The following is a 72,089-nucleotide window of genomic DNA, read 5'->3' as shown; positions in this document are numbered from 1 at the left end:
GGGGGTTTGTCCTGGCACATTCCACTCTACTTTACAACCTACAAACAGGACTTCCAGGAAGGCTGTGTTGCCCTAGTAACCAGAGTTGGGAATATAGAAATGCTGCCCCCTTGTGGCCGTTTCCTGCAACAGCAGCTTTAAATGCAGAACTAATGGTCATGTGATAGTCACAATTACTACAGGGCTGTAAAGGACACCTGCCCTCAAAAAATGTCCTGGTGCAGGTAATGGCCACAGGAATTCAGGGAACATGGCAAATTTTTCAAGGAAACAATTTGAAGAGGTGAGTTTCTCTGTTTTACTTAAAAAAAAAACGTAGATGAAAGCTCAATATCGGGAATTATTAGACGCATGCAAATCCAACCTACAAGAAGGTATCACTACCCAACACTCAAAATGCCATCAGTAAAAAGTCTACAAACAATAAATTCTGAAGGGGTTTTAGAGAACTGTGTACCCTCTAGTTGCTGGTGGCATGTAAACTGGTAACAGCCAGTAGTGAGAACAGAATGGAGGTGCGTTGAAAGGGAAAAATTTGAACCACCATATGATCTAGTAGGCCCACTGCTGGGCCTAATCCCTGAGAAGACCAGAATCCAAAAGACACAGGCTGGCAATCCTGCACTGCATCAATATTTAGCATTGCCAAGACTTGGAAGTAACCAAAATGTCCATCCACAGATGAATGCACAAAGAAGAAGTGGTCCATGTACACAATGCAATATTCGCCATGGAAAAGGATGAAACACTGCTCTTTGCAGCACCATAGATGAGCCTAGAGATAATCACAGAACATGAGGTAAGTTGGAAAGCAGCCGACAAATAACCTGTGATACCACTCCTAGCTGTTACCTAACAACTGACACGTATGAACATATTTCCACAGAGAAAGACTCTCACAGACTTAGAAAACAAACTATGGTTATCTAAAAGGAAAGGTGGGAGGAATGGACACATTAAGATTAGGGTTACCGTACGTATACAAATACATATTAAACACACGTATCAAAAAGACCGACCATATACCAAGGGAGGTCTACTGAACGCTCTGTAATAATTTACACGGGGGCTTGCCTGGTGGCACCGTGGTTAAGAATCCACCTGCCAATGCAGGGGACACAGGTTCGATCCCTGGTTCGGGAAGGTCCCACATGCAGCAGAGCAACTAAGCCCGTGCACCACAACTAATGAGCCTACGCTCTGGAGCCCATGAGCCATAACTACTGAGCCCATGCACCACAACTACTGAAGCCCACACGCCTAGAGCCCGTGCTCCGCAACAAGAGAAGCCACTGCAGTGAGAAGCCGGTGCACCGCAACGGAGAGTAGCCCCCGCTCACCGCAACTGGAGAAAGCCCACATGCAGCAACGAAGATCCAACTCAGCCAAAAATAAATAAATAAATAAAATAAATTTATTTAAAAAAATAATAGTAATTTACATGGGAAGAGGATCTGTACATGAGTAGATATATATAATGTTCAATTGAACCTGATTGTGCACACCCAGAACAAACACTATTCTGCTCATTACCCCAATTTAAAAAATTAAAACCACGAACAACAATTAATGAGACATAAAGTTATTGGGGTTTTCCCTGGCACATCCCATTCTAATTTACAACCTAGGAACACAACTTTCAGGAAGGCTCTGCTGCCCTAGTAACCAGACTTGGGAATGGAGAAATGCTGCCGCCTTGTGGCCGTTTCCCACAACAGCAGCTTTAAACACAGGGCTAAGGGTCACTTGAGATTCACAGTAATTGTAGGGCCGTAAATGACACGTGTCCTCAAAAAATGTCCTGGGGTAGGTAATGGCCAAGAAAGTTCACAACACGGAAAATTTTTCAAGAAAACAATTTGAAGAGGTAAGTGTTACTCACTCGGTTGTTTTAAAAAAAGAAGAACATGGATAAAAGCTCAATATCAGGAATTATTGGTTGGATGCAAATCCAAACTACAAAAAGATTTCACCACCCAATATTCAAAATGCCATCCGTAAAAAGTCTACAAACAATGCATGCTGACGGGTTGGGGGAGAAATGCATACCCACTATGCTGTTGGTTGGATGTAAACTGGTAACAGCTAATCATGAGAACAGAACGGAGCTGCGTTTAAAAGGTAAAAATTGAGCTACCATATCATGCGGCCGATCCCCTAATGGGCCTATACCCTAAGAAGACCAGAATGGGAAAGGCACAGACAGGCAAACATGCACTGCAGCAATATTTACAATAGCCAAGCCATGCAAGCAAACAAAATGTCCATCAACAGATAAATGGACAAAGAAGAAGTGGTGTACGTACCGAATGGAATAGTAGCCTCGGGAAAAAAATGAACAATGCCGTTTTCAGGACTACACATGAGCCTAGAAATAATCATAGTACGTTAAGTAAGTCAAAAAGGAATGACAAATATCCTATGATATCATTTATACGTGTTATCCATCCTAAGATTGCTCCCAATGAACATATTTCCACAGAAAAACACACTCACAGACTTATAAAACAAACTAATGGTTAACCAAAATGAAAGGTGGGAGGATGGATAAATTAGGATTATGGGGGTAGCATACATATACTAATGTATGTTAAATGTATATAAACATATAACATATAAACTATATGAATTATATAATCACCAATACATATAAAATATATTATGACAAAACACCTACCAAATACCAAGGGAGGTCTACTCAACATTCTGTAATAACGTACATGGTAACAGGATCCGAAGATGAACAGACATATGTATGAATCATTGACCAGATTCTGTACAGCCAGACAATCACAACACTCTAATCAAATTTCCTCCGATAAGAAATATAAATTAAATTTAAAAAACGAACATAAGTAAGGAGACATAAACTTCTGGGGGCTTGTCCCAGCACATTCCACTCTAATTTACAACCGAGGAACACGACGTCCAGGAAGACTCTGTTGCCCTAGTAACAAGAGTTGAGAACGTAATAATGCTGCCGCCTTGTGGCTGTTTCCCACAACAGCAGCTTTAAACACAGTGCTAATGGTCGCTTAATAGTCACGAGGACTGCGGGGCTGTAAATGATACCTGCCCTCAAAAAATGTCCTGGGGTAGGGAATAGGCAAGAAATTTCAACACATGACAAAGTTTTCAAGAAGTCAATATGAGAGGGAAGTTGTACTCACTCTTTAAAAAAAAGGAAAAGAAAAAAAAAGACATGCCTATAGCTCAGTTTAAGGAATTATTAGCTGCATGCAAATCCCACGTCCACAAAGGTTTCAGCTCACACCAGTCAAATGACCATCAGCAAAAAGTCTACAAACTATAAATGCTGAAGAGGTTTTAGGGAACTGTGTACCTTCTAGCTGCTGATGGGGTGTAAAGTGCTAACAGCACTAATGAAAACTGAATGCAGCTGCTTTAAAAGGTAAAAATTGAGCTACCGTATGATGCGGCAGGGCACCTTCTGGGCCTATAACCTAAGACCACCAGAATCGGAAAGACAGAGGCAGGCAAATGTGCACTGCAGCAATATTGAAAGAGCCAAGACATGGAAGCAAAAAAAAGCTCCATAAACAGATGAATGGACAAAGAAGAAGTGGTATATGTACAGAATGGAATATTAGCCACGAAAAAAAATAAAAGAATGGCATATGCAGCACCACGGATGAGCCTAGAGATAATCACACAACGTGAAGTAAGTCAGATTGCGAAAGACAAATGTTCTACGATATCACTTATGTTATCTGAAAATTCATAAAAATGAACATATTTCCATAGGGAAAGACAATCTCAGATGGAGAAGACAAACTTATGGTTAAGCCAAAGAAAAGGTGTGAGGAATGGACAAATTAGGATATTGGGGTTAACAAACATATACTAATACATATAAAATATATCATCCCCAAAGACCTATGGAATACCAAGAGTGGTCTATTCAACACTCTACAATAACCTACATGGAAAAGGACACAAAGATCAATAGATATATGTATATGTGTACATGAACAAGATTCTGTGCAGCTAGAACAAAAGACATTTTAAAATCCAATTTGCTCTGATAAAAATGAAAACTTAAAGACACAAACAAGAATTAAGGAGGCTAAAACTTATGGGGGTTTGTCCTGACACATTCCACTCTAATCTGCAACCTAAAAGCACAACTTGCAGCAAGGTTCTGTTTCCCTAGCAAGCAGAGTTGGCAACGTAGAAATGCTGCCACCTTAAGGCCGTTTCCTCAAACAGCAGCTTTAAATCCACTGCTAATGGTCACTGATATTCACAAGGACTGCAGGGCTGTAAATGACTCATGCCCTCAAAAACTGTCCTGGGGTAGGGAATGGCCAAAAAAATCCAAACGCGGCAAATTTTTCAAGAAGGAAATTTGAAGTTGTAAGTTTAGCTGAATCTTAAAAAAAAATGAAAAGGACATTGATCCACGCAAAACATCAGGAATTATTAGACGCATGCAAATCCAATCTACACAAACGTATCACCTCACACCAGTCAGAATGACCATCAGCAAAACGTCAACAAACAATAGATGTTGAAGAAGTTGTGGAGAATAGCGTAACCTCTCGGTCTAAGTGGGATGTAAACTGGTCACCGCCAATAATAGGAACAGAATGGCAGTGCGTTGAAAGGTAAAAATTGAGTCCCCATATGATCCGGAAGGCCCGCTATTGGGCCTGTCACCTGTGAAAGCCAGAATCAAAAAGACACAGGATGGAACATCGTGTATTGCAGCAGTATTTACAATAGCCAAGACATGGAAGCAACAAAAATGTCCATCATCAGATGAATGGACGAAAAAGTGGTCCATGTACACAATGCAATATTAGACACAGAAAAGAATGAAACAATGCCGTTTGCAGCACCATAGACGAGGCTACAGACAATCACACAACTTGAAGTAAGTCAGAAAGCGAGAGACACATATCCTATGATATCACGTATAGGTCTTATGTAAAAATTGATAGGAATGAACCTATTTCCACAGAGAAGGACACTCACGTGTTCAGAAAACAAGCTTGTGCTTAACCAAACGGAAAGGTGTGAGGAATGTATAACGGAGGATATTGGGTTTAACAGACATATGCTAATACTTATAAAATATATAATCATCAGACATACCGAATACCAAGAGAGGTCTACACAACATTCTGTAATAATCTCTACGGAACAGGATCCAAACATGAAAAGATATATGAATCAATGAAAGACATTCTGTACACCTAGAACAAACACAACATTGCAATCAAATTTGCTCTGAGAAAAATGAAAATTAAACTGAGAATATCAACAACAAATAAGTAGACATAGTTTCTGGGGGTTTGTCCTGGCACATTCCACTCTACTTTACAACCTACAAACAGGACTTCCAGGAAGGCTGTGTTGCCCTAGTAACCAGAGTTGGGAATATAGAAATGCTGCCCCCTTGTGGCCGTTTCCTGCAACAGCAGCTTTAAATGCAGAACTAATGGTCATGTGATAGTCACAATTACTACAGGGCTGTAAAGGACACCTGCCCTCAAAAAATGTCCTGGTGCAGGTAATGGCCACAGGAATTCAGGGAACATGGCAAATTTTTCAAGGAAACAATTTGAAGAGGTGAGTTTCTCTGTTTTACTTAAAAAAAAAACGTAGATGAAAGCTCAATATCGGGAATTATTAGACGCATGCAAATCCAACCTACAAGAAGGTATCACTACCCAACACTCAAAATGCCATCAGTAAAAAGTCTACAAACAATAAATTCTGAAGGGGTTTTAGAGAACTGTGTACCCTCTAGTTGCTGGTGGCATGTAAACTGGTAACAGCCAGTAGTGAGAACAGAATGGAGGTGCGTTGAAAGGGAAAAATTTGAACCACCATATGATCTAGTAGGCCCACTGCTGGGCCTAATCCCTGAGAAGACCAGAATCCAAAAGACACAGGCTGGCAATCCTGCACTGCATCAATATTTAGCATTGCCAAGACTTGGAAGTAACCAAAATGTCCATCCACAGATGAATGCACAAAGAAGAAGTGGTCCATGTACACAATGCAATATTCGCCATGGAAAAGGATGAAACACTGCTCTTTGCAGCACCATAGATGAGCCTAGAGATAATCACAGAACATGAGGTAAGTCGGAAAGCAGCCGACAAATAACCTGTGATACCACTCCTAGCTGTTACCTAACAACTGACACGTATGAACATATTTCCACAGAGAAAGACTCTCACAGACTTAGAAAACAAACTATGGTTATCTAAAAGGAAAGGTGGGAGGAATGGATACATTAAGATTAGGGTTACCGTACGTATACAAATACATATTAAACACACGTATCAAAAAGACCGACCATATACCAAGGGAGGTCTACTGAACGCTCTGTAATAATTTACACGGGGGCTTGCCTGGTGGCACCGTGGTTAAGAATCCACCTGCCAATGCAGGGGACACAGGTTCGATCCCTGGTTCGGGAAGGTCCCACATGCAGCAGAGCAACTAAGCCCGTGCACCACAACTAATGAGCCTACGCTCTGGAGCCCATGAGCCATAACTACTGAGCCCATGCACCACAACTACTGAAGCCCACACGCCTAGAGCCCGTGCTCCGCAACAAGAGAAGCCACTGCAGTGAGAAGCCGGTGCACCGCAACGGAGAGTAGCCCCCGCTCACCGCAACTGGAGAAAGCCCACATGCAGCAACGAAGATCCAACTCAGCCAAAAATAAATAAATAAATAAAATAAATTTATTTAAAAAAATAATAGTAATTTACATGGGAAGAGGATCTGTACATGAGTAGATATATATAATGTTCAATTGAACCTGACTGTGCACACCCAGAACAAACACTATTCTGCTCATTACCCCAATTTAAAAAATTAAAACCACGAACAACAATTAATGAGACATAAAGTTATTGGGGTTTTCCCTGGCACATCCCATTCTAATTTACAACCTAGGAACACAACTTTCAGGAAGGCTCTGCTGCCCTAGTAACCAGACTTGGGAATGGAGAAATGCTGCCGCCTTGTGGCCGTTTCCCACAACAGCAGCTTTAAACACAGGGCTAAGGGTCACTTGAGATTCACAGTAATTGTAGGGCCGTAAATGACACGTGTCCTCAAAAAATGTCCTGGGGTAGGTAATGGCCAAGAAAGTTCACAACACGGAAAATTTTTCAAGAAAACAATTTGAAGAGGTAAGTGTTACTCACTCGGTTGTTTTAAAAAAAGAAGAACATGGATAAAAGCTCAATATCAGGAATTATTGGTTGGATGCAAATCCAAACTACAAAAAGATTTCACCACCCAATATTCAAAATGCCATCCGTAAAAAGTCTACAAACAATGCATGCTGACGGGTTGGGGGAGAAATGCATACCCACTATGCTGTTGGTTGGATGTAAACTGGTAACAGCTAATCATGAGAACAGAACGGAGCTGCGTTTAAAAGGTAAAAATTGAGCTACCATATCATGCGGCCGATCCCCTAATGGGCCTATACCCTAAGAAGACCAGAATGGGAAAGGCACAGACAGGCAAACATGCACTGCAGCAATATTTACAATAGCCAAGCCATGCAAGCAAACAAAATGTCCATCAACAGATAAATGGACAAAGAAGAAGTGGTGTACGTACCGAATGGAATAGTAGCCTCGGGAAAAAAATGAACAATGCCGTTTTCAGGACTACACATGAGCCTAGAAATAATCATAGTACGTTAAGTAAGTCAAAAAGGAATGACAAATATCCTATGATATCATTTATACGTGTTATCCATCCTAAGATTGCTCCCAATGAACATATTTCCACAGAAAAACACACTCACAGACTTATAAAACAAACTAATGGTTAACCAAAATGAAAGGTGGGAGGATGGATAAATTAGGATTATGGGGGTAGCATACATATACTAATGTATGTTAAATGTATATAAACATATAACATATAAACTATATGAATTATATAATCACCAATACATATAAAATATATCATGACAAAACACCTACCAAATACCAAGGGAGGTCTACTCAACATTCTGTAATAACGTACATGGTAACAGGATCCGAAGATGAACAGACATATGTATGAATCATTGACCAGATTCTGTACAGCCAGACAATCACAACACTCTAATCAAATTTCCTCCGATAAGAAATATAAATTAAATTTAAAAAACGAACATAAGTAAGGAGACATAAACTTCTGGGGGCTTGTCCCAGCACATTCCACTCTAATTTACAACCGAGGAACACGACGTCCAGGAAGACTCTGTTGCCCTAGTAACAAGAGTTGAGAACGTAATAATGCTGCCGCCTTGTGGCTGTTTCCCACAACAGCAGCTTTAAACACAGTGCTAATGGTCGCTTAATAGTCACGAGGACTGCGGGGCTGTAAATGATACCTGCCCTCAAAAAATGTCCTGGGGTAGGGAATAGGCAAGAAATTTCAACACATGACAAAGTTTTCAAGAAGTCAATGTGAGAGGGAAGTTGTACTCACTCTTTAAAAAAAAAGGAAAAGAAAAAAAAAGACATGCCTATAGCTCAGTATAAGGAATTATTAGCTGCATGCAAATCCCACGTCCACAAAGGTTTCAGCTCACACCAAATGACCATCAGCAAAAAGTCTACAAACTATAAATGCTGAAGAGGTTTTAGGGAACTGTGTACCTTCTAGCTGCTGATGGGGTGTAAAGTGCTAACAGCACTAATGAAAACTGAATGCAGCTGCTTTAAAAGGTAAAAATTGAGCTACCGTATGATGCGGCAGGGCACCTTCTGGGCCTATAACCTAAGACCACCAGAATCGGAAAGACAGAGGCAGGCAAATGTGCACTGCAGCAATATTGAAAGAGCCAAGACATGGAAGCAAAAAAAAGCTCCATAAACAGATGAATGGACAAAGAAGAAGTGGTATATGTACAGAATGGAATATTAGCCACGAAAAAAAATAAAAGAATGGCATATGCAGCACCACGGATGAGCCTAGAGATAATCACACAACGTGAAGTAAGTCAGATTGCGAAAGACAAATGTTCTACGATATCACTTATGTTATCTGAAAATTCATAAAAATGAACATATTTCCATAGGGAAAGACAATCTCAGATGGAGAAGACAAACTTATGGTTAAGCCAAAGAAAAGGTGTGAGGAATGGACAAATTAGGATATTGGGGTTAACAAACATATACTAATACATATAAAATATATCATCCCCAAAGACCTATGGAATACCAAGAGTGGTCTATTCAACACTCTACAATAACCTACATGGAAAAGGACACAAAGATCAATAGATATATGTATATGTGTACATGAACAAGATTCTGTGCAGCTAGAACAAAAGACATTTTAAAATCCAATTTGCTCTGATAAAAATGAAAACTTAAAGACACAAACAAGAATTAAGGAGGCTAAAACTTATGGGGGTTTGTCCTGACACATTCCACTCTAATCTGCAACCTAAAAGCACAACTTGCAGCAAGGTTCTGTTTCCCTAGCAAGCAGAGTTGGCAACGTAGAAATGCTGCCACCTTAAGGCCGTTTCCTCAAACAGCAGCTTTAAATCCACTGCTAATGGTCACTGATATTCACAAGGACTGCAGGGCTGTAAATGACTCATGCCCTCAAAAACTGTCCTGGGGTAGGGAATGGCCAAAAAAATCCAAACGTGGCAAATTTTTCAAGAAGGAAATTTGAAGTTGTAAGTTTAGCTGAATCTTAAAAAAAAATGAAAAGGACATTGATCCACGCAAAACATCAGGAATTATTAGACGCATGCAAATCCAATCTACACAAACGTATCACCTCACACCAGTCAGAATGACCATCAGCAAAACGTCAACAAACAATAGATGTTGAAGAAGTTGTGGAGAATAGCGTAACCTCTCGGTCTAAGTGGGATGTAAACTGGTCACCGCCAATAATAGGAACAGAATGGCAGTGCGTTGAAAGGTAAAAATTGAGTCCCCATATGATCCGGAAGGCCCGCTATTGGGCCTGTCACCTGTGAAAGCCAGAATCAAAAAGACACAGGATGGAACATCGTGTATTGCAGCAGTATTTACAATAGCCAAGACATGGAAGCAACAAAAATGTCCATCATCAGATGAATGGACGAAAAAGTGGTCCATGTACACAATGCAATATTAGACACAGAAAAGAATGAAACAATGCCGTTTGCAGCACCATAGACGAGGCTACAGACAATCACACAACTTGAAGTAAGTCAGAAAGCGAGAGACACATATCCTATGATATCACGTATAGGTCTTATGTAAAAATTGATAGGAATGAACCTATTTCCACAGAGAAGGACACTCACGTGTTCAGAAAACAAGCTTGTGCTTAACCAAACGGAAAGGTGTGAGGAATGTATAACGGAGGATATTGGGTTTAACAGACATATGCTAATACTTATAAAATATATAATCATCAGACATACCGAATACCAAGAGAGGTCTACACAACATTCTGTAATAATCTCTACGGAACAGGATCCAAACATGAAAAGATATATGAATCAATGAAAGACATTCTGTACACCTAGAACAAACACAACATTGCAATCAAATTTGCTCTGAGAAAAATGAAAATTAAACTGAGAATATCAACAACAAATAAGTAGACATAGTTTCTGGGGGTTTGTCCTGGCACATTCCACTCTACTTTACAACCTACAAACAGGACTTCCAGGAAGGCTGTGTTGCCCTAGTAACCAGAGTTGGGAATATAGAAATGCTGCCCCCTTGTGGCCGTTTCCTGCAACAGCAGCTTTAAATGCAGAACTAATGGTCATGTGATAGTCACAATTACTACAGGGCTGTAAAGGACACCTGCCCTCAAAAAATGTCCTGGTGCAGGTAATGGCCACAGGAATTCAGGGAACATGGCAAATTTTTCAAGGAAACAATTTGAAGAGGTGAGTTTCTCTGTTTTACTTAAAAAAAAACGTAGATGAAAGCTCAATATCGGGAATTATTAGACGCATGCAAATCCAACCTACAAGAAGGTATCACCACCCAACACTCAAAATGCCATCAGTAAAAAGTCTACAAACAATAAATTCTGAAGGGGTTTTAGAGAACTGTGTACCCTCTAGTTGCTGGTGGCATGTAAACTGGTAACAGCCAGTAGTGAGAACAGAATGGAGGTGCGTTGAAAGGGAAAAATTTGAACCACCATATGATCTAGTAGGCCCACTGCTGGGCCTAATCCCTGAGAAGACCAGAATCCAAAAGACACAGGCTGGCAATCCTGCACTGCATCAATATTTAGCATTGCCAAGACTTGGAAGTAACCAAAATGTCCATCCACAGATGAATGCACAAAGAAGAAGTGGTCCATGTACACAATGCAATATTCGCCATGGAAAAGGATGAAACACTGCTCTTTGCAGCACCATAGATGAGCCTAGAGATAATCACAGAACATGAGGTAAGTCGGAAAGCAGCCGACAAATAACCTGTGATACCACTCCTAGCTGTTACCTAACAACTGACACGTATGAACATATTTCCACAGAGAAAGACTCTCACAGACTTAGAAAACAAACTATGGTTATCTAAAAGGAAAGGTGGGAGGAATGGATACATTAAGATTAGGGTTACCGTACGTATACAAATACATATTAAACACACGTATCAAAAAGACCGACCATATACCAAGGGAGGTCTACTGAACGCTCTGTAATAATTTACACGGGGGCTTGCCTGGTGGCACCGTGGTTAAGAATCCACCTGCCAATGCAGGGGACACAGGTTCGATCCCTGGTTCGGGAAGGTCCCACATGCAGCAGAGCAACTAAGCCCGTGCACCACAACTAATGAGCCTACGCTCTGGAGCCCATGAGCCATAACTACTGAGCCCATGCACCACAACTACTGAAGCCCACACGCCTAGAGCCCGTGCTCCGCAACAAGAGAAGCCACTGCAGTGAGAAGCCGGTGCACCGCAACGGAGAGTAGCCCCCGCTCACCGCAACTGGAGAAAGCCCACATGCAGCAACGAAGATCCAACTCAGCCAAAAATAAATAAATAAATAAAATAAATTTATTTAAAAAAATAATAGTAATTTACATGGGAAGAGGATCTGTACATGAGTAGATATATATAATGTTCAATTGAACCTGATTGTGCACACCCAGAACAAACACTATTCTGCTCATTACCCCAATTTAAAAAATTAAAACCACGAACAACAATTAATGAGACATAAAGTTATTGGGGTTTTCCCTGGCACATCCCATTCTAATTTACAACCTAGGAACACAACTTTCAGGAAGGCTCTGCTGCCCTAGTAACCAGACTTGGGAATGGAGAAATGCTGCCGCCTTGTGGCCGTTTCCCACAACAGCAGCTTTAAACACAGGGCTAAGGGTCACTTGAGATTCACAGTAATTGTAGGGCCGTAAATGACACGTGTCCTCAAAAAATGTCCTGGGGTAGGTAATGGCCAAGAAAGTTCACAACACGGAAAATTTTTCAAGAAAACAATTTGAAGAGGTAAGTGTTACTCACTCGGTTGTTTTAAAAAAAGAAGAACATGGATAAAAGCTCAATATCAGGAATTATTGGTTGGATGCAAATCCAAACTACAAAAAGATTTCACCACCCAATATTCAAAATGCCATCCGTAAAAAGTCTACAAACAATGCATGCTGACGGGTTGGGGGAGAAATGCATACCCACTATGCTGTTGGTTGGATGTAAACTGGTAACAGCTAATCATGAGAACAGAACGGAGCTGCGTTTAAAAGGTAAAAATTGAGCTACCATATCATGCGGCCGATCCCCTAATGGGCCTATACCCTAAGAAGACCAGAATGGGAAAGGCACAGACAGGCAAACATGCACTGCAGCAATATTTACAATAGCCAAGCCATGCAAGCAAACAAAATGTCCATCAACAGATAAATGGACAAAGAAGAAGTGGTGTACGTACCGAATGGAATAGTAGCCTCGGGAAAAAAATGAACAATGCCGTTTTCAGGACTACACATGAGCCTAGAAATAATCATAGTACGTTAAGTAAGTCAAAAAGGAATGACAAATATCCTATGATATCATTTATACGTGTTATCCATCCTAAGATTGCTCCCAATGAACATATTTCCACAGAAAAACACACTCACAGACTTATAAAACAAACTAATGGTTAACCAAAATGAAAGGTGGGAGGATGGATAAATTAGGATTATGGGGGTAGCATACATATACTAATGTATGTTAAATGTATATAAACATATAACATATAAACTATATGAATTATATAATCACCAATACATATAAAATATATCATGACAAAACACCTACCAAATACCAAGGGAGGTCTACTCAACATTCTGTAATAACGTACATGGTAACAGGATCCGAAGATGAACAGACATATGTATGAATCATTGACCAGATTCTGTACAGCCAGACAATCACAACACTCTAATCAAATTTCCTCTGATAAGAAATATAAATTAAATTTAAAAAACGAACATAAGTAAGGAGACATAAACTTCTGGGGGCTTGTCCCAGCACATTCCACTCTAATTTACAACCGAGGAACACGACGTCCAGGAAGACTCTGTTGCCCTAGTAACAAGAGTTGAGAACGTAATAATGCTGCCGCCTTGTGGCTGTTTCCCACAACAGCAGCTTTAAACACAGTGCTAATGGTCGCTTAATAGTCACGAGGACTGCGGGGCTGTAAATGATACCTGCCCTCAAAAAATGTCCTGGGGTAGGGAATAGGCAAGAAATTTCAACACATGACAAAGTTTTCAAGAAGTCAATGTGAGAGGGAAGTTGTACTCACTCTTTAAAAAAAAAGGAAAAGAAAAAAAAAGACATGCCTATAGCTCAGTATAAGGAATTATTAGCTGCATGCAAATCCCACGTCCACAAAGGTTTCAGCTCACACCAAATGACCATCAGCAAAAAGTCTACAAACTATAAATGCTGAAGAGGTTTTAGGGAACTGTGTACCTTCTAGCTGCTGATGGGGTGTAAAGTGCTAACAGCACTAATGAAAACTGAATGCAGCTGCTTTAAAAGGTAAAAATTGAGCTACCGTATGATGCGGCAGGGCACCTTCTGGGCCTATAACCTAAGACCACCAGAATCGGAAAGACAGAGGCAGGCAAATGTGCACTGCAGCAATATTGAAAGAGCCAAGACATGGAAGCAAAAAAAAGCTCCATAAACAGATGAATGGACAAAGAAGAAGTGGTATATGTACAGAATGGAATATTAGCCACGAAAAAAAATAAAAGAATGGCATATGCAGCACCACGGATGAGCCTAGAGATAATCACACAACGTGAAGTAAGTCAGATTGCGAAAGACAAATGTTCTACGATATCACTTATGTTATCTGAAAATTCATAAAAATGAACATATTTCCATAGGGAAAGACAATCTCAGATGGAGAAGACAAACTTATGGTTAAGCCAAAGAAAAGGTGTGAGGAATGGACAAATTAGGATATTGGGGTTAACAAACATATACTAATACATATAAAATATATCATCCCCAAAGACCTATGGAATACCAAGAGTGGTCTATTCAACACTCTACAATAACCTACATGGAAAAGGACACAAAGATCAATAGATATATGTATATGTGTACATGAACAAGATTCTGTGCAGCTAGAACAAAAGACATTTTAAAATCCAATTTGCTCTGATAAAAATGAAAACTTAAAGACACAAACAAGAATTAAGGAGGCTAAAACTTATGGGGGTTTGTCCTGACACATTCCACTCTAATCTGCAACCTAAAAGCACAACTTGCAGCAAGGTTCTGTTTCCCTAGCAAGCAGAGTTGGCAACGTAGAAATGCTGCCACCTTAAGGCCGTTTCCTCAAACAGCAGCTTTAAATCCACTGCTAATGGTCACTGATATTCACAAGGACTGCAGGGCTGTAAATGACTCATGCCCTCAAAAACTGTCCTGGGGTAGGGAATGGCCAAAAAAATCCAAACGTGGCAAATTTTTCAAGAAGGAAATTTGAAGTTGTAAGTTTAGCTGAATCTTAAAAAAAAATGAAAAGGACATTGATCCACGCAAAACATCAGGAATTATTAGACGCATGCAAATCCAATCTACACAAACGTATCACCTCACACCAGTCAGAATGACCATCAGCAAAACGTCAACAAACAATAGATGTTGAAGAAGTTGTGGAGAATAGCGTAACCTCTCGGTCTAAGTGGGATGTAAACTGGTCACCGCCAATAATAGGAACAGAATGGCAGTGCGTTGAAAGGTAAAAATTGAGTCCCCATATGATCCGGAAGGCCCGCTATTGGGCCTGTCACCTGTGAAAGCCAGAATCAAAAAGACACAGGATGGAACATCGTGTATTGCAGCAGTATTTACAATAGCCAAGACATGGAAGCAACAAAAATGTCCATCATCAGATGAATGGACGAAAAAGTGGTCCATGTACACAATGCAATATTAGACACAGAAAAGAATGAAACAATGCCGTTTGCAGCACCATAGACGAGGCTACAGACAATCACACAACTTGAAGTAAGTCAGAAAGCGAGAGACACATATCCTATGATATCACGTATAGGTCTTATGTAAAAATTGATAGGAATGAACCTATTTCCACAGAGAAGGACACTCACGTGTTCAGAAAACAAGCTTGTGCTTAACCAAACGGAAAGGTGTGAGGAATGTATAACGGAGGATATTGGGTTTAACAGACATATGCTAATACTTATAAAATATATAATCATCAGACATACCGAATACCAAGAGAGGTCTACACAACATTCTGTAATAATCTCTACGGAACAGGATCCAAACATGAAAAGATATATGAATCAATGAAAGACATTCTGTACACCTAGAACAAACACAACATTGCAATCAAATTTGCTCTGAGAAAAATGAAAATTAAACTGAGAATATCAACAACAAATAAGTAGACATAGTTTCTGGGGGTTTGTCCTGGCACATTCCACTCTACTTTACAACCTACAAACAGGACTTCCAGGAAGGCTGTGTTGCCCTAGTAACCAGAGTTGGGAATATAGAAATGCTGCCCCCTTGTGGCCGTTTCCTGCAACAGCAGCTTTAAATGCAGAACTAATGGTCATGTGATATTCACAATTACTACAGGGCTGTAAAGGACACCTGCCCTCAAAAAATGTCCTGGTGCAGGTAATGGCCACAGGAATTCAGGGAACATGGCAAATTTTTCAAGGAAACAATTTGAAGAGGTGAGTTTCTCTGTTTTACTTAAAAAAAAACGTAGATGAAAGCTCAATATCGGGAATTATTAGACGCATGCAAATCCAACCTACAAGAAGGTATCACCACCCAACACTCAAAATGCCATCAGTAAAAAGTCTACAAACAATAAATTCTGAAGGGGTTTTAGAGAACTGTGTACCCTCTAGTTGCTGGTGGCATGTAAACTGGTAACAGCCAGTAGTGAGAACAGAATGGAGGTGCGTTGAAAGGGAAAAATTTGAACCACCATATGATCTAGTAGGCCCACTGCTGGGCCTAATCCCTGAGAAGACCAGAATCCAAAAGACACAGGCTGGCAATCCTGCACTGCATCAATATTTAGCATTGCCAAGACTTGGAAGTAACCAAAATGTCCATCCACAGATGAATGCACAAAGAAGAAGTGGTCCATGTACACAATGCAATATTCGCCATGGAAAAGGATGAAACACTGCTCTTTGCAGCACCATAGATGAGCCTAGAGATAATCACAGAACATGAGGTAAGTCGGAAAGCAGCCGACAAATAACCTGTGATACCACTCCTAGCTGTTACCTAACAACTGACACGTATGAACATATTTCCACAGAGAAAGACTCTCACAGACTTAGAAAACAAACTATGGTTATCTAAAAGGAAAGGTGGGAGGAATGGATACATTAAGATTAGGGTTACCGTACGTATACAAATACATATTAAACACACGTATCAAAAAGACCGACCATATACCAAGGGAGGTCTACTGAACGCTCTGTAATAATTTACACGGGGGCTTGCCTGGTGGCACCGTGGTTAAGAATCCACCTGCCAATGCAGGGGACACAGGTTCGATCCCTGGTTCGGGAAGGTCCCACATGCAGCAGAGCAACTAAGCCCGTGCACCACAACTAATGAGCCTACGCTCTGGAGCCCATGAGCCATAACTACTGAGCCCATGCACCACAACTACTGAAGCCCACACACCTAGAGCCCGTGCTCCGCAACAAGAGAAGCCACTGCAGTGAGAAGCCGGTGCACCGCAACGGAGAGTAGCCCCCGCTCACCGCAACTGGAGAAAGCCCACATGCAGCAACGAAGATCCAACTCAGCCAAAAATAAATAAATAAATAAAATAAATTTATTTAAAAAAATAATAGTAATTTACATGGGAAGAGGATCTGTACATGAGTAGATATATATAATGTTCAATTGAACCTGATTGTGCACACCCAGAACAAACACTATTCTGCTCATTACCCCAATTTAAAAAATTAAAACCATGAACAACAATTAATGAGACATAAAGTTATTGGGGTTTTCCCTGGCACATCCCATTCTAATTTACAACCTAGGAACACAACTTTCAGGAAGGCTCTGCTGCCCTAGTAACCAGACTTGGGAATGGAGAAATGCTGCCGCCTTGTGGCCGTTTCCCACAACAGCAGCTTTAAACACAGGGCTAAGGGTCACTTGAGATTCACAGTAATTGTAGGGCCGTAAATGACACGTGTCCTCAAAAAATGTCCTGGGGTAGGTAATGGCCAAGAAAGTTCACAACACGGAAAATTTTTCAAGAAAACAATTTGAAGAGGTAAGTGTTACTCACTCGGTTGTTTTAAAAAAAGAAGAACATGGATAAAAGCTCAATATCAGGAATTATTGGTTGGATGCAAATCCAAACTACAAAAAGATTTCACCACCCAATATTCAAAATGCCATCCGTAAAAAGTCTACAAACAATGCATGCTGACGGGTTGGGGGAGAAATGCATACCCACTATGCTGTTGGTTGGATGTAAACTGGTAACAGCTAATCATGAGAACAGAACGGAGCTGCGTTTAAAAGGTAAAAATTGAGCTACCATATCATGCGGCCGATCCCCTAATGGGCCTATACCCTAAGAAGACCAGAATGGGAAAGGCACAGACAGGCAAACATGCACTGCAGCAATATTTACAATAGCCAAGCCATGCAAGCAAACAAAATGTCCATCAACAGATAAATGGACAAAGAAGAAGTGGTGTACGTACCGAATGGAATAGTAGCCTCGGGAAAAAAATGAACAATGCCGTTTTCAGGACTACACATGAGCCTAGAAATAATCATAGTACGTTAAGTAAGTCAAAAAGGAATGACAAATATCCTATGATATCATTTATACGTGTTATCCATCCTAAGATTGCTCCCAATGAACATATTTCCACAGAAAAACACACTCACAGACTTATAAAACAAACTAATGGTTAACCAAAATGAAAGGTGGGAGGATGGATAAATTAGGATTATGGGGGTAGCATACATATACTAATGTATGTTAAATGTATATAAACATATAACATATAAACTATATGAATTATATAATCACCAATACATATAAAATATATCATGACAAAACACCTACCAAATACCAAGGGAGGTCTACTCAACATTCTGTAATAACGTACATGGTAACAGGATCCGAAGATGAACAGACATATGTATGAATCATTGACCAGATTCTGTACAGCCAGACAATCACAACACTCTAATCAAATTTCCTCCGATAAGAAATATAAATTAAATTTAAAAAACGAACATAAGTAAGGAGACATAAACTTCTGGGGGCTTGTCCCAGCACATTCCACTCTAATTTACAACCGAGGAACACGACGTCCAGGAAGACTCTGTTGCCCTAGTAACAAGAGTTGAGAACGTAATAATGCTGCCGCCTTGTGGCTGTTTCCCACAACAGCAGCTTTAAACACAGTGCTAATGGTCGCTTAATAGTCACGAGGACTGCGGGGCTGTAAATGATACCTGCCCTCAAAAAATGTCCTGGGGTAGGGAATAGGCAAGAAATTTCAACACATGACAAAGTTTTCAAGAAGTCAATATGAGAGGGAAGTTGTACTCACTCTTTAAAAAAAAAGGAAAAGAAAAAAAAAGACATGCCTATAGCTCAGTATAAGGAATTATTAGCTGCATGCAAATCCCACGTCCACAAAGGTTTCAGCTCACACCAGTCAAATGACCATCAGCAAAAAGTCTACAAACTATAAATGCTGAAGAGGTTTTAGGGAACTGTGTACCTTCTAGCTGCTGATGGGGTGTAAAGTGCTAACAGCACTAATGAAAACTGAATGCAGCTGCTTTAAAAGGTAAAAATTGAGCTACCGTATGATGCGGCAGGGCACCTTCTGGGCCTATAACCTAAGACCACCAGAATCGGAAAGACAGAGGCAGGCAAATGTGCACTGCAGCAATATTGAAAGAGCCAAGACATGGAAGCAAAAAAAAGCTCCATAAACAGATGAATGGACAAAGCAGAAGTGGTATATGTACAGAATGGAATATTAGCCACGAAAAAAAATAAAAGAATGGCATATGCAGCACCACGGATGAGCCTAGAGATAATCACACAACGTGAAGTAAGTCAGATTGCGAAAGACAAATGTTCTACGATATCACTTATGTTATCTGAAAATTCATAAAAATGAACATATTTCCATAGGGAAAGACAATCTCAGATGGAGAAGACAAACTTATGGTTAAGCCAAAGAAAAGGTGTGAGGAATGGACAAATTAGGATATTGGGGTTAACAAACATATACTAATACATATAAAATATATCATCCCCAAAGACCTATGGAATACCAAGAGTGGTCTATTCAACACTCTACAATAACCTACATGGAAAAGGACACAAAGATCAATAGATATATGTATATGTGTACATGAACAAGATTCTGTGCAGCTAGAACAAAAGACATTTTAAAATCCAATTTGCTCTGATAAAAATGAAAACTTAAAGACACAAACAAGAATTAAGGAGGCTAAAACTTATGGGGGTTTGTCCTGACACATTCCACTCTAATCTGCAACCTAAAAGCACAACTTGCAGCAAGGTTCTGTTTCCCTAGCAAGCAGAGTTGGCAACGTAGAAATGCTGCCACCTTAAGGCCGTTTCCTCAAACAGCAGCTTTAAATCCACTGCTAATGGTCACTGATATTCACAAGGACTGCAGGGCTGTAAATGACTCATGCCCTCAAAAACTGTCCTGGGGTAGGGAATGGCCAAAAAAATCCAAACGCGGCAAATTTTTCAAGAAGGAAATTTGAAGTTGTAAGTTTAGCTGAATCTTAAAAAAAAATGAAAAGGACATTGATCCACGCAAAACATCAGGAATTATTAGACGCATGCAAATCCAATCTACACAAACGTATCACCTCACACCAGTCAGAATGACCATCAGCAAAACGTCAACAAACAATAGATGTTGAAGAAGTTGTGGAGAATAGCGTAACCTCTCGGTCTAAGTGGGATGTAAACTGGTCACCGCCAATAATAGGAACAGAATGGCAGTGCGTTGAAAGGTAAAAATTGAGTCCCCATATGATCCGGAAGGCCCGCTATTGGGCCTGTCACCTGTGAAAGCCAGAATCAAAAAGACACAGGATGGAACATCGTGTATTGCAGCAGTATTTACAATAGCCAAGACATGGAAGCAACAAAAATGTCCATCATCAGATGAATGGACGAAAAAGTGGTCCATGTACACAATGCAATATTAGACACAGAAAAGAATGAAACAATGCCGTTTGCAGCACCATAGACGAGGCTACAGACAATCACACAACTTGAAGTAAGTCAGAAAGCGAGAGACACATATCCTATGATATCACGTATAGGTCTTATGTAAAAATTGATAGGAATGAACCTATTTCCACAGAGAAGGACACTCACGTGTTCAGAAAACAAGCTTGTGCTTAACCAAACGGAAAGGTGTGAGGAATGTATAACGGAGGATATTGGGTTTAACAGACATATGCTAATACTTATAAAATATATAATCATCAGACATACCGAATACCAAGAGAGGTCTACACAACATTCTGTAATAATCTCTACGGAACAGGATCCAAACATGAAAAGATATATGAATCAATGAAAGACATTCTGTACACCTAGAACAAACACAACATTGCAATCAAATTTGCTCTGAGAAAAATGAAAATTAAACTGAGAATATCAACAACAAATAAGTAGACATAGTTTCTGGGGGTTTGTCCTGGCACATTCCACTCTACTTTACAACCTACAAACAGGACTTCCAGGAAGGCTGTGTTGCCCTAGTAACCAGAGTTGGGAATATAGAAATGCTGCCCCCTTGTGGCCGTTTCCTGCAACAGCAGCTTTAAATGCAGAACTAATGGTCATGTGATAGTCACAATTACTACAGGGCTGTAAAGGACACCTGCCCTCAAAAAATGTCCTGGTGCAGGTAATGGCCACAGGAATTCAGGGAACATGGCAAATTTTTCAAGGAAACAATTTGAAGAGGTGAGTTTCTCTGTTTTACTTAAAAAAAAACGTAGATGAAAGCTCAATATCGGGAATTATTAGACGCATGCAAATCCAACCTACAAGAAGGTATCACCACCCAACACTCAAAATGCCATCAGTAAAAAGTCTACAAACAATAAATTCTGAAGGGGTTTTAGAGAACTGTGTACCCTCTAGTTGCTGGTGGCATGTAAACTGTAACAGCCAGTAGTGAGAACAGAATGGAGGTGCGTTGAAAGGGAAAAATTTGAACCACGATATGATCTAGTAGGCCCACTGCTGGGCCTAATCCCTGAGAAGACCAGAATCCAAAAGACACAGGCTGGCAATCCTGCACTGCATCAATATTTAGCATTGCCAAGACTTGGAAGTAACCAAAATGTCCATCCACAGATGAATGCGCAAAGAAGAAGTGGTCCATGTACACAATGCAATATTCGCCATGGAAAAGGATGAAACACTGCTCTTTGCAGCACCATAGATGAGCCTAGAGATAATCACAGAACATGAGGTAAGTCGGAAAGCAGCCGACAAATAACCTGTGATACCACTCCTAGCTGTTACCTAACAACTGACACGTATGAACATATTTCCACAGAGAAAGACTCTCACAGACTTAGAAAACAAACTATGGTTATCTAAAAGGAAAGGTGGGAGGAATGGATACATTAAGATTAGGGTTACCGTACGTATACAAATACATATTAAACACACGTATCAAAAAGACCGACCATATACCAAGGGAGGTCTACTGAACGCTCTGTAATAATTTACACGGGGGCTTGCCTGGTGGCACCGTGGTTAAGAATCCACCTGCCAATGCAGGGGACACAGGTTCGATCCCTGGTTCGGGAAGGTCCCACATGCAGCAGAGCAACTAAGCCCGTGCACCACAACTAATGAGCCTACGCTCTGGAGCCCATGAGCCATAACTACTGAGCCCATGCACCACAACTACTGAAGCCCACACACCTAGAGCCCGTGCTCCGCAACAAGAGAAGCCACTGCAGTGAGAAGCCGGTGCACCGCAACGGAGAGTAGCCCCCGCTCACCGCAACTGGAGAAAGCCCACATGCAGCAACGAAGATCCAACTCAGCCAAAAATAAATAAATAAATAAAATAAATTTATTTAAAAAAATAATAGTAATTTACATGGGAAGAGGATCTGTACATGAGTAGATATATATAATGTTCAATTGAACCTGATTGTGCACACCCAGAACAAACACTATTCTGCTCATTACCCCAATTTAAAAAATTAAAACCACGAACAACAATTAATGAGACATAAAGTTATTGGGGTTTTCCCTGGCACATCCCATTCTAATTTACAACCTAGGAACACAACTTTCAGGAAGGCTCTGCTGCCCTAGTAACCAGACTTGGGAATGGAGAAATGCTGCCGCCTTGTGGCCGTTTCCCACAACAGCAGCTTTAAACACAGGGCTAAGGGTCACTTGAGATTCACAGTAATTGTAGGGCCGTAAATGACACGTGTCCTCAAAAAATGTCCTGGGGTAGGTAATGGCCAAGAAAGTTCACAACACGGAAAATTTTTCAAGAAAACAATTTGAAGAGGTAAGTGTTACTCACTCGGTTGTTTTAAAAAAAGAAGAACATGGATAAAAGCTCAATATCAGGAATTATTGGTTGGATGCAAATCCAAACTACAAAAAGATTTCACCACCCAATATTCAAAATGCCATCCGTACAAAGTCTACAAACAATGCATGCTGACGGGTTGGGGGAGAAATGCATACCCACTATGCTGTTGGTTGGATGTAAACTGGTAACAGCTAATCATGAGAACAGAACGGAGCTGCGTTTAAAAGGTAAAAATTGAGCTACCATATCATGCGGCCGATCCCCTAATGGGCCTATACCCTAAGAAGACCAGAATGGGAAAGGCACAGACAGGCAAACATGCACTGCAGCAATATTTACAATAGCCAAGCCATGCAAGCAAACAAAATGTCCATCAACAGATAAATGGACAAAGAAGAAGTGGTGTACGTACCGAATGGAATAGTAGCCTCGGGAAAAAAATGAACAATGCCGTTTTCAGGACTACACATGAGCCTAGAAATAATCATAGTACGTTAAGTAAGTCAAAAAGGAATGACAAATATCCTATGATATCATTTATACGTGTTATCCATCCTAAGATTGCTCCCAATGAACATATTTCCACAGAAAAACACACTCACAGACTTATAAAACAAACTAATGGTTAACCAAAATGAAAGGTGGGAGGATGGATAAATTAGGATTATGGGGGTAGCATACATATACTAATGTATGTTAAATGTATATAAACATATAACATATAAACTATATGAATTATATAATCACCAATACATATAAAATATATCATGACAAAACACCTACCAAATACCAAGGGAGGTCTACTCAACATTCTGTAATAACGTACATGGTAACAGGATCCGAAGATGAACAGACATATGTATGAATCATTGACCAGATTCTGTACAGCCAGACAATCACAACACTCTAATCAAATTTCCTCTGATAAGAAATATAAATTAAATTTAAAAAACGAACATAAGTAAGGAGACATAAACTTCTGGGGGCTTGTCCCAGCACATTCCACTCTAATTTACAACCGAGGAACACGACGTCCAGGAAGACTCTGTTGCCCTAGTAACAAGAGTTGAGAACGTAATAATGCTGCCGCCTTGTGGCTGTTTCCCACAACAGCAGCTTTAAACACAGTGCTAATGGTCGCTTAATAGTCACGAGGACTGCGGGGCTGTAAATGATACCTGCCCTCAAAAAATGTCCTGGGGTAGGGAATAGGCAAGAAATTTCAACACATGACAAAGTTTTCAAGAAGTCAACATGAGAGGGAAGTTGTACTCACTCTTTAAAAAAAAAGGAAAAGAAAAAAAAAGACATGCCTATAGCTCAGTATAAGGAATTATTAGCTGCATGCAAATCCCACGTCCACAAAGGTTTCAGCTCACACCAGTCAAATGACCATCAGCAAAAAGTCTACAAACTATAAATGCTGAAGAGGTTTTAGGGAACTGTGTACCTTCTAGCTGCTGATGGGGTGTAAAGTGCTAACAGCACTAATGAAAACTGAATGCAGCTGCTTTAAAAGGTAAAAATTGAGCTACCGTATGATGCGGCAGGGCACCTTCTGGGCCTATAACCTAAGACCACCAGAATCGGAAAGACAGAGGCAGGCAAATGTGCACTGCAGCAATATTGAAAGAGCCAAGACATGGAAGCAAAAAAAAGCTCCATAAACAGATGAATGGACAAAGAAGAAGTGGTATATGTACAGAATGGAATATTAGCCACGAAAAAAAATAAAAGAATGGCATATGCAGCACCACGGATGAGCCTAGAGATAATCACACAACGTGAAGTAAGTCAGATTGCGAAAGACAAATGTTCTACGATATCACTTATGTTATCTGAAAATTCATAAAAATGAACATATTTCCATAGGGAAAGACAATCTCAGATGGAGAAGACAAACTTATGGTTAAGCCAAAGAAAAGGTGTGAGGAATGGACAAATTAGGATATTGGGGTTAACAAACATATACTAATACATATAAAATATATCATCCCCAAAGACCTATGGAATACCAAGAGTGGTCTATTCAACACTCTACAATAACCTACATGGAAAAGGACACAAAGATCAATAGATATATGTATATGTGTACATGAACAAGATTCTGTGCAGCTAGAACAAAAGACATTTTAAAATCCAATTTGCTCTGATAAAAATGAAAACTTAAAGACACAAACAAGAATTAAGGAGGCTAAAACTTATGGGGGTTTGTCCTGACACATTCCACTCTAATCTGCAACCTAAAAGCACAACTTGCAGCAAGGTTCTGTTTCCCTAGCAAGCAGAGTTGGCAACGTAGAAATGCTGCCACCTTAAGGCCGTTTCCTCAAACAGCAGCTTTAAATCCACTGCTAATGGTCACTGATATTCACAAGGACTGCAGGGCTGTAAATGACTCATGCCCTCAAAAACTGTCCTGGGGTAGGGAATGGCCAAAAAAATCCAAACGCGGCAAATTTTTCAAGAAGGAAATTTGAAGTTGTAAGTTTAGCTGAATCTTAAAAAAAAATGAAAAGGACATTGATCCACGCAAAACATCAGGAATTATTAGACGCATGCAAATCCAATCTACACAAACGTATCACCTCACACCAGTCAGAATGACCATCAGCAAAACGTCAACAAACAATAGATGTTGAAGAAGTTGTGGAGAAGAGCGTAACCTCTCGGTCTAAGTGGGATGTAAACTGGTCACCGCCAATAATAGGAACAGAATGGCAGTGCGTTGAAAGGTAAAAATTGAGTCCCCATATGATCCGGAAGGCCCGCTATTGGGCCTGTCACCTGTGAAAGCCAGAATCAAAAAGACACAGGATGGAACATCGTGTATTGCAGCAGTATTTACAATAGCCAAGACATGGAAGCAACAAAAATGTCCATCATCAGATGAATGGACGAAAAAGTGGTCCATGTACACAATGCAATATTAGACACAGAAAAGAATGAAACAATGCCGTTTGCAGCACCATAGACGAGGCTACAGACAATCACACAACTTGAAGTAAGTCAGAAAGCGAGAGACACATATCCTATGATATCACGTATAGGTCTTATGTAAAAATTGATAGGAATGAACCTATTTCCACAGAGAAGGACACTCACGTGTTCAGAAAACAAGCTTGTGCTTAACCAAACGGAAAGGTGTGAGGAATGTATAACGGAGGATATTGGGTTTAACAGACATATGCTAATACTTATAAAATATATAATCATCAGACATACCGAATACCAAGAGAGGTCTACACAACATTCTGTAATAATCTCTACGGAACAGGATCCAAACATGAAAAGATATATGAATCAATGAAAGACATTCTGTACACCTAGAACAAACACAACATTGCAATCAAATTTGCTCTGAGAAAAATGAAAATTAAACTGAGAATATCAACAACAAATAAGTAGACATAGTTTCTGGGGGTTTGTCCTGGCACATTCCACTCTACTTTACAACCTACAAACAGGACTTCCAGGAAGGCTGTGTTGCCCTAGTAACCAGAGTTGGGAATATAGAAATGCTGCCCCCTTGTGGCCGTTTCCTGCAACAGCAGCTTTAAATGCAGAACTAATGGTCATGTGATAGTCACAATTACTACAGGGCTGTAAAGGACACCTGCCCTCAAAAAATGTCCTGGTGCAGGTAATGGCCACAGGAATTCAGGGAACATGGCAAATTTTTCAAGGAAACAATTTGAAGAGGTGAGTTTCTCTGTTTTACTTAAAAAAAAAAACGTAGATGAAAGCTCAATATCGGGAATTATTAGACGCATGCAAATCCAACCTACAAGAAGGTATCACCACCCAACACTCAAAATGCCATCAGTAAAAAGTCTACAAACAATAAATTCTGAAGGGGTTTTAGAGAACTGTGTACCCTCTAGTTGCTGGTGGCATGTAAACTGGTAACAGCCAGTAGTGAGAACAGAATGGAGGTGCGTTGAAAGGGAAAAATTTGAACCACCATATGATCTAGTAGGCCCACTGCTGGGCCTAATCCCTGAGAAGACCAGAATCCAAAAGACACAGGCTGGCAATCCTGCACTGCATCAATATTTAGCATTGCCAAGACTTGGAAGTAACCAAAATGTCCATCCACAGATGAATGCGCAAAGAAGAAGTGGTCCATGTACACAATGCAATATTCGCCATGGAAAAGGATGAAACACTGCTCTTTGCAGCACCATAGATGAGCCTAGAGATAATCACAGAACATGAGGTAAGTCGGAAAGCAGCCGACAAATAACCTGTGATACCACTCCTAGCTGTTACCTAACAACTGACACGTATGAACATATTTCCACAGAGAAAGACTCTCACAGACTTAGAAAACAAACTATGGTTATCTAAAAGGAAAGGTGGGAGGAATGGATACATTAAGATTAGGGTTACCGTACGTATACAAATACATATTAAACACACGTATCAAAAAGACCGACCATATACCAAGGGAGGTCTACTGAACGCTCTGTAATAATTTACACGGGGGCTTGCCTGGTGGCACCGTGGTTAAGAATCCACCTGCCAATGCAGGGGACACAGGTTCGATCCCTGGTTCGGGAAGGTCCCACATGCAGCAGAGCAACTAAGCCCGTGCACCACAACTAATGAGCCTACGCTCTGGAGCCCATGAGCCATAACTACTGAGCCCATGCACCACAACTACTGAAGCCCACACGCCTAGAGCCCGTGCTCCGCAACAAGAGAAGCCACTGCAGTGAGAAGCCGGTGCACCGCAACGGAGAGTAGCCCCCGCTCACCGCAACTGGAGAAAGCCCACATGCAGCAACGAAGATCCAACTCAGCCAAAAATAAATAAATAAATAAAATAAATTTATTTAAAAAAATAATAGTAATTTACATGGGAAGAGGATCTGTACATGAGTAGATATATATAATGTTCAATTGAACCTGATTGTGCACACCCAGAACAAACACTATTCTGCTCATTACCCCAATTTAAAAAATTAAAACCACGAACAACAATTAATGAGACATAAAGTTATTGGGGTTTTCCCTGGCACATCCCATTCTAATTTACAACCTAGGAACACAACTTTCAGGAAGGCTCTGCTGCCCTAGTAACCAGACTTGGGAATGGAGAAATGCTGCCGCCTTGTGGCCGTTTCCCACAACAGCAGCTTTAAACACAGGGCTAAGGGTCACTTGAGATTCACAGTAATTGTAGGGCCGTAAATGACACGTGTCCTCAAAAAATGTCCTGGGGTAGGTAATGGCCAAGAAAGTTCACAACACGGAAAATTTTTCAAGAAAACAATTTGAAGAGGTAAGTGTTACTCACTCGGTTGTTTTAAAAAAAGAAGAACATGGATAAAAGCTCAATATCAGGAATTATTGGTTGGATGCAAATCCAAACTACAAAAAGATTTCACCACCCAATATTCAAAATGCCATCCGTACAAAGTCTACAAACAATGCATGCTGACGGGTTGGGGGAGAAATGCATACCCACTATGCTGTTGGTTGGATGTAAACTGGTAACAGCTAATCATGAGAACAGAATGGAGCTGCGTTTAAAAGGTAAAAATTGAGCTACCATATCATGCGGCCGATCCCCTAATGGGCCTATACCCTAAGAAGACCAGAATGGGAAAGGCACAGACAGGCAAACATGCACTGCAGCAATATTTACAATAGCCAAGCCATGCAAGCAAACAAAATGTCCATCAACAGATAAATGGACAAAGAAGAAGTGGTGTACGTACCGAATGGAATAGTAGCCTCGGGAAAAAAATGAACAATGCCGTTTTCAGGACTACACATGAGCCTAGAAATAATCATAGTACGTTAAGTAAGTCAAAAAGGAATGACAAATATCCTATGATATCATTTATACGTGTTATCCATCCTAAGATTGCTCCCAATGAACATATTTCCACAGAAAAACACACTCACAGACTTATAAAACAAACTAATGGTTAACCAAAATGAAAGGTGGGAGGATGGATAAATTAGGATTATGGGGGTAGCATACATATACTAATGTATGTTAAATGTATATAAACATATAACATATAAACTATATGAATTATATAATCACCAATACATATAAAATATATCATGACAAAACACCTACCAAATACCAAGGGAGGTCTACTCAACATTCTGTAATAACGTACATGGTAACAGGATCCGAAGATGAACAGACATATGTATGAATCATTGACCAGATTCTGTACAGCCAGACAATCACAACACTCTAATCAAATTTCCTCCGATAAGAAATATAAATTAAATTTAAAAAACGAACATAAGTAAGGAGACATAAACTTCTGGGGGCTTGTCCCAGCACATTCCACTCTAATTTACAACCGAGGAACACGACGTCCAGGAAGACTCTGTTGCCCTAGTAACAAGAGTTGAGAACGTAATAATGCTGCCGCCTTGTGGCTGTTTCCCACAACAGCAGCTTTAAACACAGTGCTAATGGTCGCTTAATAGTCACGAGGACTGCGGGGCTGTAAATGATACCTGCCCTCAAAAAATGTCCTGGGGTAGGGAATAGGCAAGAAATTTCAACACATGACAAAGTTTTCAAGAAGTCAACATGAGAGGGAAGTTGTACTCACTCTTTAAAAAAAAAGGAAAAGAAAAAAAAAGACATGCCTATAGCTCAGTATAAGGAATTATTAGCTGCATGCAAATCCCACGTCCACAAAGGTTTCAGCTCACACCAGTCAAATGACCATCAGCAAAAAGTCTACAAACTATAAATGCTGAAGAGGTTTTAGGGAACTGTGTACCTTCTAGCTGCTGATGGGGTGTAAAGTGCTAACAGCACTAATGAAAACTGAATGCAGCTGCTTTAAAAGGTAAAAATTGAGCTACCGTATGATGCGGCAGGGCACCTTCTGGGCCTATAACCTAAGACCACCAGAATCGGAAAGACAGAGGCAGGCAAATGTGCACTGCAGCAATATTGAAAGAGCCAAGACATGGAAGCAAAAAAAAGCTCCATAAACAGATGAATGGACAAAGAAGAAGTGGTATATGTACAGAATGGAATATTAGCCACGAAAAAAAATAAAAGAATGGCATATGCAGCACCACGGATGAGCCTAGAGATAATCACACAACGTGAAGTAAGTCAGATTGCGAAAGACAAATGTTCTACGATATCACTTATGTTATCTGAAAATTCATAAAAATGAACATATTTCCATAGGGAAAGACAATCTCAGATGGAGAAGACAAACTTATGGTTAAGCCAAAGAAAAGGTGTGAGGAATGGACAAATTAGGATATTGGGGTTAACAAACATATACTAATACATATAAAATATATCATCCCCAAAGACCTATGGAATACCAAGAGTGGTCTATTCAACACTCTACAATAACCTACATGGAAAAGGACACAAAGATCAATAGATATATGTATATGTGTACATGAACAAGATTCTGTGCAGCTAGAACAAAAGACATTTTAAAATCCAATTTGCTCTGATAAAAATGAAAACTTAAAGACACAAACAAGAATTAAGGAGGCTAAAACTTATGGGGGTTTGTCCTGACACATTCCACTCTAATCTGCAACCTAAAAGCACAACTTGCAGCAAGGTTCTGTTTCCCTAGCAAGCAGAGTTGGCAACGTAGAAATGCTGCCACCTTAAGGCCGTTTCCTCAAACAGCAGCTTTAAATCCACTGCTAATGGTCACTGATATTCACAAGGACTGCAGGGCTGTAAATGACTCATGCCCTCAAAAACTGTCCTGGGGTAGGGAATGGCCAAAAAAATCCAAACGCGGCAAATTTTTCAAGAAGGAAATTTGAAGTTGTAAGTTTAGCTGAATCTTAAAAAAAAATGAAAAGGACATTGATCCACGCAAAACATCAGGAATTATTAGACGCATGCAAATCCAATCTACACAAACGTATCACCTCACACCAGTCAGAATGACCATCAGCAAAACGTCAACAAACAATAGATGTTGAAGAAGTTGTGGAGAATAGCGTAACCTCTCGGTCTAAGTGGGATGTAAACTGGTCACCGCCAATAATAGGAACAGAATGGCAGTGCGTTGAAAGGTAAAAATTGAGTCCCCATATGATCCGGAAGGCCCGCTATTGGGCCTGTCACCTGTGAAAGCCAGAATCAAAAAGACACAGGATGGAACATCGTGTATTGCAGCAGTATTTACAATAGCCAAGACATGGAAGCAACAAAAATGTCCATCATCAGATGAATGGACGAAAAAGTGGTCCATGTACACAATGCAATATTAGACACAGAAAAGAATGAAACAATGCCGTTTGCAGCACCATAGACGAGGCTACAGACAATCACACAACTTGAAGTAAGTCAGAAAGCGAGAGACACATATCCTATGATATCACGTATAGGTCTTATGTAAAAATTGATAGGAATGAACCTATTTCCACAGAGAAGGACACTCACGTGTTCAGAAAACAAGCTTGTGCTTAACCAAACGGAAAGGTGTGAGGAATGTATAACGGAGGATATTGGGTTTAACAGACATATGCTAATACTTATAAAATATATAATCATCAGACATACCGAATACCAAGAGAGGTCTACACAACATTCTGTAATAATCTCTACGGAACAGGATCCAAACATGAAAAGATATATGAATCAATGAAAGACATTCTGTACACCTAGAACAAACACAACATTGCAATCAAATTTGCTCTGAGAAAAATGAAAATTAAACTGAGAATATCAACAACAAATAAGTAGACATAGTTTCTGGGGGTTTGTCCTGGCACATTCCACTCTACTTTACAACCTACAAACAGGACTTCCAGGAAGGCTGTGTTGCCCTAGTAACCAGAGTTGGGAATATAGAAATGCTGCCCCCTTGTGGCCGTTTCCTGCAACAGCAGCTTTAAATGCAGAACTAATGGTCATGTGATAGTCACAATTACTACAGGGCTGTAAAGGACACCTGCCCTCAAAAAATGTCCTGGTGCAGGTAATGGCCACAGGAATTCAGGGAACATGGCAAATTTTTCAAGGAAACAATTTGAAGAGGTGAGTTTCTCTGTTTTACTTAAAAAAAAACGTAGATGAAAGCTCAATATCGGGAATTATTAGACGCATGCAAATCCAACCTACAAGAAGGTATCACCACCCAACACTCAAAATGCCATCAGTAAAAAGTCTACAAACAATAAATTCTGAAGGGGTTTTAGAGAACTGTGTACCCTCTAGTTGCTGGTGGCATGTAAACTGGTAACAGCCAGTAGTGAGAACAGAATGGAGGTGCGTTGAAAGGGAAAAATTTGAACCACCATATGATCTAGTAGGCCCACTGCTGGGCCTAATCCCTGAGAAGACCAGAATCCAAAAGACACAGGCTGGCAATCCTGCACTGCATCAATATTTAGCATTGCCAAGACTTGGAAGTAACCAAAATGTCCATCCACAGATGAATGCGCAAAGAAGAAGTGGTCCATGTACACAATGCAATATTCGCCATGGAAAAGGATGAAACACTGCTCTTTGCAGCACCATAGATGAGCCTAGAGATAATCACAGAACATGAGGTAAGTCGGAAAGCAGCCGACAAATAACCTGTGATACCACTCCTAGCTGTTACCTAACAACTGACACGTATGAACATATTTCCACAGAGAAAGACTCTCACAGACTTAGAAAACAAACTATGGTTATCTAAAAGGAAAGGTGGGAGGAATGGATACATTAAGATTAGGGTTACCGTACGTATACAAATACATATTAAACACACGTATCAAAAAGACCGACCATATACCAAGGGAGGTCTACTGAACGCTCTGTAATAATTTACACGGGGGCTTGCCTGGTGGCACCGTGGTTAAGAATCCACCTGCCAATGCAGGGGACACAGGTTCGATCCCTGGTTCGGGAAGGTCCCACATGCAGCAGAGCAACTAAGCCCGTGCACCACAACTAATGAGCCTACGCTCTGGAGCCCATGAGCCATAACTACTGAGCCCATGCACCACAACTACTGAAGCCCACACACCTAGAGCCCGTGCTCCGCAACAAGAGAAGCCACTGCAGTGAGAAGCCGGTGCACCGCAACGGAGAGTAGCCCCCGCTCACCGCAACTGGAGAAAGCCCACATGCAGCAACGAAGATCCAACTCAGCCAAAAATAAATAAATAAATAAAATAAATTTATTTAAAAAAATAATAGTAATTTACATGGGAAGAGGATCTGTACATGAGTAGATATATATAATGTTCAATTGAACCTGATTGTGCACACCCAGAACAAACACTATTCTGCTCATTACCCCAATTTAAAAAATTAAAACCACGAACAACAATTAATGAGACATAAAGTTATTGGGGTTTTCCCTGGCACATCCCATTCTAATTTACAACCTAGGAACACAACTTTCAGGAAGGCTCTGCTGCCCTAGTAACCAGACTTGGGAATGGAGAAATGCTGCCGCCTTGTGGCCGTTTCCCACAACAGCAGCTTTAAACACAGGGCTAAGGGTCACTTGAGATTCACAGTAATTGTAGGGCCGTAAATGACACGTGTCCTCAAAAAATGTCCTGGGGTAGGTAATGGCCAAGAAAGTTCACAACACGGAAAATTTTTCAAGAAAACAATTTGAAGAGGTAAGTGTTACTCACTCGGTTGTTTTAAAAAAAGAAGAACATGGATAAAAGCTCAATATCAGGAATTATTGGTTGGATGCAAATCCAAACTACAAAAAGATTTCACCACCCAATATTCAAAATGCCATCCGTACAAAGTCTACAAACAATGCATGCTGACGGGTTGGGGGAGAAATGCATACCCACTATGCTGTTGGTTGGATGTAAACTGGTAACAGCTAATCATGAGAACAGAACGGAGCTGCGTTTAAAAGGTAAAAATTGAGCTACCATATCATGCGGCCGATCCCCTAATGGGCCTATACCCTAAGAAGACCAGAATGGGAAAGGCACAGACAGGCAAACATGCACTGCAGCAATATTTACAATAGCCAAGCCATGCAAGCAAACAAAATGTCCATCAACAGATAAATGGACAAAGAAGAAGTGGTGTACGTACCGAATGGAATAGTAGCCTCGGGAAAAAAATGAACAATGCCGTTTTCAGGACTACACATGAGCCTAGAAATAATCATAGTACGTTAAGTAAGTCAAAAAGGAATGACAAATATCCTATGATATCATTTATACGTGTTATCCATCCTAAGATTGCTCCCAATGAACATATTTCCACAGAAAAACACACTCACAGACTTATAAAACAAACTAATGGTTAACCAAAATGAAAGGTGGGAGGATGGATAAATTAGGATTATGGGGGTAGCATACATATACTAATGTATGTTAAATGTATATAAACATATAACATATAAACTATATGAATTATATAATCACCAATACATATAAAATATATCATGACAAAACACCTACCAAATACCAAGGGAGGTCTACTCAACATTCTGTAATAACGTACATGGTAACAGGATCCGAAGATGAACAGACATATGTATGAATCATTGACCAGATTCTGTACAGCCAGACAATCACAACACTCTAATCAAATTTCCTCCGATAAGAAATATAAATTAAATTTAAAAAACGAACATAAGTAAGGAGACATAAACTTCTGGGGGCTTGTCCCAGCACATTCCACTCTAATTTACAACCGAGGAACACGACGTCCAGGAAGACTCTGTTGCCCTAGTAACAAGAGTTGAGAACGTAATAATGCTGCCGCCTTGTGGCTGTTTCCCACAACAGCAGCTTTAAACACAGTGCTAATGGTCGCTTAATAGTCACGAGGACTGCGGGGCTGTAAATGATACCTGCCCTCAAAAAATGTCCTGGGGTAGGGAATAGGCAAGAAATTTCAACACATGACAAAGTTTTCAAGAAGTCAATATGAGAGGGAAGTTGTACTCACTCTTTAAAAAAAAAGGAAAAGAAAAAAAAAGACATGCCTATAGCTCAGTATAAGGAATTATTAGCTGCATGCAAATCCCACGTCCACAAAGGTTTCAGCTCACACCAGTCAAATGACCATCAGCAAAAAGTCTACAAACTATAAATGCTGAAGAGGTTTTAGGGAACTGTGTACCTTCTAGCTGCTGATGGGGTGTAAAGTGCTAACAGCACTAATGAAAACTGAATGCAGCTGCTTTAAAAGGTAAAAATTGAGCTACCGTATGATGCGGCAGGGCACCTTCTGGGCCTATAACCTAAGACCACCAGAATCGGAAAGACAGAGGCAGGCAAATGTGCACTGCAGCAATATTGAAAGAGCCAAGACATGGAAGCAAAAAAAAGCTCCATAAACAGATGAATGGACAAAGCAGAAGTGGTATATGTACAGAATGGAATATTAGCCACGAAAAAAAATAAAAGAATGGCATATGCAGCACCACGGATGAGCCTAGAGATAATCACACAACGTGAAGTAAGTCAGATTGCGAAAGACAAATGTTCTACGATATCACTTATGTTATCTGAAAATTCATAAAAATGAACATATTTCCATAGGGAAAGACAATCTCAGATGGAGAAGACAAACTTATGGTTAAGCCAAAGAAAAGGTGTGAGGAATGGACAAATTAGGATATTGGGGTTAACAAACATATACTAATACATATAAAATATATCATCCCCAAAGACCTATGGAATACCAAGAGTGGTCTATTCAACACTCTACAATAACCTACATGGAAAAGGACACAAAGATCAATAGATATATGTATATGTGTACATGAACAAGATTCTGTGCAGCTAGAAGAAAAGACATTTTAAAATCCAATTTGCTCTGATAAAAATGAAAACTTAAAGACACAAACAAGAATTAAGGAGGCTAAAACTTATGGGGGTTTGTCCTGACACATTCCACTCTAATCTGCAACCTAAAAGCACAACTTGCAGCAAGGTTCTGTTTCCCTAGCAAGCAGAGTTGGCAACGTAGAAATGCTGCCACCTTAAGGCCGTTTCCTCAAACAGCAGCTTTAAATCCACTGCTAATGGTCACTGATATTCACAAGGACTGCAGGGCTGTAAATGACTCATGCCCTCAAAAACTGTCCTGGGGTAGGGAATGGCCAAAAAAATCCAAACGCGGCAAATTTTTCAAGAAGGAAATTTGAAGTTGTAAGTTTAGCTGAATCTTAAAAAAAAATGAAAAGGACATTGATCCACGCAAAACATCAGGAATTATTAGACGCATGCAAATCCAATCTACACAAACGTATCACCTCACACCAGTCAGAATGACCATCAGCAAAACGTCAACAAACAATAGATGTTGAAGAAGTTGTGGAGAATAGCGTAACCTCTCGGTCTAAGTGGGATGTAAACTGGTCACCGCCAATAATAGGAACAGAATGGCAGTGCGTTGAAAGGTAAAAATTGAGTCCCCATATGATCCGGAAGGCCCGCTATTGGGCCTGTCACCTGTGAAAGCCAGAATCAAAAAGACACAGGATGGAACATCGTGTATTGCAGCAGTATTTACAATAGCCAAGACATGGAAGCAACAAAAATGTCCATCATCAGATGAATGGACGAAAAAGTGGTCCATGTACACAATGCAATATTAGACACAGAAAAGAATGAAACAATGCCGTTTGCAGCACCATAGATGAGGCTACAGACAATCACACAACTTGAAGTAAGTCAGAAAGCGAGAGACACATATCCTATGATATCACGTATAGGTCTTATGTAAAAATTGATAGGAATGAACCTATTTCCACAGAGAAGGACACTCACGTGTTCAGAAAACAAGCTTGTGCTTAACCAAACGGAAAGGTGTGAGGAATGTATAACGGAGGATATTGGGTTTAACAGACATATGCTAATACTTATAAAATATATAATCATCAGACATACCGAATACCAAGAGAGGTCTACACAACATTCTGTAATAATCTCTACGGAACAGGATCCAAACATGAAAAGATATATGAATCAATGAAAGACATTCTGTACACCTAGAACAAACACAACATTGCAATCAAATTTGCTCTGAGAAAAATGAAAATTAAACTGAGAATATCAACAACAAATAAGTAGACATAGTTTCTGGGGGTTTGTCCTGGCACATTCCACTCTACTTTACAACCTACAAACAGGACTTCCAGGAAGGCTGTGTTGCCCTAGTAACCAGAGTTGGGAATATAGAAATGCTGCCCCCTTGTGGCCGTTTCCTGCAACAGCAGCTTTAAATGCAGAACTAATGGTCATGTGATATTCACAATTACTACAGGGCTGTAAAGGACACCTGCCCTCAAAAAATGTCCTGGTGCAGGTAATGGCCACAGGAATTCAGGGAACATGGCAAATTTTTCAAGGAAACAATTTGAAGAGGTGAGTTTCTCTGTTTTACTTAAAAAAAAAACGTAGATGAAAGCTCAATATCGGGAATTATTAGACGCATGCAAATCCAACCTACAAGAAGGTATCACCACCCAACACTCAAAATGCCATCAGTAAAAAGTCTACAAACAATAAATTCTGAAGGGGTTTTAGAGAACTGTGTACCCTCTAGTTGCTGGTGGCATGTAAACTGGTAACAGCCAGTAGTGAGAACAGAATGGAGGTGCGTTGAAAGGGAAAAATTTGAACCACCATATGATCTAGTAGGCCCACTGCTGGGCCTAATCCCTGAGAAGACCAGAATCCAAAAGACACAGGCTGGCAATCCTGCACTGCATCAATATTTAGCATTGCCAAGACTTGGAAGTAACCAAAATGTCCATCCACAGATGAATGCGCAAAGAAGAAGTGGTCCATGTACACAATGCAATATTCGCCATGGAAAAGGATGAAACACTGCTCTTTGCAGCACCATAGATGAGCCTAGAGATAATCACAGAACATGAGGTAAGTCGGAAAGCAGCCGACAAATAACCTGTGATACCACTCCTAGCTGTTACCTAACAACTGACACGTATGAACATATTTCCACAGAGAAAGACTCTCACAGACTTAGAAAACAAACTATGGTTATCTAAAAGGAAAGGTGGGAGGAATGGATACATTAAGATTAGGGTTACCGTACGTATACAAATACATATTAAACACACGTATCAAAAAGACCGACCATATACCAAGGGAGGTCTACTGAACGCTCTGTAATAATTTACACGGGGGCTTGCCTGGTGGCACCGTGGTTAAGAATCCACCTGCCAATGCAGGGGACACAGGTTCGATCCCTGGTTCGGGAAGGTCCCACATGCAGCAGAGCAACTAAGCCCGTGCACCACAACTAATGAGCCTATGCTCTGGAGCCCATGAGCCATAACTACTGAGCCCATGCACCACAACTACTGAAGCCCACACACCTAGAGCCCGTGCTCCGCAACAAGAGAAGCCACTGCAGTGAGAAGCCGGTGCACCGCAACGGAGAGTAGCCCCCGCTCACCGCAACTGGAGAAAGCCCACATGCAGCAACGAAGATCCAACTCAGCCAAAAATAAATAAATAAATAAAATAAATTTATTTAAAAAAATAATAGTAATTTACATGGGAAGAGGATCTGTACATGAGTAGATATATATAATGTTCAATTGAACCTGATTGTGCACACCCAGAACAAACACTATTCTGCTCATTACCCCAATTTAAAAAATTAAAACCACGAACAACAATTAATGAGACATAAAGTTATTGGGGTTTTCCCTGGCACATCCCATTCTAATTTACAACCTAGGAACACAACTTTCAGGAAGGCTCTGCTGCCCTAGTAACCAGACTTGGGAATGGAGAAATGCTGCCGCCTTGTGGCCGTTTCCCACAACAGCAGCTTTAAACACAGGGCTAAGGGTCACTTGAGATTCACAGTAATTGTAGGGCCGTAAATGACACGTGTCCTCAAAAAATGTCCTGGGGTAGGTAATGGCCAAGAAAGTTCACAACACGGAAAATTTTTCAAGAAAACAATTTGAAGAGGTAAGTGTTACTCACTCGGTTGTTTTAAAAAAAGAAGAACATGGATAAAAGCTCAATATCAGGAATTATTGGTTGGATGCAAATCCAAACTACAAAAAGATTTCACCACCCAATATTCAAAATGCCATCCGTAAAAAGTCTACAAACAATGCATGCTGACGGGTTGGGGGAGAAATGCATACCCACTATGCTGTTGGTTGGATGTAAACTGGTAACAGCTAATCATGAGAACAGAACGGAGCTGCGTTTAAAAGGTAAAAATTGAGCTACCATATCATGCGGCCGATCCCCTAATGGACCTATACCCTAAGAAGACCAGAATGGGAAAGGCACAGACAGGCAAACATGCACTGCAGCAATATTTACAATAGCCAAGCCATGCAAGCAAACAAAATGTCCATCAACAGATAAATGGACAAAGAAGAAGTGGTGTACGTACCGAATGGAATAGTAGCCTCGGGAAAAAAATGAACAATGCCGTTTTCAGGACTACACATGAGCCTAGAAATAATCATAGTACGTTAAGTAAGTCAAAAAGGAATGACAAATATCCTATGATATCATTTATACGTGTTATCCATCCTAAGATTGCTCCCAATGAACATATTTCCACAGAAAAACACACTCACAGACTTATAAAACAAACTAATGGTTAACCAAAATGAAAGGTGGGAGGATGGATAAATTAGGATTATGGGGGTAGCATACATATACTAATGTATGTTAAATGTATATAAACATATAACATATAAACTATATGAATTATATAATCACCAATACATATAAAATATATCATGACAAAACACCTACCAAATACCAAGGGAGGTCTACTCAACATTCTGTAATAACGTACATGGTAACAGGATCCGAAGATGAACAGACATATGTATGAATCATTGACCAGATTCTGTACAGCCAGACAATCACAACACTCTAATCAAATTTCCTCCGATAAGAAATATAAATTAAATTTAAAAAACGAACATAAGTAAGGAGACATAAACTTCTGGGGGCTTGTCCCAGCACATTCCACTCTAATTTACAACCGAGGAACACGACGTCCAGGAAGACTCTGTTGCCCTAGTAACAAGAGTTGAGAACGTAATAATGCTGCCGCCTTGTGGCTGTTTCCCACAACAGCAGCTTTAAACACAGTGCTAATGGTCGCTTAATAGTCACGAGGACTGCGGGGCTGTAAATGATACCTGCCCTCAAAAAATGTCCTGGGGTAGGGAATAGGCAAGAAATTTCAACACATGACAAAGTTTTCAAGAAGTCAATATGAGAGGGAAGTTGTACTCACTCTTTAAAAAAAAAGGAAAAGAAAAAAAAAGACATGCCTATAGCTCAGTTTAAGGAATTATTAGCTGCATGCAAATCCCACGTCCACAAAGGTTTCAGCTCACACCAGTCAAATGACCATCAGCAAAAAGTCTACAAACTATAAATGCTGAAGAGGTTTTAGGGAACTGTGTACCTTCTAGCTGCTGATGGGGTGTAAAGTGCTAACAGCACTAATGAAAACTGAATGCAGCTGCTTTAAAAGGTAAAAATTGAGCTACCGTATGATGCGGCAGGGCACCTTCTGGGCCTATAACCTAAGACCACCAGAATCGGAAAGACAGAGGCAGGCAAATGTGCACTGCAGCAATATTGAAAGAGCCAAGACATGGAAGCAAAAAAAAGCTCCATAAACAGATGAATGGACAAAGAAGAAGTGGTATATGTACAGAATGGAATATTAGCCACGAAAAAAAATAAAAGAATGGCATATGCAGCACCACGGATGAGCCTACAGATAATCACACAACGTGAAGTAAGTCAGATTGCGAAAGACAAATGTTCTACGATATCACTTATGTTATCTGAAAATTCATAAAAATGAACATATTTCCATAGGGAAAGACAATCTCAGATGGAGAAGACAAACTTATGGTTAAGCCAAAGAAAAGGTGTGAGGAATGGACAAATTAGGATATTGGGGTTAACAAACATATACTAATACATATAAAATATATCATCCCCAAAGACCTATGGAATACCAAGAGTGGTCTATTCAACACTCTACAATAACCTACATGGAAAAGGACACAAAGATCAATAGATATATGTATATGTGTACATGAACAAGATTCTGTGCAGCTAGAACAAAAGACATTTTAAAATCCAATTTGCTCTGATAAAAATGAAAACTTAAAGACACAAACAAGAATTAAGGAGGCTAAAACTTATGGGGGTTTGTCCTGACACATTCCACTCTAATCTGCAACCTAAAAGCACAACTTGCAGCAAGGTTCTGTTTCCCTAGCAAGCAGAGTTGGCAACGTAGAAATGCTGCCACCTTAAGGCCGTTTCCTCAAACAGCAGCTTTAAATCCACTGCTAATGGTCACTGATATTCACAAGGACTGCAGGGCTGTAAATGACTCATGCCCTCAAAAACTGTCCTGGGGTAGGGAATGGCCAAAAAAATCCAAACGTGGCAAATTTTTCAAGAAGGAAATTTGAAGTTGTAAGTTTAGCTGAATCTTAAAAAAAAATGAAAAGGACATTGATCCACGCAAAACATCAGGAATTATTAGACGCATGCAAATCCAATCTACACAAACGTATCACCTCACACCAGTCAGAATGACCATCAGCAAAACGTCAACAAACAATAGATGTTGAAGAAGTTGTGGAGAATAGCGTAACCTCTCGGTCTAAGTGGGATGTAAACTGGTCACCGCCAATAATAGGAACAGAATGGCAGTGCGTTGAAAGGTAAAAATTGAGTCCCCATATGATCCGGAAGGCCCGCTATTGGGCCTGTCACCTGTGAAAGCCAGAATCAAAAAGACACAGGATGGAACATCGTGTATTGCAGCAGTATTTACAATAGCCAAGACATGGAAGCAACAAAAATGTCCATCATCAGATGAATGGACGAAAAAGTGGTCCATGTACACAATGCAATATTAGACACAGAAAAGAATGAAACAATGCCGTTTGCAGCACCATAGACGAGGCTACAGACAATCACACAACTTGAAGTAAGTCAGAAAGCGAGAGACACATATCCTATGATATCACGTATAGGTCTTATGTAAAAATTGATAGGAATGAACCTATTTCCACAGAGAAGGACACTCACGTGTTCAGAAAACAAGCTTGTGCTTAACCAAACGGAAAGGTGTGAGGAATGTATAACGGAGGATATTGGGTTTAACAGACATATGCTAATACTTATAAAATATATAATCATCAGACATACCGAATACCAAGAGAGGTCTACACAACATTCTGTAATAATCTCTACGGAACAGGATCCAAACATGAAAAGATATATGAATCAATGAAAGACATTCTGTACACCTAGAACAAACACAACATTGCAATCAAATTTGCTCTGAGAAAAATGAAAATTAAACTGAGAATATCAACAACAAATAAGTAGACATAGTTTCTGGGGGTTTGTCCTGGCACATTCCACTCTACTTTACAACCTACAAACAGGACTTCCAGGAAGGCTGTGTTGCCCTAGTAACCAGAGTTGGGAATATAGAAATGCTGCCCCCTTGTGGCCGTTTCCTGCAACAGCAGCTTTAAATGCAGAACTAATGGTCATGTGATAGTCACAATTACTACAGGGCTGTAAAGGACACCTGCCCTCAAAAAATGTCCTGGTGCAGGTAATGGCCACAGGAATTCAGGGAACATGGCAAATTTTTCAAGGAAACAATTTGAAGAGGTGAGTTTCTCTGTTTTACTTAAAAAAAAACGTAGATGAAAGCTCAATATCGGGAATTATTAGACGCATGCAAATCCAACCTACAAGAAGGTATCACCACCCAACACTCAAAATGCCATCAGTAAAAAGTCTACAAACAATAAATTCTGAAGGGGTTTTAGAGAACTGTGTACCCTCTAGTTGCTGGTGGCATGTAAACTGGTAACAGCCAGTAGTGAGAACAGAATGGAGGTGCGTTGAAAGGGAAAAATTTGAACCACCATATGATCTAGTAGGCCCACTGCTGGGCCTAATCCCTGAGAAGACCAGAATCCAAAAGACACAGGCTGGCAATCCTGCACTGCATCAATATTTAGCATTGCCAAGACTTGGAAGTAACCAAAATGTCCATCCACAGATGAATGCACAAAGAAGAAGTGGTCCATGTACACAATGCAATATTCGCCATGGAAAAGGATGAAACACTGCTCTTTGCAGCACCATAGATGAGCCTAGAGATAATCACAGAACATGAGGTAAGTCGGAAAGCAGCCGACAAATAACCTGTGATACCACTCCTAGCTGTTACCTAACAACTGACACGTATGAACATATTTCCACAGAGAAAGACTCTCACAGACTTAGAAAACAAACTATGGTTATCTAAAAGGAAAGGTGGGAGGAATGGATACATTAAGATTAGGGTTACCGTATGTATACAAATACATATTAAACACACGTATCAAAAAGACCGACCATATACCAAGGGAGGTCTACTGAACGCTCTGTAATAATTTACACGGGGGCTTGCCTGGTGGCACCGTGGTTAAGAATCCACCTGCCAATGCAGGGGACACAGGTTCGATCCCTGGTTCGGGAAGGTCCCACATGCAGCAGAGCAACTAAGCCCGTGCACCACAACTAATGAGCCTACGCTCTGGAGCCCATGAGCCATAACTACTGAGCCCATGCACCACAACTACTGAAGCCCACACACCTAGAGCCCGTGCTCCGCAACAAGAGAAGCCACTGCAGTGAGAAGCCGGTGCACCGCAACGGAGAGTAGCCCCCGCTCACCGCAACTGGAGAAAGCCCACATGCAGCAACGAAGATCCAACTCAGCCAAAAATAAATAAATAAATAAAATAAATTTATTTAAAAAAATAATAGTAATTTACATGGGAAGAGGATCTGTACATGAGTAGATATATATAATGTTCAATTGAACCTGATTGTGCACACCCAGAACAAACACTATTCTGCTCATTACCCCAATTTAAAAAATTAAAACCATGAACAACAATTAATGAGACATAAAGTTATTGGGGTTTTCCCTGGCACATCCCATTCTAATTTACAACCTAGGAACACAACTTTCAGGAAGGCTCTGCTGCCCTAGTAACCAGACTTGGGAATGGAGAAATGCTGCCGCCTTGTGGCCGTTTCCCACAACAGCAGCTTTAAACACAGGGCTAAGGGTCACTTGAGATTCACAGTAATTGTAGGGCCGTAAATGACACGTGTCCTCAAAAAATGTCCTGAGGTAGGTAATGGCCAAGAAAGTTCACAACACGGAAAATTTTTCAACAAAACAATTTGAAGAGGTAAGTGTTACTCACTCGGTTGTTTTAAAAAAAGAAGAACATGGATAAAAGCTCAATATCAGGAATTATTGGTTGGATGCAAATCCAAACTACAAAAAGATTTCACCACCCAATATTCAAAATGCCATCCGTAAAAAGTCTACAAACAATGCATGCTGACGGGTTGGGGGAGAAATGCATACCCACTATGCTGTTGGTTGGATGTAAACTGGTAACAGCTAATCATGAGAACAGAACGGAGCTGCGTTTAAAAGGTAAAAATTGAGCTACCATATCATGCGGCCGATCCCCTAATGGACCTATACCCTAAGAAGACCAGAATGGGAAAGGCACAGACAGGCAAACATGCACTGCAGCAATATTTACAATAGCCAAGCCATGCAAGCAAACAAAATGTCCATCAACAGATAAATGGACAAAGAAGAAGTGGTGTACGTACCGAATGGAATAGTAGCCTCGGGAAAAAAATGAACAATGCCGTTTTCAGGACTACACATGAGCCTAGAAATAATCATAGTACGTTAAGTAAGTCAAAAAGGAATGACAAATATCCTATGATATCATTTATACGTGTTATCCATCCTAAGATTGCTCCCAATGAACATATTTCCACAGAAAAACACACTCACAGACTTATAAAACAAACTAATGGTTAACCAAAATGAAAGGTGGGAGGATGGATAAATTAGGATTATGGGGGTAGCATACATATACTAATGTATGTTAAATGTATATAAACATATAACATATAAACTATATGAATTATATAATCACCAATACATATAAAATATATCATGACAAAACACCTACCAAATACCAAGGGAGGTCTACTCAACATTCTGTAATAACGTACATGGTAACAGGATCCGAAGATGAACAGACATATGTATGAATCATTGACCAGATTCTGTACAGCCAGACAATCACAACACTCTAATCAAATTTCCTCCGATAAGAAATATAAATTAAATTTAAAAAACGAACATAAGTAAGGAGACATAAACTTCTGGGGGCTTGTCCCAGCACATTCCACTCTAATTTACAACCGAGGAACACGACGTCCAGGAAGACTCTGTTGCCCTAGTAACAAGAGTTGAGAACGTAATAATGCTGCCGCCTTGTGGCTGTTTCCCACAACAGCAGCTTTAAACACAGTGCTAATGGTCGCTTAATAGTCACGAGGACTGCGGGGCTGTAAATGATACCTGCCCTCAAAAAATGTCCTGGGGTAGGGAATAGGCAAGAAATTTCAACACATGACAAAGTTTTCAAGAAGTCAACATGAGAGGGAAGTTGTACTCACTCTTTAAAAAAAAAGGAAAAGAAAAAAAAAGACATGCCTATAGCTCAGTATAAGGAATTATTAGCTGCATGCAAATCCCACGTCCACAAAGGTTTCAGCTCACACCAGTCAAATGACCATCAGCAAAAAGTCTACAAACTATAAATGCTGAAGAGGTTTTAGGGAACTGTGTACCTTCTAGCTGCTGATGGGGTGTAAAGTGCTAACAGCACTAATGAAAACTGAATGCAGCTGCTTTAAAAGGTAAAAATTGAGCTACCGTATGATGCGGCAGGGCACCTTCTGGGCCTATAACCTAAGACCACCAGAATCGGAAAGACAGAGGCAGGCAAATGTGCACTGCAGCAATATTGAAAGAGCCAAGACATGGAAGCAAAAAAAAGCTCCATAAACAGATGAATGGACAAAGAAGAAGTGGTATATGTACAGAATGGAATATTAGCCACGAAAAAAAATAAAAGAATGGCATATGCAGCACCACGGATGAGCCTAGAGATAATCACACAACGTGAAGTAAGTCAGATTGCGAAAGACAAATGTTCTACGATATCACTTATGTTATCTGAAAATTCATAAAAATGAACATATTTCCATAGGGAAAGACAATCTCAGATGGAGAAGACAAACTTATGGTTAAGCCAAAGAAAAGGTGTGAGGAATGGACAAATTAGGATATTGGGGTTAACAAACATATACTAATACATATAAAATATATCATCCCCAAAGACCTATGGAATACCAAGAGTGGTCTATTCAACACTCTACAATAACCTACATGGAAAAGGACACAAAGATCAATAGATATATGTATATGTGTACATGAACAAGATTCTGTGCAGCTAGAAGAAAAGACATTTTAAAATCCAATTTGCTCTGATAAAAATGAAAACTTAAAGACACAAACAAGAATTAAGGAGGCTAAAACTTATGGGGGTTTGTCCTGACACATTCCACTCTAATCTGCAACCTAAAAGCACAACTTGCAGCAAGGTTCTGTTTCCCTAGCAAGCAGAGTTGGCAACGTAGAAATGCTGCCACCTTAAGGCCGTTTCCTCAAACAGCAGCTTTAAATCCACTGCTAATGGTCACTGATATTCACAAGGACTGCAGGGCTGTAAATGACTCATGCCCTCAAAAACTGTCCTGGGGTAGGGAATGGCCAAAAAAATCCAAACGCGGCAAATTTTTCAAGAAGGAAATTTGAAGTTGTAAGTTTAGCTGAATCTTAAAAAAAAATGAAAAGGACATTGATCCACGCAAAACATCAGGAATTATTAGACGCATGCAAATCCAATCTACACAAACGTATCACCTCACACCAGTCAGAATGACCATCAGCAAAACGTCAACAAACAATAGATGTTGAAGAAGTTGTGGAGAAGAGCGTAACCTCTCGGTCTAAGTGGGATGTAAACTGGTCACCGCCAATAATAGGAACAGAATGGCAGTGCGTTGAAAGGTAAAAATTGAGTCCCCATATGATCCGGAAGGCCCGCTATTGGGCCTGTCACCTGTGAAAGCCAGAATCAAAAAGACACAGGATGGAACATCGTGTATTGCAGCAGTATTTACAATAGCCAAGACATGGAAGCAACAAAAATGTCCATCATCAGATGAATGGACGAAAAAGTGGTCCATGTACACAATGCAATATTAGACACAGAAAAGAATGAAACAATGCCGTTTGCAGCACCATAGACGAGGCTACAGACAATCACACAACTTGAAGTAAGTCAGAAAGCGAGAGACACATATCCTATGATATCACGTATAGGTCTTATGTAAAAATTGATAGGAATGAACCTATTTCCACAGAGAAGGACACTCACGTGTTCAGAAAACAAGCTTGTGCTTAACCAAACGGAAAGGTGTGAGGAATGTATAACGGAGGATATTGGGTTTAACAGACATATGCTAATACTTATAAAATATATAATCATCAGACATACCGAATACCAAGAGAGGTCTACACAACATTCTGTAATAATCTCTACGGAACAGGATCCAAACATGAAAAGATATATGAATCAATGAAAGACATTCTGTACACCTAGAACAAACACAACATTGCAATCAAATTTGCTCTGAGAAAAATGAAAATTAAACTGAGAATATCAACAACAAATAAGTAGACATAGTTTCTGGGGGTTTGTCCTGGCACATTCCACTCTACTTTACAACCTACAAACAGGACTTCCAGGAAGGCTGTGTTGCCCTAGTAACCAGAGTTGGGAATATAGAAATGCTGCCCCCTTGTGGCCGTTTCCTGCAACAGCAGCTTTAAATGCAGAACTAATGGTCATGTGATATTCACAATTACTACAGGGCTGTAAAGGACACCTGCCCTCAAAAAATGTCCTGGTGCAGGTAATGGCCACAGGAATTCAGGGAACATGGCAAATTTTTCAAGGAAACAATTTGAAGAGGTGAGTTTCTCTGTTTTACTTAAAAAAAAAAACGTAGATGAAAGCTCAATATCGGGAATTATTAGACGCATGCAAATCCAACCTACAAGAAGGTATCACCACCCAACACTCAAAATGCCATCAGTAAAAAGTCTACAAACAATAAATTCTGAAGGGGTTTTAGAGAACTGTGTACCCTCTAGTTGCTGGTGGCATGTAAACTGGTAACAGCCAGTAGTGAGAACAGAATGGAGGTGCGTTGAAAGGGAAAAATTTGAACCACCATATGATCTAGTAGGCCCACTGCTGGGCCTAATCCCTGAGAAGACCAGAATCCAAAAGACACAGGCTGGCAATCCTGCACTGCATCAATATTTAGCATTGCCAAGACTTGGAAGTAACCAAAATGTCCATCCACAGATGAATGCGCAAAGAAGAAGTGGTCCATGTACACAATGCAATATTCGCCATGGAAAAGGATGAAACACTGCTCTTTGCAGCACCATAGATGAGCCTAGAGATAATCACAGAACATGAGGTAAGTCGGAAAGCAGCCGACAAATAACCTGTGATACCACTCCTAGCTGTTACCTAACAACTGACACGTATGAACATATTTCCACAGAGAAAGACTCTCACAGACTTAGAAAACAAACTATGGTTATCTAAAAGGAAAGGTGGGAGGAATGGATACATTAAGATTAGGGTTACCGTACGTATACAAATACATATTAAACACACGTATCAAAAAGACCGACCATATACCAAGGGAGGTCTACTGAACGCTCTGTAATAATTTACACGGGGGCTTGCCTGGTGGCACCGTGGTTAAGAATCCACCTGCCAATGCAGGGGACACAGGTTCGATCCCTGGTTCGGGAAGGTCCCACATGCAGCAGAGCAACTAAGCCCGTGCACCACAACTAATGAGCCTACGCTCTGGAGCCCATGAGCCATAACTACTGAGCCCATGCACCACAACTACTGAAGCCCACACGCCTAGAGCCCGTGCTCCGCAACAAGAGAAGCCACTGCAGTGAGAAGCCGGTGCACCGCAACGGAGAGTAGCCCCCGCTCACCGCAACTGGAGAAAGCCCACATGCAGCAACGAAGATCCAACTCAGCCAAAAATAAATAAATAAATAAAATAAATTTATTTAAAAAAATAATAGTAATTTACATGGGAAGAGGATCTGTACATGAGTAGATATATATAATGTTCAATTGAACCTGATTGTGCACACCCAGAACAAACACTATTCTGCTCATTACCCCAATTTAAAAAATTAAAACCACGAACAACAATTAATGAGACATAAAGTTATTGGGGTTTTCCCTGGCACATCCCATTCTAATTTACAACCTAGGAACACAACTTTCAGGAAGGCTCTGCTGCCCTAGTAACCAGACTTGGGAATGGAGAAATGCTGCCGCCTTGTGGCCGTTTCCCACAACAGCAGCTTTAAACACAGGGCTAAGGGTCACTTGAGATTCACAGTAATTGTAGGGCCGTAAATGACACGTGTCCTCAAAACATGTCCTGGGGTAGGTAATGGCCAAGAAAGTTCACAACACGGAAAATTTTTCAAGAAAACAATTTGAAGAGGTAAGTGTTACTCACTCGGTTGTTTTAAAAAAAGAAGAACATGGATAAAAGCTCAATATCAGGAATTATTGGTTGGATGCAAATCCAAACTACAAAAAGATTTCACCACCCAATATTCAAAATGCCATCCGTAAAAAGTCTACAAACAATGCATGCTGACGGGTTGGGGGAGAAATGCATACCCACTATGCTGTTGGTTGGATGTAAACTGGTAACAGCTAATCATGAGAACAGAACGGAGCTGCGTTTAAAAGGTAAAAATTGAGCTACCATATCATGCGGCCGATCCCCTAATGGGCCTATACCCTAAGAAGACCAGAATGGGAAAGGCACAGACAGGCAAACATGCACTGCAGCAATATTTACAATAGCCAAGCCATGCAAGCAAACAAAATGTCCATCAACAGATAAATGGACAAAGAAGAAGTGGTGTACGTACCGAATGGAATAGTAGCCTCGGGAAAAAAATGAACAATGCCGTTTTCAGGACTACACATGAGCCTAGAAATAATCATAGTACGTTAAGTAAGTCAAAAAGGAATGACAAATATCCTATGATATCATTTATACGTGTTATCCATCCTAAGATTGCTCCCAATGAACATATTTCCACAGAAAAACACACTCACAGACTTATAAAACAAACTAATGGTTAACCAAAATGAAAGGTGGGAGGATGGATAAATTAGGATTATGGGGGTAGCATACATATACTAATGTATGTTAAATGTATATAAACATATAACATATAAACTATATGAATTATATAATCACCAATACATATAAAATATATCATGACAAAACACCTACCAAATACCAAGGGAGGTCTACTCAACATTCTGTAATAACGTACATGGTAACAGGATCCGAAGATGAACAGACATATGTATGAATCATTGACCAGATTCTGTACAGCCAGACAATCACAACACTCTAATCAAATTTCCTCCGATAAGAAATATAAATTAAATTTAAAAAACGAACATAAGTAAGGAGACATAAACTTCTGGGGGCTTGTCCCAGCACATTCCACTCTAATTTACAACCGAGGAACACGACGTCCAGGAAGACTCTGTTGCCCTAGTAACAAGAGTTGAGAACGTAATAATGCTGCCGCCTTGTGGCTGTTTCCCACAACAGCAGCTTTAAACACAGTGCTAATGGTCGCTTAATAGTCACGAGGACTGCGGGGCTGTAAATGATACCTGCCCTCAAAAAATGTCCTGGGGTAGGGAATAGGCAAGAAATTTCAACACATGACAAAGTTTTCAAGAAGTCAACATGAGAGGGAAGTTGTACTCACTCTTTAAAAAAAAAGGAAAAGAAAAAAAAAGACATGCCTATAGCTCAGTATAAGGAATTATTAGCTGCATGCAAATCCCACGTCCACAAAGGTTTCAGCTCACACCAGTCAAATGACCATCAGCAAAAAGTCTACAAACTATAAATGCTGAAGAGGTTTTAGGGAACTGTGTACCTTCTAGCTGCTGATGGGGTGTAAAGTGCTAACAGCACTAATGAAAACTGAATGCAGCTGCTTTAAAAGGTAAAAATTGAGCTACCGTATGATGCGGCAGGGCACCTTCTGGGCCTATAACCTAAGACCACCAGAATCGGAAAGACAGAGGCAGGCAAATGTGCACTGCAGCAATATTGAAAGAGCCAAGACATGGAAGCAAAAAAAAGCTCCATAAACAGATGAATGGACAAAGAAGAAGTGGTATATGTACAGAATGGAATATTAGCCACGAAAAAAAATAAAAGAATGGCATATGCAGCACCACGGATGAGCCTAGAGATAATCACACAACGTGAAGTAAGTCAGATTGCGAAAGACAAATGTTCTACGATATCACTTATGTTATCTGAAAATTCATAAAAATGAACATATTTCCATAGGGAAAGACAATCTCAGATGGAGAAGACAAACTTATGGTTAAGCCAAAGAAAAGGTGTGAGGAATGGACAAATTAGGATATTGGGGTTAACAAACATATACTAATACATATAAAATATATCATCCCCAAAGACCTATGGAATACCAAGAGTGGTCTATTCAACACTCTACAATAACCTACATGGAAAAGGACACAAAGATCAATAGATATATGTATATGTGTACATGAACAAGATTCTGTGCAGCTAGAACAAAAGACATTTTAAAATCCAATTTGCTCTGATAAAAATGAAAACTTAAAGACACAAACAAGAATTAAGGAGGCTAAAACTTATGGGGGTTTGTCCTGACACATTCCACTCTAATCTGCAACCTAAAAGCACAACTTGCAGCAAGGTTCTGTTTCCCTAGCAAGCAGAGTTGGCAACGTAGAAATGCTGCCACCTTAAGGCCGTTTCCTCAAACAGCAGCTTTAAATCCACTGCTAATGGTCACTGATATTCACAAGGACTGCAGGGCTGTAAATGACTCATGCCCTCAAAAACTGTCCTGGGGTAGGGAATGGCCAAAAAAATCCAAACGCGGCAAATTTTTCAAGAAGGAAATTTGAAGTTGTAAGTTTAGCTGAATCTTAAAAAAAAATGAAAAGGACATTGATCCACGCAAAACATCAGGAATTATTAGACGCATGCAAATCCAATCTACACAAACGTATCACCTCACACCAGTCAGAATGACCATCAGCAAAACGTCAACAAACAATAGATGTTGAAGAAGTTGTGGAGAAGAGCGTAACCTCTCGGTCTAAGTGGGATGTAAACTGGTCACCGCCAATAATAGGAACAGAATGGCAGTGCGTTGAAAGGTAAAAATTGAGTCCCCATATGATCCGGAAGGCCCGCTATTGGGCCTGTCACCTGTGAAAGCCAGAATCAAAAAGACACAGGATGGAACATCGTGTATTGCAGCAGTATTTACAATAGCCAAGACATGGAAGCAACAAAAATGTCCATCATCAGATGAATGGACGAAAAAGTGGTCCATGTACACAATGCAATATTAGACACAGAAAAGAATGAAACAATGCCGTTTGCAGCACCATAGACGAGGCTACAGACAATCACACAACTTGAAGTAAGTCAGAAAGCGAGAGACACATATCCTATGATATCACGTATAGGTCTTATGTAAAAATTGATAGGAATGAACCTATTTCCACAGAGAAGGACACTCACGTGTTCAGAAAACAAGCTTGTGCTTAACCAAACGGAAAGGTGTGAGGAATGTATAACGGAGGATATTGGGTTTAACAGACATATGCTAATACTTATAAAATATATAATCATCAGACATACCGAATACCAAGAGAGGTCTACACAACATTCTGTAATAATCTCTACGGAACAGGATCCAAACATGAAAAGATATATGAATCAATGAAAGACATTCTGTACACCTAGAACAAACACAACATTGCAATCAAATTTGCTCTGAGAAAAATGAAAATTAAACTGAGAATATCAACAACAAATAAGTAGACATAGTTTCTGGGGGTTTGTCCTGGCACATTCCACTCTACTTTACAACCTACAAACAGGACTTCCAGGAAGGCTGTGTTGCCCTAGTAACCAGAGTTGGGAATATAGAAATGCTGCCCCCTTGTGGCCGTTTCCTGCAACAGCAGCTTTAAATGCAGAACTAATGGTCATGTGATATTCACAATTACTACAGGGCTGTAAAGGACACCTGCCCTCAAAAAATGTCCTGGTGCAGGTAATGGCCACAGGAATTCAGGGAACATGGCAAATTTTTCAAGGAAACAATTTGAAGAGGTGAGTTTCTCTGTTTTACTTAAAAAAAAAACGTAGATGAAAGCTCAATATCGGGAATTATTAGACGCATGCAAATCCAACCTACAAGAAGGTATCACCACCCAACACTCAAAATGCCATCAGTAAAAAGTCTACAAACAATAAATTCTGAAGGGGTTTTAGAGAACTGTGTACCCTCTAGTTGCTGGTGGCATGTAAACTGGTAACAGCCAGTAGTGAGAACAGAATGGAGGTGCGTTGAAAGGGAAAAATTTGAACCACCATATGATCTAGTAGGCCCACTGCTGGGCCTAATCCCTGAGAAGACCAGAATCCAAAAGACACAGGCTGGCAATCCTGCACTGCATCAATATTTAGCATTGCCAAGACTTGGAAGTAACCAAAATGTCCATCCACAGATGAATGCGCAAAGAAGAAGTGGTCCATGTACACAATGCAATATTCGCCATGGAAAAGGATGAAACACTGCTCTTTGCAGCACCATAGATGAGCCTAGAGATAATCACAGAACATGAGGTAAGTCGGAAAGCAGCCGACAAATAACCTGTGATACCACTCCTAGCTGTTACCTAACAACTGACACGTATGAACATATTTCCACAGAGAAAGACTCTCACAGACTTAGAAAACAAACTATGGTTATCTAAAAGGAAAGGTGGGAGGAATGGATACATTAAGATTAGGGTTACCGTACGTATACAAATACATATTAAACACACGTATCAAAAAGACCGACCATATACCAAGGGAGGTCTACTGAACGCTCTGTAATAATTTACACGGGGGCTTGCCTGGTGGCACCGTGGTTAAGAATCCACCTGCCAATGCAGGGGACACAGGTTCGATCCCTGGTTCGGGAAGGTCCCACATGCAGCAGAGCAACTAAGCCCGTGCACCACAACTAATGAGCCTACGCTCTGGAGCCCATGAGCCATAACTACTGAGCCCATGCACCACAACTACTGAAGCCCACACGCCTAGAGCCCGTGCTCCGCAACAAGAGAAGCCACTGCAGTGAGAAGCCGGTGCACCGCAACGGAGAGTAGCCCCCGCTCACCGCAACTGGAGAAAGCCCACATGCAGCAACGAAGATCCAACTCAGCCAAAAATAAATAAATAAATAAAATAAATTTATTTAAAAAAATAATAGTAATTTACATGGGAAGAGGATCTGTACATGAGTAGATATATATAATGTTCAATTGAACCTGACTGTGCACACCCAGAACAAACACTATTCTGCTCATTACCCCAATTTAAAAAATTAAAACCACGAACAACAATTAATGAGACATAAAGTTATTGGGGTTTTCCCTGGCACATCCCATTCTAATTTACAACCTAGGAACACAACTTTCAGGAAGGCTCTGCTGCCCTAGTAACCAGACTTGGGAATGGAGAAATGCTGCCGCCTTGTGGCCGTTTCCCACAACAGCAGCTTTAAACACAGGGCTAAGGGTCACTTGAGATTCACAGTAATTGTAGGGCCGTAAATGACACGTGTCCTCAAAAAATGTCCTGGGGTAGGTAATGGCCAAGAAAGTTCACAACACGGAAAATTTTTCAAGAAAACAATTTGAAGAGGTAAGTGTTACTCACTCGGTTGTTTTAAAAAAAGAAGAACATGGATAAAAGCTCAATATCAGGAATTATTGGTTGGATGCAAATCCAAACTACAAAAAGATTTCACCACCCAATATTCAAAATGCCATCCGTACAAAGTCTACAAACAATGCATGCTGACGGGTTGGGGGAGAAATGCATACCCACTATGCTGTTGGTTGGATGTAAACTGGTAACAGCTAATCATGAGAACAGAATGGAGCTGCGTTTAAAAGGTAAAAATTGAGCTACCATATCATGCGGCCGATCCCCTAATGGGCCTATACCCTAAGAAGACCAGAATGGGAAAGGCACAGACAGGCAAACATGCACTGCAGCAATATTTACAATAGCCAAGCCATGCAAGCAAACAAAATGTCCATCAACAGATAAATGGACAAAGAAGAAGTGGTGTACGTACCGAATGGAATAGTAGCCTCGGGAAAAAAATGAACAATGCCGTTTTCAGGACTACACATGAGCCTAGAAATAATCATAGTACGTTAAGTAAGTCAAAAAGGAATGACAAATATCCTATGATATCATTTATACGTGTTATCCATCCTAAGATTGCTCCCAATGAACATATTTCCACAGAAAAACACACTCACAGACTTATAAAACAAACTAATGGTTAACCAAAATGAAAGGTGGGAGGATGGATAAATTAGGATTATGGGGGTAGCATACATATACTAATGTATGTTAAATGTATATAAACATATAACATATAAACTATATGAATTATATAATCACCAATACATATAAAATATATCATGACAAAACACCTACCAAATACCAAGGGAGGTCTACTCAACATTCTGTAATAACGTACATGGTAACAGGATCCGAAGATGAACAGACATATGTATGAATCATTGACCAGATTCTGTACAGCCAGACAATCACAACACTCTAATCAAATTTCCTCCGATAAGAAATATAAATTAAATTTAAAAAACGAACATAAGTAAGGAGACATAAACTTCTGGGGGCTTGTCCCAGCACATTCCACTCTAATTTACAACCGAGGAACACGACGTCCAGGAAGACTCTGTTGCCCTAGTAACAAGAGTTGAGAACGTAATAATGCTGCCGCCTTGTGGCTGTTTCCCACAACAGCAGCTTTAAACACAGTGCTAATGGTCGCTTAATAGTCACGAGGACTGCGGGGCTGTAAATGATACCTGCCCTCAAAAAATGTCCTGGGGTAGGGAATAGGCAAGAAATTTCAACACATGACAAAGTTTTCAAGAAGTCAACATGAGAGGGAAGTTGTACTCACTCTTTAAAAAAAAAGGAAAAGAAAAAAAAAGACATGCCTATAGCTCAGTATAAGGAATTATTAGCTGCATGCAAATCCCACGTCCACAAAGGTTTCAGCTCACACCAGTCAAATGACCATCAGCAAAAAGTCTACAAACTATAAATGCTGAAGAGGTTTTAGGGAACTGTGTACCTTCTAGCTGCTGATGGGGTGTAAAGTGCTAACAGCACTAATGAAAACTGAATGCAGCTGCTTTAAAAGGTAAAAATTGAGCTACCGTATGATGCGGCAGGGCACCTTCTGGGCCTATAACCTAAGACCACCAGAATCGGAAAGACAGAGGCAGGCAAATGTGCACTGCAGCAATATTGAAAGAGCCAAGACATGGAAGCAAAAAAAAGCTCCATAAACAGATGAATGGACAAAGAAGAAGTGGTATATGTACAGAATGGAATATTAGCCACGAAAAAAAATAAAAGAATGGCATATGCAGCACCACGGATGAGCCTAGAGATAATCACACAACGTGAAGTAAGTCACATTGCGAAAGACAAATGTTCTACGATATCACTTATGTTATCTGAAAATTCATAAAAATGAACATATTTCCATAGGGAAAGACAATCTCAGATGGAGAAGACAAACTTATGGTTAAGCCAAAGAAAAGGTGTGAGGAATGGACAAATTAGGATATTGGGGTTAACAAACATATACTAATACATATAAAATATATCATCCCCAAAGACCTATGGAATACCAAGAGTGGTCTATTCAACACTCTACAATAACCTACATGGAAAAGGACACAAAGATCAATAGATATATGTATATGTGTACATGAACAAGATTCTGTGCAGCTAGAAGAAAAGACATTTTAAAATCCAATTTGCTCTGATAAAAATGAAAACTTAAAGACACAAACAAGAATTAAGGAGGCTAAAACTTATGGGGGTTTGTCCTGACACATTCCACTCTAATCTGCAACCTAAAAGCACAACTTGCAGCAAGGTTCTGTTTCCCTAGCAAGCAGAGTTGGCAACGTAGAAATGCTGCCACCTTAAGGCCGTTTCCTCAAACAGCAGCTTTAAATCCACTGCTAATGGTCACTGATATTCACAAGGACTGCAGGGCTGTAAATGACTCATGCCCTCAAAAACTGTCCTGGGGTAGGGAATGGCCAAAAAAATCCAAACGCGGCAAATTTTTCAAGAAGGAAATTTGAAGTTGTAAGTTTAGCTGAATCTTAAAAAAAAATGAAAAGGACATTGATCCACGCAAAACATCAGGAATTATTAGACGCATGCAAATCCAATCTACACAAACGTATCACCTCACACCAGTCAGAATGACCATCAGCAAAACGTCAACAAACAATAGATGTTGAAGAAGTTGTGGAGAAGAGCGTAACCTCTCGGTCTAAGTGGGATGTAAACTGGTCACCGCCAATAATAGGAACAGAATGGCAGTGCGTTGAAAGGTAAAAATTGAGTCCCCATATGATCCGGAAGGCCCGCTATTGGGCCTGTCACCTGTGAAAGCCAGAATCAAAAAGACACAGGATGGAACATCGTGTATTGCAGCAGTATTTACAATAGCCAAGACATGGAAGCAACAAAAATGTCCATCATCAGATGAATGGACGAAAAAGTGGTCCATGTACACAATGCAATATTAGACACAGAAAAGAATGAAACAATGCCGTTTGCAGCACCATAGACGAGGCTACAGACAATCACACAACTTGAAGTAAGTCAGAAAGCGAGAGACACATATCCTATGATATCACGTATAGGTCTTATGTAAAAATTGATAGGAATGAACCTATTTCCACAGAGAAGGACACTCACGTGTTCAGAAAACAAGCTTGTGCTTAACCAAACGGAAAGGTGTGAGGAATGTATAACGGAGGATATTGGGTTTAACAGACATATGCTAATACTTATAAAATATATAATCATCAGACATACCGAATACCAAGAGAGGTCTACACAACATTCTGTAATAATCTCTACGGAACAGGATCCAAACATGAAAAGATATATGAATCAATGAAAGACATTCTGTACACCTAGAACAAACACAACATTGCAATCAAATTTGCTCTGAGAAAAATGAAAATTAAACTGAGAATATCAACAACAAATAAGTAGACATAGTTTCTGGGGGTTTGTCCTGGCACATTCCACTCTACTTTACAACCTACAAACAGGACTTCCAGGAAGGCTGTGTTGCCCTAGTAACCAGAGTTGGGAATATAGAAATGCTGCCCCCTTGTGGCCGTTTCCTGCAACAGCAGCTTTAAATGCAGAACTAATGGTCATGTGATATTCACAATTACTACAGGGCTGTAAAGGACACCTGCCCTCAAAAAATGTCCTGGTGCAGGTAATGGCCACAGGAATTCAGGGAACATGGCAAATTTTTCAAGGAAACAATTTGAAGAGGTGAGTTTCTCTGTTTTACTTAAAAAAAAAACGTAGATGAAAGCTCAATATCGGGAATTATTAGACGCATGCAAATCCAACCTACAAGAAGGTATCACCACCCAACACTCAAAATGCCATCAGTAAAAAGTCTACAAACAATAAATTCTGAAGGGGTTTTAGAGAACTGTGTACCCTCTAGTTGCTGGTGGCATGTAAACTGGTAACAGCCAGTAGTGAGAACAGAATGGAGGTGCGTTGAAAGGGAAAAATTTGAACCACCATATGATCTAGTAGGCCCACTGCTGGGCCTAATCCCTGAGAAGACCAGAATCCAAAAGACACAGGCTGGCAATCCTGCACTGCATCAATATTTAGCATTGCCAAGACTTGGAAGTAACCAAAATGTCCATCCACAGATGAATGCACAAAGAAGAAGTGGTCCATGTACACAATGCAATATTCGCCATGGAAAAGGATGAAACACTGCTCTTTGCAGCACCATAGATGAGCCTAGAGATAATCACAGAACATGAGGTAAGTCGGAAAGCAGCCGACAAATTACCTGTGATATCACTCCTAGCTGTTACCTAACAACTGACACGTATGAACATATTTCCACAGAGAAAGACTCTCACAGACTTAGAAAACAAACTATGGTTATCTAAAAGAAAGGTGGGAGGAATGGACACATTAAGATTAGGGTTACCGTACGTATGCAAATACATATTAAACACACGTATCAAAAAGACCGACCATATACCAAGGGAGGTCTACTGAACGCTCTGTAATAATTTACACGGGGGCTTGCCTGGTGGCACCGTGGTTAAGAATCCACCTGCCAATGCAGGGGACACAGGTTCGATCCCTGGTTCGGGAAGGTCCCACATGCAGCAGAGCAACTAAGCCCGTGCACCACAACTAATGAGCCTACGCTCTGGAGCCCATGAGCCATAACTACTGAGCCCATGCACCACAACTACTGAAGCCCACACGCCTAGAGCCCGTGCTCCGCAACAAGAGAAGCCACTGCAGTGAGAAGCCGGTGCACCGCAACGGAGAGTAGCCCCCGCTCACCGCAACTGGAGAAAGCCCACATGCAGCAACGAAGATCCAACTCAGCCAAAAATAAATAAATAAATAAAATAAATTTATTTAAAAAAATAATAGTAATTTACATGGGAAGAGGATCTGTACATGAGTAGATATATATAATGTTCAATTGAACCTGATTGTGCACACCCAGAACAAACACTATTCTGCTCATTACCCCAATTTAAAAAATTAAAACCACGAACAACAATTAATGAGACATAAAGTTATTGGGGTTTTCCCTGGCACATCCCATTCTAATTTACAACCTAGGAACACAACTTTCAGGAAGGCTCTGCTGCCCTAGTAACCAGACTTGGGAATGGAGAAATGCTGCCGCCTTGTGGCCGTTTCCCACAACAGCAGCTTTAAACACAGGGCTAAGGGTCACTTGAGATTCACAGTAATTGTAGGGCCGTAAATGACACGTGTCCTCAAAACATGTCCTGGGGTAGGTAATGGCCAAGAAAGTTCACAACACGGAAAATTTTTCAAGAAAACAATTTGAAGAGGTAAGTGTTACTCACTCGGTTGTTTTAAAAAAAGAAGAACATGGATAAAAGCTCAATATCAGGAATTATTGGTTGGATGCAAATCCAAACTACAAAAAGATTTCACCACCCAATATTCAAAATGCCATCCGTACAAAGTCTACAAACAATGCATGCTGACGGGTTGGGGGAGAAATGCATACCCACTATGCTGTTGGTTGGATGTAAACTGGTAACAGCTAATCATGAGAACAGAACGGAGCTGCGTTTAAAAGGTAAAAATTGAGCTACCATATCATGCGGCCGATCCCCTAATGGGCCTATACCCTAAGAAGACCAGAATGGGAAAGGCACAGACAGGCAAACATGCACTGCAGCAATATTTACAATAGCCAAGCCATGCAAGCAAACAAAATGTCCATCAACAGATAAATGGACAAAGAAGAAGTGGTGTACGTACCGAATGGAATAGTAGCCTCGGGAAAAAAATGAACAATGCCGTTTTCAGGACTACACATGAGCCTAGAAATAATCATAGTACGTTAAGTAAGTCAAAAAGGAATGACAAATATCCTATGATATCATTTATACGTGTTATCCATCCTAAGATTGCTCCCAATGAACATATTTCCACAGAAAAACACACTCACAGACTTATAAAACAAACTAATGGTTAACCAAAATGAAAGGTGGGAGGATGGATAAATTAGGATTATGGGGGTAGCATACATATACTAATGTATGTTAAATGTATATAAACATATAACATATAAACTATATGAATTATATAATCACCAATACATATAAAATATATCATGACAAAACACCTACCAAATACCAAGGGAGGTCTACTCAACATTCTGTAATAACGTACATGGTAACAGGATCCGAAGATGAACAGACATATGTATGAATCATTGACCAGATTCTGTACAGCCAGACAATCACAACACTCTAATCAAATTTCCTCCGATAAGAAATATAAATTAAATTTAAAAAACGAACATAAGTAAGGAGACATAAACTTCTGGGGGCTTGTCCCAGCACATTCCACTCTAATTTACAACCGAGGAACACGACGTCCAGGAAGACTCTGTTGCCCTAGTAACAAGAGTTGAGAACGTAATAATGCTGCCGCCTTGTGGCTGTTTCCCACAACAGCAGCTTTAAACACAGCGCTAATGGTCGCTTAATAGTCACGAGGACTGCGGGGCTGTAAATGATACCTGTCCTCAAAAAATGTCCTGGGGTAGGGAATAGGCAAGAAATTTCAACACATGACAAAGTTTTCAAGAAGTCAACATGAGAGGGAAGTTGTACTCACTCTTTAAAAAAAAAGGAAAAGAAAAAAAAAGACATGCCTATAGCTCAGTATAAGGAATTATTAGCTGCATGCAAATCCCACGTCCACAAAGGTTTCAGCTCACACCAGTCAAATGACCATCAGCAAAAAGTCTACAAACTATAAATGCTGAAGAGGTTTTAGGGAACTGTGTACCTTCTAGCTGCTGATGGGGTGTAAAGTGCTAACAGCACTAATGAAAACTGAATGCAGCTGCTTTAAAAGGTAAAAATTGAGCTACCGTATGATGCGGCAGGGCACCTTCTGGGCCTATAACCTAAGACCACCAGAATCGGAAAGACAGAGGCAGGCAAATGTGCACTGCAGCAATATTGAAAGAGCCAAGACATGGAAGCAAAAAAAAGCTCCATAAACAGATGAATGGACAAAGAAGAAGTGGTATATGTACAGAATGGAATATTAGCCACGAAAAAAAATAAAAGAATGGCATATGCAGCACCACGGATGAGCCTAGAGATAATCACACAACGTGAAGTAAGTCACATTGCGAAAGACAAATGTTCTACGATATCACTTATGTTATCTGAAAATTCATAAAAATGAACATATTTCCATAGGGAAAGACAATCTCAGATGGAGAAGACAAACTTATGGTTAAGCCAAAGAAAAGGTGTGAGGAATGGACAAATTAGGATATTGGGGTTAACAAACATATACTAATACATATAAAATATATCATCCCCAAAGACCTATGGAATACCAAGAGTGGTCTATTCAACACTCTACAATAACCTACATGGAAAAGGACACAAAGATCAATAGATATATGTATATGTGTACATGAACAAGATTCTGTGCAGCTAGAAGAAAAGACATTTTAAAATCCAATTTGCTCTGATAAAAATGAAAACTTAAAGACACAAACAAGAATTAAGGAGGCTAAAACTTATGGGGGTTTGTCCTGACACATTCCACTCTAATCTGCAACCTAAAAGCACAACTTGCAGCAAGGTTCTGTTTCCCTAGCAAGCAGAGTTGGCAACGTAGAAATGCTGCCACCTTAAGGCCGTTTCCTCAAACAGCAGCTTTAAATCCACTGCTAATGGTCACTGATATTCACAAGGACTGCAGGGCTGTAAATGACTCATGCCCTCAAAAACTGTCCTGGGGTAGGGAATGGCCAAAAAAATCCAAACGCGGCAAATTTTTCAAGAAGGAAATTTGAAGTTGTAAGTTTAGCTGAATCTTAAAAAAAAATGAAAAGGACATTGATCCACGCAAAACATCAGGAATTATTAGACGCATGCAAATCCAATCTACACAAACGTATCACCTCACACCAGTCAGAATGACCATCAGCAAAACGTCAACAAACAATAGATGTTGAAGAAGTTGTGGAGAATAGCGTAACCTCTCGGTCTAAGTGGGATGTAAACTGGTCACCGCCAATAATAGGAACAGAATGGCAGTGCGTTGAAAGGTAAAAATTGAGTCCCCATATGATCCAGAAGGCCCGCTATTGGGCCTGTCACCTGTGAAAGCCAGAATCAAAAAGACACAGGATGGAACATCGTGTATTGCAGCAGTATTTACAATAGCCAAGACATGGAAGCAACAAAAATGTCCATCATCAGATGAATGGACGAAAAAGTGGTCCATGTACACAATGCAATATTAGACACAGAAAAGAATGAAACAATGCCGTTTGCAGCACCATAGATGAGGCTACAGACAATCACACAACTTGAAGTAAGTCAGAAAGCGAGAGACACATATCCTATGATATCACGTATAGGTCTTATGTAAAAATTGATAGGAATGAACCTATTTCCACAGAGAAGGACACTCACGTGTTCAGAAAACAAGCTTGTGCTTAACCAAACGGAAAGGTGTGAGGAATGTATAACGGAGGATATTGGGTTTAACAGACATATGCTAATACTTATAAAATATATAATCATCAGACATACCGAATACCAAGAGAGGTCTACACAACATTCTGTAATAATCTCTACGGAACAGGATCCAAACATGAAAAGATATATGAATCAATGAAAGACATTCTGTACACCTAGAACAAACACAACATTGCAATCAAATTTGCTCTGAGAAAAATGAAAATTAAACTGAGAATATCAACAACAAATAAGTAGACATAGTTTCTGGGGGTTTGTCCTGGCACATTCCACTCTACTTTACAACCTACAAACAGGACTTCCAGGAAGGCTGTGTTGCCCTAGTAACCAGAGTTGGGAATATAGAAATGCTGCCCCCTTGTGGCCGTTTCCTGCAACAGCAGCTTTAAATGCAGAACTAATGGTCATGTGATATTCACAATTACTACAGGGCTGTAAAGGACACCTGCCCTCAAAAAATGTCCTGGTGCAGGTAATGGCCACAGGAATTCAGGGAACATGGCAAATTTTTCAAGGAAACAATTTGAAGAGGTGAGTTTCTCTGTTTTACTTAAAAAAAAAACGTAGATGAAAGCTCAATATCGGGAATTATTAGACGCATGCAAATCCAACCTACAAGAAGGTATCACCACCCAACACTCAAAATGCCATCAGTAAAAAGTCTACAAACAATAAATTCTGAAGGGGTTTTAGAGAACTGTGTACCCTCTAGTTGCTGGTGGCATGTAAACTGGTAACAGCCAGTAGTGAGAACAGAATGGAGGTGCGTTGAAAGGGAAAAATTTGAACCACCATATGATCTAGTAGGCCCACTGCTGGGCCTAATCCCTGAGAAGACCAGAATCCAAAAGACACAGGCTGGCAATCCTGCACTGCATCAATATTTAGCATTGCCAAGACTTGGAAGTAACCAAAATGTCCATCCACAGATGAATGCACAAAGAAGAAGTGGTCCATGTACACAATGCAATATTCGCCATGGAAAAGGATGAAACACTGCTCTTTGCAGCACCATAGATGAGCCTAGAGATAATCACAGAACATGAGGTAAGTCGGAAAGCAGCCGACAAATAACCTGTGATATCACTCCTAGCTGTTACCTAACAACTGACACGTATGAACATATTTCCACAGAGAAAGACTCTCACAGACTTAGAAAACAAACTATGGTTATCTAAAAGGAAAGGTGGGAGGAATGGACACATTAAGATTAGGGTTACCGTACGTATGCAAATACATATTAAACACACGTATCAAAAAGACCGACCATATACCAAGGGAGGTCTACTGAACGCTCTGTAATAATTTACACGGGGGCTTGCCTGGTGGCACCGTGGTTAAGAATCCACCTGCCAATGCAGGGGACACAGGTTCGATCCCTGGTTCGGGAAGGTCCCACATGCAGCAGAGCAACTAAGCCCGTGCACCACAACTAATGAGCCTACGCTCTGGAGCCCATGAGCCATAACTACTGAGCCCATGCACCACAACTACTGAAGCCCACACGCCTAGAGCCCGTGCTCCGCAACAAGAGAAGCCACTGCAGTGAGAAGCCGGTGCACCGCAACGGAGAGTAGCCCCCGCTCACCGCAACTGGAGAAAGCCCACATGCAGCAACGAAGATCCAACTCAGCCAAAAATAAATAAATAAATAAAATAAATTTATTTAAAAAAATAATAGTAATTTACATGGGAAGAGGATCTGTACATGAGTAGATATATATAATGTTCAATTGAACCTGATTGTGCACACCCAGAACAAACACTATTCTGCTCATTACCCCAATTTAAAAAATTAAAACCACGAACAACAATTAATGAGACATAAAGTTATTGGGGTTTTCCCTGGCACATCCCATTCTAATTTACAACCTAGGAACACAACTTTCAGGAAGGCTCTGCTGCCCTAGTAACCAGACTTGGGAATGGAGAAATGCTGCCGCCTTGTGGCCGTTTCCCACAACAGCAGCTTTAAACACAGGGCTAAGGGTCACTTGAGATTCACAGTAATTGTAGGGCCGTAAATGACACGTGTCCTCAAAACATGTCCTGGGGTAGGTAATGGCCAAGAAAGTTCACAACACGGAAAATTTTTCAAGAAAACAATTTGAAGAGGTAAGTGTTACTCACTCGGTTGTTTTAAAAAAAGAAGAACATGGATAAAAGCTCAATATCAGGAATTATTGGTTGGATGCAAATCCAAACTACAAAAAGATTTCACCACCCAATATTCAAAATGCCATCCGTACAAAGTCTACAAACAATGCATGCTGACGGGTTGGGGGAGAAATGCATACCCACTATGCTGTTGGTTGGATGTAAACTGGTAACAGCTAATCATGAGAACAGAACGGAGCTGCGTTTAAAAGGTAAAAATTGAGCTACCATATCATGCGGCCGATCCCCTAATGGGCCTATACCCTAAGAAGACCAGAATGGGAAAGGCACAGACAGGCAAACATGCACTGCAGCAATATTTACAATAGCCAAGCCATGCAAGCAAACAAAATGTCCATCAACAGATAAATGGACAAAGAAGAAGTGGTGTACGTACCGAATGGAATAGTAGCCTCGGGAAAAAAATGAACAATGCCGTTTTCAGGACTACACATGAGCCTAGAAATAATCATAGTACGTTAAGTAAGTCAAAAAGGAATGACAAATATCCTATGATATCATTTATACGTGTTATCCATCCTAAGATTGCTCCCAATGAACATATTTCCACAGAAAAACACACTCACAGACTTATAAAACAAACTAATGGTTAACCAAAATGAAAGGTGGGAGGATGGATAAATTAGGATTATGGGGGTAGCATACATATACTAATGTATGTTAAATGTATATAAACATATAACATATAAACTATATGAATTATATAATCACCAATACATATAAAATATATCATGACAAAACACCTACCAAATACCAAGGGAGGTCTACTCAACATTCTGTAATAACGTACATGGTAACAGGATCCGAAGATGAACAGACATATGTATGAATCATTGACCAGATTCTGTACAGCCAGACAATCACAACACTCTAATCAAATTTCCTCCGATAAGAAATATAAATTAAATTTAAAAAACGAACATAAGTAAGGAGACATAAACTTCTGGGGGCTTGTCCCAGCACATTCCACTCTAATTTACAACCGAGGAACACGACGTCCAGGAAGACTCTGTTGCCCTAGTAACAAGAGTTGAGAACGTAATAATGCTGCCGCCTTGTGGCTGTTTCCCACAACAGCAGCTTTAAACACAGTGCTAATGGTCGCTTAATAGTCACGAGGACTGCGGGGCTGTAAATGATACCTGTCCTCAAAAAATGTCCTGGGGTAGGGAATAGGCAAGAAATTTCAACACATGACAAAGTTTTCAAGAAGTCAACATGAGAGGGAAGTTGTACTCACTCTTTAAAAAAAAAGGAAAAGAAAAAAAAAGACATGCCTATAGCTCAGTATAAGGAATTATTAGCTGCATGCAAATCCCACGTCCACAAAGGTTTCAGCTCACACCAGTCAAATGACCATCAGCAAAAAGTCTACAAACTATAAATGCTGAAGAGGTTTTAGGGAACTGTGTACCTTCTAGCTGCTGATGGGGTGTAAAGTGCTAACAGCACTAATGAAAACTGAATGCAGCTGCTTTAAAAGGTAAAAATTGAGCTACCGTATGATGCGGCAGGGCACCTTCTGGGCCTATAACCTAAGACCACCAGAATCGGAAAGACAGAGGCAGGCAAATGTGCACTGCAGCAATATTGAAAGAGCCAAGACATGGAAGCAAAAAAAAGCTCCATAAACAGATGAATGGACAAAGAAGAAGTGGTATATGTACAGAATGGAATATTAGCCACGAAAAAAAATAAAAGAATGGCATATGCAGCACCACGGATGAGCCTAGAGATAATCACACAACGTGAAGTAAGTCACATTGCGAAAGACAAATGTTCTACGATATCACTTATGTTATCTGAAAATTCATAAAAATGAACATATTTCCATAGGGAAAGACAATCTCAGATGGAGAAGACAAACTTATGGTTAAGCCAAAGAAAAGGTGTGAGGAATGGACAAATTAGGATATTGGGGTTAACAAACATATACTAATACATATAAAATATATCATCCCCAAAGACCTATGGAATACCAAGAGTGGTCTATTCAACACTCTACAATAACCTACATGGAAAAGGACACAAAGATCAATAGATATATGTATATGTGTACATGAACAAGATTCTGTGCAGCTAGAAGAAAAGACATTTTAAAATCCAATTTGCTCTGATAAAAATGAAAACTTAAAGACACAAACAAGAATTAAGGAGGCTAAAACTTATGGGGGTTTGTCCTGACACATTCCACTCTAATCTGCAACCTAAAAGCACAACTTGCAGCAAGGTTCTGTTTCCCTAGCAAGCAGAGTTGGCAACGTAGAAATGCTGCCACCTTAAGGCCGTTTCCTCAAACAGCAGCTTTAAATCCACTGCTAATGGTCACTGATATTCACAAGGACTGCAGGGCTGTAAATGACTCATGCCCTCAAAAACTGTCCTGGGGTAGGGAATGGCCAAAAAAATCCAAACGCGGCAAATTTTTCAAGAAGGAAATTTGAAGTTGTAAGTTTAGCTGAATCTTAAAAAAAAATGAAAAGGACATTGATCCACGCAAAACATCAGGAATTATTAGACGCATGCAAATCCAATCTACACAAACGTATCACCTCACACCAGTCAGAATGACCATCAGCAAAACGTCAACAAACAATAGATGTTGAAGAAGTTGTGGAGAATAGCGTAACCTCTCGGTCTAAGTGGGATGTAAACTGGTCACCGCCAATAATAGGAACAGAATGGCAGTGCGTTGAAAGGTAAAAATTGAGTCCCCATATGATCCGGAAGGCCCGCTATTGGGCCTGTCACCTGTGAAAGCCAGAATCAAAAAGACACAGGATGGAACATCGTGTATTGCAGCAGTATTTACAATAGCCAAGACATGGAAGCAACAAAAATGTCCATCATCAGATGAATGGACGAAAAAGTGGTCCATGTACACAATGCAATATTAGACACAGAAAAGAAGGAAACAATGCCGTTTGCAGCACCATAGATGAGGCTACAGACAATCACACAACTTGAAGTAAGTCAGAAAGCGAGAGACACATATCCTATGATATCACGTATAGGTCTTATGTAAAAATTGATAGGAATGAACCTATTTCCACAGAGAAGGACACTCACGTGTTCAGAAAACAAGCTTGTGCTTAACCAAACGGAAGGGTGTGAGGAATGTATAACGGAGGATATTGGGTTTAACAGACATATGCTAATACTTATAAAATATATAATCATCAGACATACCGAATACCAAGAGAGGTCTACACAACATTCTGTAATAATCTCTACGGAACAGGATCCAAACATGAAAAGATATATGAATCAATGAAAGACATTCTGTACACCTAGAACAAACACAACATTGCAATCAAATTTGCTCTGAGAAAAATGAAAATTAAACTGAGAATATCAACAACAAATAAGTAGACATAGTTTCTGGGGGTTTGTCCTGGCACATTCCACTCTACTTTACAACCTACAAACAGGACTTCCAGGAAGGCTGTGTTGCCCTAGTAACCAGAGTTGGGAATATAGAAATGCTGCCCCCTTGTGGCCGTTTCCTGCAACAGCAGCTTTAAATGCAGAACTAATGGTCATGTGATATTCACAATTACTACAGGGCTGTAAAGGACACCTGCCCTCAAAAAATGTCCTGGTGCAGGTAATGGCCACAGGAATTCAGGGAACATGGCAAATTTTTCAAGGAAACAATTTGAAGAGGTGAGTTTCTCTGTTTTACTTAAAAAAAAAACGTAGATGAAAGCTCAATATCGGGAATTATTAGACGCATGCAAATCCAACCTACAAGAAGGTATCACCACCCAACACTCAAAATGCCATCAGTAAAAAGTCTACAAACAATAAATTCTGAAGGGGTTTTAGAGAACTGTGTACCCTCTAGTTGCTGGTGGCATGTAAACTGGTAACAGCCAGTAGTGAGAACAGAATGGAGGTGCGTTGAAAGGGAAAAATTTGAACCACCATATGATCTAGTAGGCCCACTGCTGGGCCTAATCCCTGAGAAGACCAGAATCCAAAAGACACAGGCTGGCAATCCTGCACTGCATCAATATTTAGCATTGCCAAGACTTGGAAGTAACCAAAATGTCCATCCACAGATGAATGCACAAAGAAGAAGTGGTCCATGTACACAATGCAATATTCGCCATGGAAAAGGATGAAACACTGCTCTTTGCAGCACCATAGATGAGCCTAGAGATAATCACAGAACATGAGGTAAGTCGGAAAGCAGCCGACAAATAACCTGTGATACCACTCCTAGCTGTTACCTAACAACTGACACGTATGAACATATTTCCACAGAGAAAGACTCTCACAGACTTAGAAAACAAACTATGGTTATCTAAAAGGAAAGGTGGGAGGAATGGATACATTAAGATTAGGGTTACCGTACGTATACAAATACATATTAAACACACGTATCAAAAAGACCGACCATATACCAAGGGAGGTCTACTGAACGCTCTGTAATAATTTACACGGGGGCTTGCCTGGTGGCACCGTGGTTAAGAATCCACCTGCCAATGCAGGGGACACAGGTTCGATCCCTGGTTCGGGAAGGTCCCACATGCAGCAGAGCAACTAAGCCCGTGCACCACAACTAATGAGCCTACGCTCTGGAGCCCATGAGCCATAACTACTGAGCCCATGCACCACAACTACTGAAGCCCACACGCCTAGAGCCCGTGCTCCGCAACAAGAGAAGCCACTGCAGTGAGAAGCCGGTGCACCGCAACGGAGAGTAGCCCCCGCTCACCGCAACTGGAGAAAGCCCACATGCAGCAACGAAGATCCAACTCAGCCAAAAATAAATAAATAAATAAAATAAATTTATTTAAAAAAATAATAGTAATTTACATGGGAAGAGGATCTGTACATGAGTAGATATATATAATGTTCAATTGAACCTGATTGTGCACACCCAGAACAAACACTATTCTGCTCATTACCCCAATTTAAAAAATTAAAACCACGAACAACAATTAATGAGACATAAAGTTATTGGGGTTTTCCCTGGCACATCCCATTCTAATTTACAACCTAGGAACACAACTTTCAGGAAGGCTCTGCTGCCCTAGTAACCAGACTTGGGAATGGAGAAATGCTGCCGCCTTGTGGCCGTTTCCCACAACAGCAGCTTTAAACACAGGGCTAAGGGTCACTTGAGATTCACAGTAATTGTAGGGCCGTAAATGACACGTGTCCTCAAAAAATGTCCTGGGGTAGGTAATGGCCAAGAAAGTTCACAACACGGAAAATTTTTCAAGAAAACAATTTGAAGAGGTAAGTGTTACTCACTCGGTTGTTTTAAAAAAAGAAGAACATGGATAAAAGCTCAATATCAGGAATTATTGGTTGGATGCAAATCCAAACTACAAAAAGATTTCACCACCCAATATTCAAAATGCCATCCGTACAAAGTCTACAAACAATGCATGCTGACGGGTTGGGGGAGAAATGCATACCCACTATGCTGTTGGTTGGATGTAAACTGGTAACAGCTAATCATGAGAACAGAACGGAGCTGCGTTTAAAAGGTAAAAATTGAGCTACCATATCATGCGGCCGATCCCCTAATGGGCCTATACCCTAAGAAGACCAGAATGGGAAAGGCACAGACAGGCAAACATGCACTGCAGCAATATTTACAATAGCCAAGCCATGCAAGCAAACAAAATGTCCATCAACAGATAAATGGACAAAGAAGAAGTGGTGTACGTACCGAATGGAATAGTAGCCTCGGGAAAAAAATGAACAATGCCGTTTTCAGGACTACACATGAGCCTAGAAATAATCATAGTACGTTAAGTAAGTCAAAAAGGAATGACAAATATCCTATGATATCATTTATACGTGTTATCCATCCTAAGATTGCTCCCAATGAACATATTTCCACAGAAAAACACACTCACAGACTTATAAAACAAACTAATGGTTAACCAAAATGAAAGGTGGGAGGATGGATAAATTAGGATTATGGGGGTAGCATACATATACTAATGTATGTTAAATGTATATAAACATATAACATATAAACTATATGAATTATATAATCACCAATACATATAAAATATATCATGACAAAACACCTACCAAATACCAAGGGAGGTCTACTCAACATTCTGTAATAACGTACATGGTAACAGGATCCGAAGATGAACAGACATATGTATGAATCATTGACCAGATTCTGTACAGCCAGACAATCACAACACTCTAATCAAATTTCCTCCGATAAGAAATATAAATTAAATTTAAAAAACGAACATAAGTAAGGAGACATAAACTTCTGGGGGCTTGTCCCAGCACATTCCACTCTAATTTACAACCGAGGAACACGACGTCCAGGAAGACTCTGTTGCCCTAGTAACAAGAGTTGAGAACGTAATAATGCTGCCGCCTTGTGGCTGTTTCCCACAACAGCAGCTTTAAACACAGTGCTAATGGTCG

This window comes from Eubalaena glacialis, chromosome 7, assembly GCF_028564815.1.
Source record: "Eubalaena glacialis isolate mEubGla1 chromosome 7, mEubGla1.1.hap2.+ XY, whole genome shotgun sequence".
NCBI classification, from domain to species: domain Eukaryota; kingdom Metazoa; phylum Chordata; class Mammalia; order Artiodactyla; family Balaenidae; genus Eubalaena; species Eubalaena glacialis.
The sequence above is the reverse complement of the archived record's forward strand: the minus strand, read 5'-3'. Positions refer to the sequence as shown.